Below are 72,089 nucleotides of genomic sequence, written 5' to 3' on the forward strand. Positions count from 1 at the left end.
AGCAGTTGCCTTTATTTATCGATGATCTAACCCCATGAATCGGTTAGAAAAAATATCACGACGGTTACAATTTTCATAATATCACAACAACAGTAAATTTAATGTTAAACTATAAGAATAAATTTGTCAATGCTTCTTCACAATACAAAGTCCTGCTGCCACAAGACATTGGTTTTAATTCACCAATGTATACTTTGAAGGGGTAATCCTGACAAAACCTGTCACATAACTCACATAACGTACCCAGTATGAGTTTTCTAAGCATACCCGATTGTTGCAAAAGAGGGACGAAAGATACCAAAGGGACAGTCAAACTCATAAATCGAAAATATACTGACAGCACCATGGCTAAAAATGAAAAAGAGAAACAGACAAACAATAGTACACTTGACACAACATAGAAAACTGAAGAATAAGCAACAAGAACACCACCAAAAACTAGGTGTGATCTCAGGTGCTCCGGAAGGGTCGGCAGATCCTGCTCCACATGTGGCACCCGTCGTGTTGATCAAGTTATAACAAATCCGGTAAATAGTCTTATTCGGTAGGTCAAATTCATGAAAGGGAAGGGGATTGTAGTTACGACGTAAGCAACATATTCGATATCATCTGGGAAACGGTAATTCCATAACGGTCAACCAACTCGTGATGTCGTCCGTAAAATTTACGAAGGGATGATTTCAACTTCACCAATTGGAACTCTTCGTTTAATAGCTTCCTTGTGAGCAGCAACCCACTATCAAGAAAATTATGATAGGAGGTACAAGCACTGGAGTATCGTATCAATTGGTAGATATATACCCAGTATGCAGGTGCTGTTGAATGGTTGCTACTTGATGTTGCTAAATTGAAAGTTCACAATTGGAAAGCTGAAATCATCTCTTTTGTCTTTGATTTCAACCGACCCTCATTGTCATTTTCGAGATGTAAGTCAAGATATGAGGCCGACTTAACTGTATATGTTGTACCCTTTATCTCGAGTTCGATGGGATAGATGCGTTCGACATAGTCACCAAATTTTTAATTATTTAGTAAGCGACCATGATATACATGTATATAGCGGAAAGTAAAGTTAAAAATATGTTGCTAACTTCTTATCTTTCTTCCTTAGAAGTTCATCAAATTAAAGAAACAAGTCGGCTAGAAGAGGGCACAATTGGTTCCCATTGGAATGCAAGCTATTCAAATTTGTTGAGGTCCGTAAATTAATAAATATTACAAATAAAGTAGTTAATAGGGTTACTGAGGTTCGTGGTTATGGTTATCGACGGTGTCTCTTCAAATGCTCAGTTTTAATTCGACGTATCAGAATCTAAAGCATTCTGGGTAATATTTTCAAAAGTGTACATCAAAACGTTGCGATTGGTTAAAAACGTTCTAAAAAAGTGATATTCAACCAATGACATGACGTTATTTTCCTTTTGGTGTTCAAAAATGAGAGTACCCATAGTCTTTCAGATTCGAAAAAAAACTAAAATCTGTTACATGTTAATAGTTACTTTATTATAAAAGAAATAAAATAAGATTATAAAATATAACTGTATATCTACATATCGTATATAAGTAACAAGACAAACATTGTTTGAAAAAAACATAAAGTGTTTATCTATTTCAGTGGAATTACGATGATAAGAACATGATAATAAGAACATTATAATGTTAGTGTAATTGTTCTTTTAACATTAATCATGTTACATTTATATGTGATTGCATGCGTAAACAGGGGACACAATATTGTCAAACATTAGTCTTTTCTAATTGTCCTAGGCTTTTGTTATGTTTACCTTCTTTTCACCGTGCTAGTCTCTTCAAAAAGTATCTATTAGGACATGTAGAAGTCTTTACAAAATATGTATAATTGAAATCTTATTTGAAAACCTTAAAAAAAACTCGATTGGTGACCTATTAATGTCACAAATATTTGTGTTCTTGGGTTGCTGCTTCGTGGATATATGACCAACGTCTAATGTTATTTCTACAATAGGATATAATGACAAAACCAAATAATGTTTATCCCAAGCCTGGTATAAAAAAAGGATTAATAACTTTAAAAAATCAAGATCTTATAAAATTGGAAGTCTTCGCATTTACTTGATAGGTACTGCTGTGTTTTATTTATTTTCCTAATTATTTCATTTTTTTTTTTCTGTCATCAATTAATGCATATAAAACCTATCAATTGTCATAACGAAGATACAATGCATGCTGTTCATTAAAAAAAACATAGTAACAAAAACTACTTTTCTTTTATACATCCCAGTTTAAAACTTAAAGTAAAACATTCTATATAATATATAAAACAGACATTTTTCCATTGGAATATATGTATATACGATATTATAATGTAACAAATGGATAACATTTTCTCTCATTAATAACATATAAAATAAAGACAGCGTTCACATAATTTGAGCATTACAATTTTAACCTTCTGAAAAAAAATCTACATCTTATTTCAAATAGTACCTTTCTTAGCTTTGGTTATCGTTATGTAATTGAAAAACATCTTTCGACTTTCATAACAATTCAAAAGCGAAATAAAATAGTTCCCTTGTCCCTTTTTATTTTAGTCCGATTGATTTTTTTTAACAGACACAAACAGATTTAATTTCAATGATTCCGTTTTGATATAATGTATGATATAAGTTTCATTTCATAAATCAGCGTTATAGTTTCTAAAAAATGTATATATTATATGACGTCACAAGTATTAGTTTCTATACAGTTTATTAGTGATGATGAAATGTTTATGAACATACATTTTAGTGCATTTGAATGTTTGTTTCATGACTAGCTTTGCTAGGATAAGATCCTATTTATCATACTAAATATGAGCACCAATAATACATCTATTATGAGCCAGTCCATGCGAAAAAGTACAAACAGTCCTTTTGATAAACTTTTCAGGACACGTTATGAAAGTTTGTTATAATATTTTTGAAAAACGATTTTATCCGAAAAAAAATTAAATTAATTTAAACATTCATAAGATTGTCAATTCTATCCCGAATTTGTCAATGAAAACAGCAAAAGACGTAGAAAAATCTGAATTTTTGGTTTTTAAGCAAGTGTAAATTCATTTGTTCCCCGGACCAATGCCATACCGACCAGAAACATCAAATTTTATGACACTAGAGAGACAAAAATCAATAATTTTCTTCAGTTTTATCGGTTTAAGAAAAGTAAGACAACATTAAAACAAGAGGGAAAATACAAAAACTATGACCTCTTGTGTTTTAGAAATTGAATTTTAAGTTAAGTTATTTAATATTAAGTAAAGTTATTTAATATCAGGTTAAGTTAAGTTATTTAATATTATAAGTTAAGTTAAGTTATTTAATATTATATAAATCAACCTTCGTTGCACGAGATTCGAACCGTTGCCCGGTCTGATTGCATTGATATCAGCATTGTAAGCGAGAGCCTTATCCCCACTGCTACCGTGGTTAACATTATCAATTGGCAAATCAAGCCATTTAAACTGTACTTTGAAAATGATTGAAATACTGTAAACCAACTTATTTTAGCGAGCGATTTATTTTCGCGACTTTCGCGAGTAGAAAAATAACGCAAATACAAATCGTCGCGAATATGTCAAACTTGGATCTTTGCTTATTAAATTTAATCAAGTAAATCAGAAAATCGCGAAATTAAATAGCCGCGAAGTGGTCAAGAAAGGGTAAAACGCGAAATAAAGTATCCGCGAAAATAAGTTGGTTTACAGTATATGAAATAATTCATTAAAAATCTTGATCTTGATAAAACTAATGAGGGGGGGGGGGGTCTCAACACTTCCAGGTGCGTGTAGCTCACGGCTTAAGGATATGAGGAAAAGTAAATGTATTTTTTATAAATCACAAGTCTAATACCAATAATTATGCACACTGTTTAGAATTTCGTAAAATTTTCGTTTTTGTACCTTTTCGCAGGGACTGGCTCATATTTAATAACAACTCTATATATCCCTTCTGAATTGATAACAGAATTTTTACGCTCATAAATAACTGTATAACTGTAGTTTTCTAATCAGCAAAAAGAACATAGAATTGTTGATTTTCCTAATATGGACCAGATGTAAAAAAGCACTTTAATGTAATAAATACACATTTGTTTGTTTACCTGTTTCCAACCCCAAAACTACTATTGTAGCATAAAATGATTGCTCTATTGAACCCAACACAGGAGTGTGTATTACTGTGCTATCTTCGAAGGCTTACTTGCAATTCTGTACAAGAAGGAATGAAGATTTTAAGAGGGAATTATGAAGAATATGTTACAATTCTAACAAACTAAGTTATTCATTCATTTCAAATCTTCACATATTTACAATCTATGATAATTTTTCCCACCTTCAATTACAGTTTGCTAAATGCTTATATCAATAAAGAGAAAAGAAAGACAGGCTAACGGACACATCTACATTTTGGCTTATGTGTTACAAGCTTTAAAAAAAAGTTTTCTTGAATTGAAGTAGTGTACTTCCTACAATTAGACAGTAATTTATCTAATAACTTTATATTTTTAGATGCCAATAAGAGAATGTTTATTATAAAGATAATATCTTATAACTGACTGTTGACAGTGTATATCTTATAATTGACTGTTCACTGTGTGTATCTTATAATTGACTGTTGACAGTGTGTATCTTATAACTGACTGTTGACAGTGTGTATCTTATAATTGACTGTTGACAGTGTGTATCTTTTGTTGACTTTGTCCAGTAAAGTAATCTTTTGGAATAACAATCATGTCACCATCTTGCACTGGAAAAAAGAACAATACTAATTATGACTATATCGTGTAAATAAACTCATCAAATATACCAGGATTAAATTGTGTATATACAGCAGACGTGTACTAAAAAGTTCATCAGTGACGCTCGAATCCAAATAAAATTAAAAAAAGGCAAAATAAAGTAAGAAGTTGAAGAGCATTGAGGACCAAAATTCCTAAAAGTACTGCCAAATACAGCTAAAGTAATCTATTCCTGAGGTAGAAAAGGCTTAGTATTTCATGTATTTCAAAAATTCAAAATTTTATGAACAGTTTATTTGTAAATATAACCAAATCAATTATAATGCATGTCTACTGGGCTGGTGATACCTTCGGGGAATAAAAACACCACCAGCAGTGGCATCGACCCAGTGGTTGTAAATAAACTCATCATAGATACCAGGATTAAATTTTGTATATACGCCAGACGTTCGTTTTGTCTACAAAAGACTCATCAATGACGCTCGAATTCAAAAACGAAAATGGATTGTACTTTTTAATCTAGTCTACATTATTGTTAGTTAGATGTAAGAATTAAAATTATTCGGGATACAGCTAACTTAAAGTTATCTATTCCTGTGGTAGACAATCCTTAGTATTTTGAAAACTTTGAACTTTATTTGGCCTTTAAATTTCATTTCGTTTATTTGGGATACAGCTGACTTAAGATTATATATCCCTGTGGTAGAAAATCCTTTGTTTTTCGAAGCATATTAAGTTTTGTCAACACCTATCTTAAAATTACCACCAACATTGAAATACTTTTACGATTCAGTGTCATCTTTGTTTGTGATTTTCGGACATTTTACTTCCAAATAAAGGCCCATACTACAATGTACGGCATTAAAATGTTTATGTAATTCTAGTTCAAGGTTAACATTCTAAATTCATTTGTATACGAAACCCAGGTCTATCCATACCAAATAAAAAGACAGGTCACTGTGATGAGGTTTTTGTATCAATCTTCACGCGTTGAACTGTGAAAAAATATATTATATATGAGATAGGCATTTCTAAGATCTAACTTAAAACCATACAAAGATGATAGATACTCACATAATTCGTTTACTGCTTCGTCTATCGGAATAGCGTTACGGAATGGAGAGAAAAGGAATTTATATAAAATTGCTGCAATAACTCCACCAAGTATAGGAGCAACCCAATAAACCTGTAACATAAGTTGGTATAGTAAAATCGAAGCTTAACACTATGGTTTTAAGTTTTACCATCTTCCTCTTTTTTGTTTTTATAAAGACACATTTTTTAAGTATTCGACAAAGCAAACATGATCATTATACTCTAACATGTCTAACCTTGTCTTATCATCCACGAAATTTCAATTTATTTTCGAAAACTATCAACTGGAATAGAAGTATTTTTTTCTTTTCTTTATAGTAAATTTTAACCAGATATGACAGATAACGTTTAAAAAAAAAATAGTTCACAACAATTTAGATTTTTTATTAATAAAAGTTGTCTTTCTTAGTTTAGCGAAAAACAAAATTCCAATGTTTCAATCTGCCGAAAAAGTACGCTGAGCTTACTTTCAGTGATTGAGAACAAAGTGGGACGAAAGATACCAAAGGGACAGTCAAACTCATAAATTATGTGGTGGGTATAATAAATATAATCACTAAATCAGGACATGTTACGAAAGAAACAAGATAATTTCAGATCAGCGAAAATGGCCGTAAAGGGGAATAGAAAAAGGCAATAGGCCTATACCACTGTTTAATACCCATAAATTGGTGAAAAAAGTAAATTCACAATATTACTGAACTCCGAGGAAATTCAAAACTTAAAGTCCCTAATTAAATGGCAAAATCAAAAGCTCAAACACATTAAAAGAATGAAAAACACAACTGTCATATACCCTATTAATCAAATACAAATCAGGGTCCCAAACCAAAATGAACGTCTTCTCAGAATAATCTAATGTTTAAAATGGAACCAGTAAAAGAAGGATGGAAAGCATCCATAGGCAAGACTATTTAAGTATATACAACGTGCGTGTGTATATTTTATATATAAATGATAAAAAGATCCTGTGTCGCTCACCTTGGTCTATGTGCATATTAAACAAAGGACAACGATGGATTCATGACAAAATTGTGTTTTGGTGATGGTGATGTGGTTTTTTTTAATGAACATTCTTGCAACTTACAATTTGCTTTATCTATAATAAACTTGGCCCTTTAGATACAGAGGAAAATATTTTGCAAACATTTACAAAAATTTACCAAATTAATGAAAATTGTTTAAAATTGACTATAAAGGGCATTTACTTCTAAAGGGGTCGACTGACCATTTTGATCAGGTTGACCTATTTTATTTTTTTTTGCTGTTTACAGTTTATCTTTATATATAATAGTACTCATGATAATAACAAAAAACATCAAAATTTCTTTAAAAATTACTAATTGGGCCGCAGCAACCTAAAAACCCGTTGTCCTATTCATCTGAATATTTCTGGGCAGATAGATAGTGACTTGATAAACAATTTAACCCCTTCTCAGATTTGCTCTAAATGCGTTGGTTTCAGATTTATAAGCTAAAATCTATATTTTACTCCTATGATCTATTTTTAGCTATGTCGGCCATCTTGGTTGGTTGGCCGGGTCACCGGACACATTTTTTTAAACTACATACCATAATGATGATTGTGGCCAAGTATGGTTAAATTTGGCTCAGTAGTTTCAGAGGAGAAGATTTTTGTAAAAGTTAACGACGACGGACGCATAGTGACGAGAAAAGCTGACTTGGCCCTTCGGGCCAGGTGAGCTAAACAAACAGTCCAAACAGTAAATTAGAAAACAGTTAATAGCAGTTTTGCGCCTGTCCCAAGTCAGGAGCCTCTGGTCTTTGTTAGTCTTGTATTATTTTCAATTTTAGTTTCTTGTGTACACAGCTACTTTTGCATAGGTACTATGTCTGTACCAAAAATCTGTAGTACTGGAAATCTACTTCTAATATTCAGTACTATTTTGTTACTCTAAAATTATTGTAATAATAACCTGTATTTTACAGTACTTGATTTGTACTTGAAAATTTAAGTACTACATATTTTTGGTTACAACGTTACATTTTCAGCATTTTGATAGTATGTCTATTTCAAATCTCTTAAAATTATGATTTTCAAACATGGAATATTGTGATCGCTTTTGGTATTTATTCTGTACCAAAATTTTAAGTACAAATTAAGTACTGTAAAATACAGGTACGTAAATAGTACAATAATTTTAAAGTAAAGAAATAGTACTTAATATCAAAAGTAAATTTTCAGTACTACAGATTTTATGTACAAAACTAGTACCTATGCAAAATTGGCTGTGTACAATTTGCAGTTTGGAATGGCGTTTATTATCACTGAAATAGTATATATTTTTTTAAGGGGCCAGCTGAAGGACGCCTCCGGGTGCGGGCATTTCTCGCTACATTGAAGACCTGTTGGTGACCTTCTGTTGTTGTCTTTTCTATGGTTGGGATGTTGTCTCTTTGACACATTCTCAATTTTACTTGCTTTGATTTCGAATACGCCGTCATTTAGAGAATTTTAATGAAACAAGAGCATGAAAAGTTAGCCTTGGCGAAGGATTTTAAAAGATTTTGCGTTTCACTAAGAATTAAGTCAGCAATTGTTATCAAATAATCAGGTTATATTTGTATGTTGGCGTTTGTGTGTGTGTTGATTTTTTTTTTTGTTGTAGTTCAGTTTTTCTGCTGTCCAGTTTTTTTTTCTCTTATAGTTGATGTGTTTCCTTCGCTCTTAGATGGTAACTCTGATTTGTTTTTCGCTCAATCGATTTATGACTTTTGAACAGCGATATACTTCTAATGCCTTTATGAATCGATTCAGAGAAGGGTTACATACAAACACCACAATGGTGAATTAAATTAAGATATAAAAATAAGAATATGTCACGTTTTCGTTGTTGCTTTTTTACATTATAAAGGCATGCAGTTACAAGACCATCGGTTAGGATTCACCAATTAAACGAAAATTAAACGACACTTTTAAAACAGAAGTGTTGTAATTCACTGTGAAAATAGTTTGTGTACACGAATACTTTTAAGGGTTAAACCTTCACAGAATTTGTCACATGACCTACCCAGTGATCGTTAAAACTGTTTGAGGCGACAGCACTACCAAGTGATCTGGCAGGATTCATACTTGAACCAGTGTATGTAATCTGAAATGACAATATATTTACTTTATATGTTTTAGAGAAAGGAAGAGTATTAAAGGGCAAATTAAAGAAAGATGAACATTGATAAGGCACCCAAACATGTTGTTTCGGGTTTGAACTCCGAATTGAAGTTTTCGATATTGATAAATATGACCACAAAACAATAAAAAAAAATATTAACAAAAAATCCAAACTCCGGATATAAAAAGACAATTGAAATCCATAAGACCTAGCAAAATCAAGCACTAGACTATATGAACCAAAAGAACCTGCCATATAATAATTATTGTTTTTGGTATCTGCACAATGCTTTCAAAATTCTTCATTTCAAATATTGTTAAAGATGAACTTAAAGTAATAAGAGTAAATTGTATTAAATATATATGCAAATATAAAAAAAAGAAGATGTGGTATGATTGCCAATGCGACAACTATCAACAAGAGACTAAAATGACACAGACATTAACAACTATAGATCACCGTACGGCCTTCAACAATGAGCAAAGCCCATACCACAGAGTCAGCTATAAAAGGCCCCGATATGACAATGTAAAACAATTCAAACGAGAAAACTAACGGCCTTATTTTTGTAAAAATAATGAACGATAAACAAATATGTAAAAAGACAGTTTATACTCAGAGTTCTGAGTACAGTTGTTTGACTACAGTCCAGAACTTATTAAATAAAATTCTTCCACAATATCACTAATTTCAATTGATATTATTTAATACCGTTCATGTCAGCATATTGTACGTAGCAAAGATTCAATCTAAGGATTAAGGACGCCTATATCATGTATATTGAGTTGACAATCCCAATCGAACTGTTAGAATCAAAGAAAATCAGGTAATCCAAGTGTCGTTATCAATGAGGATAAATAAGGAAAGTATTAACTGCAATTTTTGCGAAAACTGAAAACTTCACATTTTTTCTAATTATTTTTTTTCACCCCTAGTTTGTGGTGGGGTTCGTGTTGTTTATTCTTTAGTTTTCTATGTTGTGTCATGTGTACTATTGTTTGTCTGCTGGTCTTTTTCATGTTTAGCCATGGCGTTGTCGGTTTATTTTAGATTTATGAGATTGACTGTCCCTTTGGTATCTTTCGTCCCTCTTCTAATTGTTTATTCTAAAAATCTTAAACATAAAACACTTAATATATGTGTACGGTATGATCATACATGTTCTGCTTTTACATTGCTTATTTCTGGGCAATAGTGGTTCTACAGTAATATATGTAAGTAAAATGTAAAATTATACAAAAATGCCGAACTCCAAGAATAATTCAAAATGGAAAGTCCTTTATCATTCTTATCATAAAGGTATGATCCAAAAAAAAAGAATTGCAACAAAAAAAACCATTAAAAATACGAACTTCCTACAGCTCACCGATTAATCGTTAATGAACTACACTAGAAATCAACTAGAATCGCATTAATATCTTTTATCTAAATCGATATTTTCTCTATAGAACTTTACCTAATTATTTACTTAAAACATTGAGGTTAATACAATATAGAACTATTTTTTAAGCCTTTATTGCTAAGGCATAACATGAACATTGCGTTTGGGCTTTTTTGGTTTCAGTGCTCGTTTTGAAACTTCTAGGCTGCTATTTTCATGATAAAACAATGCTATCGTTTTAAAGAAAACGTTAAAAAGCATCTTAAATTAAACAGTTATGTTTAATTAAAAGTAATCTTTTTTACAATTGAAAGTAAAATGTGTTATTTGTCATGTGTCTTCCGGTCAAAATGATTACATAACATTGAATATCAAGTGCCTCTTATATGCACAAGCAAAGTCATATTCAAGAACTGTTTGAATGGATCATAGGAAATCCGTTGCAACAAAAAATATTTTAGATTCAATTTGAAGTGGCATTCACATGGAATTATTTTCTAATCTTGTATTGCAACGGTCATGAAGGCATAAAATGAACATTACGATTGAGCACATGTTTGGTTTAATATGAAGGAAAAATTTAAACTGATCCGCTGTGATTTTCATGCAAACAGCAATGATAACGTATTGAAGGGGAAAAATAGTATAAAATAATGCTCCTGTACTGTACAGTTATGTGCGAATGTAAAGTTGCATATTTACCGTGTCGAATTGATGTGTTTCGTGTCATGTGACTTCCGGTCGACATGTTTACATTACATCGGATATCTTGTGTTTTTACCTTGCTCACGAAAGGTTATTTACATGGACTGTTTGAATAGATCATAGAAATCCATAGCAATGCAAAACGTATATCCCTATCTATCATAGATTCCTTTTATAGTGGCAATATAAATTATTCCCACCTACAATCATGTAAATTATGTACTGAATATAATATACTTTTTGATTGTCTATCTTTATTTTACCCATTTACCACATTTTGAAAACAAAGATCAATGTATCATTTCCTTCAATATATCTAACGGATGTACAGGTTTTTTTTTTGCAAAAGTAAGTCCGGGTGCCGGAATTTCTCGCTACATTGAAGACCTGTTGGTGACCTTCTGCTGTTGTTTTTTTTCTATGATCGGGTTGCTGTCACTTTGGCACATTCTCATTTTTATTATCAATTACATTCGTGCAAAAGTTAATGAAAACACGTACGAAAAAAAGGTGGTTCAACATTTATGTATTTTTATAAAAACAGTTCTTCAAGTAACAAGGAATTGATAAAAAAAAAAAAACTATTTAAATATATGCAACAAGGTGGAACAGGTTTTTAGAAGCCAAGAAGAACTTTTAAATTACAATAAAAAAAACTTTAACCAACCTCACATCATCTTGGAGTTTTTTCTTCTTTTTTTTACATTTCTAATTCAATTGATTAGTTTATATTTCGAATCATTAAAGGAGATGAATGACAATAGAGATTCAAAACCTTTTAAATAGCACAGAATAATGCATTCATTATATAACAGGATTGTCGAGTCGATAAAATATTACCATATGACAACATAATAACTCATTAAAGATACCAGGATTAAACTTTTTGTACGCAAGAAGCGTCTCTCGTCAAAACAAAACAAATCAAAAATTGTTAAAGACTTTTACTCGTCTGTCAGTACAAGTGTTAATGTGTCGGTGTAAAATTCTTCTTGTTCCTACATTACCGTCATAGTGGACTTTTGGCAATCATATGATATTGAATAAAAATGAATGATACCAATTAAAACGTGTACAATATTGGCTTTTAGAACAACCATATGCAAGTACGCTTGAGACTAAATGGTTGCAAAGTTAAAACAATATATATCAAAGTCAATGATTCTGATTGCTCATTGCAGTTCAAAGCTGAGTTTCCGAACAATAACGTCATTGATAAACTTAAAATATATAGGTAGGACATTTATTATTTATATCATGGCAATATAGAAATATATCCGAACTCTATAATTAAGTTCCGAATATGCTCTTACCAAGATTCAGTTTGTATAAATTAGAGGGAAAAAATGAAACACTTTACAAATGCTGTCCGTTCGATGCGCTTTTCTAGATTTGTCTTCATAAAAAACGCTCAAATTCCAAAGATATACACAAACAAAACAGTATGAGTCATTTAACCAAAAGGTATCTTAAAGAATTGTAAACTTCACACAGAATAAAGGATATGAAAACCTCGCAATTTTGTTTGTCGACAATTTGGAGTATTTTCCAACAATCTGAATCATTTTCGAGCAATCTGAAGCATTGCCAAGCAATCAGAATCATTGTCGTGCAACTTGAAACTGCATCGTTTTGAATTAAAAACATCTATCGACTCAAACAGATCTTTCATTCTATTATAGGAAATGGATTTCTTTTATTTCTTTTTTTAATTATATGATTTTTAAATAGACAATGTTAAAACTGCTTGTATTCGATAGGATATAGTTTAGGATTACAAATATGCAAAAGGAATGTACCTGAAATGCTATCTTTACGCAGACTTCAGCGAACTGTATGGACAACCCTCGTATAACATAATTAAGAAGAATTTTTCATTTTCAAATCTATAACAAAATGTACAATATCAAGACCTTTCGTTAAAGGGGAAAACTTACTCCGGCAAGGTGACACACTGCAACTGTTAGTCCTATAGCTACCGATGCCATACCAGCGTCCGTTCTATTTGAATCTATAGTGGAAATAATTACAAAAACCAAAACAAATGTTAAAATCACTTCCACACCAAATCCCTGTCCAACATTTAAAAGTGGATTAATGGATGTGACACCAAGGTTATTGTGGTATGTTGATACGGTAACCCTGAAAAAATGAAATATGAAATATCGTCATTGAAAGATGTCTTTCACGTTAATAGATAAACATATATAGAACAATCATTGGTCATTCCATTGTTCGTATATCTCGAAATTGAATAATTGAATAAATTTTTGATTTTCCAAAATTTTGGCCTGGAGTGACACATTTTATCGAAATTATCATCTGATGCCGGAAAATTTGTGCCGTTAATGTGATTTTTGTATTTGTGATTATCTTTGATCGCTAATTCAAGTCTACTGTTTTGTTTTGTTTTGTTTTGTTTTTGTTGTGATAGTTTCTGCTTTTTCCTAGGCTTCTAATGTTTATAATAATTTCCCAGGTAATGATTTGCAAATTGTTGAGAGTCATATGTTTGTATACATCCCCGTCATTTGGAATCGAGATGAGAGTTGTCTCATTGAAAAATATACCACTATTCACGTTTTGAATTATTGATTAAAAGTAATTACACGGTAGAAACATAGTGTAGTGTTTTTTTTTATTCTATTGCTATATATCTGTATCTGTTTCGGTATGTTTTTGGCCTTTGTTAGTCTTGTATTATTTTTAATTTTAGTTTCTTGTGTATAATTTGGAGTTTAGTATGATGTCCATTATCACTGAACTAGTATATATACTTGTTAAGGGGCCAGCTGAAGGACGCCTCCTGGTGCGGGAATTTCTCGCTGCATTGAAGACCTATTGGTGACCTTCTGCTGTTGTCTATTCTATGGTCGGGTTGTTGTCTATTTGACACATTTCCCATTTCCATTCTCAATTTTATTTTCTGCCCTTCATAGCATGTAGAAAAATGTAATTTACAGCTGCAGTATTTGAAACACTAAAAAGTCTGAGTTCTTTCCATCTATACTGTCTAACCTTAACCTGACTGTCCCGGGTTAAAACATTTAGATATCTTTTAGGTATTTTTAAAAGATTGTCGTTACAGTGAAATGCTTTGAAACTTGTGTTTGTACTATATTTCACTCTTTTTTATGTAATTACCCTTTTAAGATGAGTCCTCCGAGTACTGCTCCGACGCTTTGAGCTACTGTGTATAATACTGCACGGACAGGTGTTATGATTCCGCTTGCTGCTAATCCAAACGACACTGCAGGATTAAAATTCCCGCCAGAAATATGTCCAAACATTTGAATTAAAGCCATTATGGAGATTCCAAAAGCGAATGCAATCTGTCAATACAATAATATATACAAGTTATAAATAAAGAAGAGTAAGTATACACACTGTCACATAGCCAGTGCTTGTTTGAAATCTTACATCTTACAGATATAACAAGATGTGGTATGAGTTCCAATGAGACAACTATCCATCCAAGTCACAACTTATAAAAGTAAACCATTATAGGTCAAAGTACGGTCTTCAAAACGGAAATTTGGCTCACAACGAACAGCAAGCTATACAGGGCCCAAATAATACTAGTGTTAAATCATTCAAACGGGAAAACCAATGATCCAATCTTTATCTTATAAATGGTTAAATTATACTTTGCAGAAATGTGTGCAAATTACACGATATATATATTAGTGTGTCGATGGAGACAGGTTCGTTTTAACTGTTATAATTTGCTCGCAGACTGGGGGCAATTTTCAAATGTTTACATGCTGGTTTAAAATTTAAAATCTTATAATTGTTATTATTGCATAGCAATATAATATTTCCCACAGAAAATAACCAAAAGTTAGCGTGCAATAAATCTTCAAAAATGCATGACGTCATCAACGACAAAATCTTAGTTTAAACCAATTTTTACTTTCAAATATTATATTGCTATACAATAAAAGGGTTATTGCATGAATATTGGGGAATATTGTCCTTCGTAGAACATATATTGAACTCGCAAGCTTGTGCAATGTAAAATTAATTCTACTCGGGACAATATTCCCCCAATATTAATGCATTTACTGTACTGATAAGTCGTTGAGAGTTCAACTGTTTATTGGTATAGACCTCCGGAGAGGGTAAAAAACTGAAAATTCAAAATAACAAACATAAGCATACTATTGAGTCAATAAATGTCAAAAAGTAGTACATTCACAAAGAAAATGTTTCATAGTTCAATACAAGTAACTCTTGTACACTACACTTCGAAAAACAACATCAATATATCAGAAAAAGGTTACACGTAAGTATCTATATATGCAATAAAAATGACAGGTTGCATTTGTCATTGACTGTAGTTTACATATCGTGCACGATAAAAAAAAATTGACACGTTAAAACTGTGCGGTACTGTAGTTCTAGAAAATTCGAGCGTGACCCTTGTCTACATCGATAAAACACAAAAATAAATCCTAATATGTGGGATTGACAAATACAGAATGGAATTTAAGGGTAAATGCATACATAAAAAATACAAACAGTACTGTAAATTCACAGCGGCAATATTTTTTCATGTCGTGCGTAAATGAGCACCAATAATCAAAAATGAGTTTGCATAAAATGTATAGTTCAACAATATGCACAACGATATAAAAAATGAGCACAAATATAAAAGGTAAACTTACTCTAGTGGTGGATTAAACTTCAAATAGAAAAAACAACGTGCTTCAGTTTTGACAAATATCGAGGGATAAAAGAGACTGGGGAGTGAAATGATACAAAAAGGACAACATGGTCAATTCGGCACTTTACCAAAACAGTACACTCCTCCTATGATTTCATAGGAAATCACTACATTTTCAAAAATAAAAGGATAATATCACATGGAAAATTAGCATGTTATAATAATTGTTTATGTATCAAATGTGGTTGATTAAACACGATGTCACTGTCATAGTCACTCGGCTTCAAGAAGCGAAATAGTCCTAAGTAATCGGTCTGAAGTGAAAGTTTATGTTAAAGGTACTGGCACTCTTACGATTAAAGTATGTATCTGTGATTGCATCTTTTAAAGCATCTAAGAACATGTAGTCCTCTTGTTTAACACTGTTTATACACGAAGGTCCAATGTACTTCTTCTGTTTAGGCAAATGTTCAAGTTGGCTCAATGAAGATAAACTTGATTCCCATGTTTGATTTAGTGATTCTGGGAATGGATTATTCCAATCATAGGTAGATAAAAACCTTAAGGTTGGATTTAAAAATAACTTGTCCTTGATAATCACGGGTGTTGCCAAGCTAATTGGGTCATACAAACTGTTGACTGTTGACAGAAATCCACGGCGTGGAAATGGCTTGTTGTCGGAAGACACTCTTAAGGTGAACTTGTCTAGTTCTGTGTCCCAGGAGAGACCTAAGTTCATCTGTAACAAGAGATTTGCCGATCCAAGGTCGAGGTCTTTGAGATTTGTGGCATGGTCATCTGATTGATATGCTTCGAGCACTGATCTGCAGTTTGAAGCGACTGTATCTAACTCATGAGTGGGCTTTTCAGAGTTGCAACCTAATTTCATATCAAATGATTTTGTTCCATGGTTTGATCTTTGCGTACTGTTCTCTAAAAGAGGTTTGTCTGGTATAAACTTCTCGAAAGTTGGGTCTAAACCAACTGGTGTCTCACTATCACACGGAAACAATAAAGCAGATTGTACATTGCCGACAATAACGGTTTTGTTCACGTTGACATGTTGCTGTTCCTGAAATCTTCCCAGACATACATTCCCCACAATGACCCATCCTAAGCGCAAACGTTGTGCATACGGTACCTCTTCGACTCCTACACGATGTTCAATAACATGGTGTGCTCTAATTAGGTCACGGCCTATTAACATCTGTATTTCAGACTGATTGTCAATGTCAGGAATACAACTTGCTATGTCCATCATGTGTGGATAACTTGAAGCTACGACAGATGAGGGTATTTCCTCCCGATTGTTAGGAATGTCGTTACACTCTATTATTTCAGGTACGTTAAGACAGGATGACCCGTCCAGTGACTCTTGTACATATCCGGAAGCCCTTCGTCCACTACTGACGAAACTCCCTGCACAAGAAGCAAGTGCGTATTTGAATTATTTGCCATTTTCTCTGAAGAAATTGAAGAAGTCTGAAGAAGCTAAAGTTCTGTTACTTTGGTCGTCTAACACGCAGTAAACTTTTTTGAAATGTTCTGGTCTATCAGAATGATATACTTTGGCGAGTACTATCTTTGAGCAAGATTTACTTGTATTGTATATTGAGTCACATATTTTAGTGCATATGCTGCTAATCTGTTCATTTGAATTCTCCTCCTCGTGCTTTTGCTGGGGTTCACTTTCAACATCTACGTGTAAAGCTGACGGATGATCACAAGAACCACAAACACTGCATTTGACATTCTCTTTACATTTGTCACGGAAATGTTTCTTGGGACCGCAACATTTGAAACACAAACCTTTCTGCTTAATTAAATCAAGTCTCTCTGATAATGGTTTAGCACGAAAACCACGGCACGTGTTGAGTGTATGGTTAGTTCCGTGAAGTGGACATAAGTCCTCATTCGACTTCTGAAACGATGGCCTGTTGTCGTTGCTACCAATGTCAGTTTTGGTGCTTGACACTTGCGTGGGACTTTGAAATCTGGTTTGATTTGGTGTGGTTGGTTTTGTGTCTTGATTGTCATAAATGAATCCAGGGTCATTACGCACTTTAGCAATGTTTTGCAGGAATGGCACGAAGAAGGAGAACGGCGGATATGCTCCGTTGTGTTTTGACTTATAACCATTGGCAGTAGTCGTCCATTTTTCTTGAATGTTGTAAGGTAACCTGGTTACAAAACGATTAACACCAAGGGAGGAATCAAAGTAAGCAAATATGGTAGAAAACTTTTCATCTCTACGAATAGACTCTATCTCTGCAGCCAAGTCGTAAAGTTCCTTTCGGTTATCGTTTGAAAGTTTTGGAAAGTTAACTATACGTGAATGAAGTGAGGATTCAATAATCTCTGGACTACCGAACCTAGCATCTAAGCGTTCCCATATAAGGCGCACTGCAGTTGCCGGATTATGAGCATTAGCACATCTTATATTCTGAGCATACTGTTTTGAGCTTGGTCCCAAATACTTTGTTAAAAGATCCAACTGTTCCAATGGATTTGTATCTAACTCTGTCATTATGTGTTGAAAACTAATTTTCCAAGATGAGTAATGTGACGGCTGGGCATCAAATGATATGAGCCTAGATGTGATTAAATCTTTCTTCACCATGAACTTGGCCAATTCTTGTGCTTCGTTCCTCTGGGTTGGAACAAAAGGTTGTGCTGTAGGATTCAATGGTTCTAAAGAATGAATAGGAATATTTACATTGTTCACTTTAAGGTCATGTTTGTTCAAATGTAAGGAGTGATGTGAGCGCTGTTGCTCCACAAATTCTGCTGTACGTTGTTCTGTAATGTTACGTGTACCTGGTATGTTAGCACTACGGTACTTTCTTTCAGACATTTTGTTTTCATTGGCATGTTGAACTACTGGATCAGCGATCCTTGGTGGTTCTTAACTTTCACCATAGTCTTTAAGATCGAAATCCAATGCCTTCTTAACAGCTTGTAATCCCGACTCAGCTTCGTCAACGTCTCGCTTCATAGCGAGGACATTTTTCTCTGCTTTGAGTGTAGCTTCGCGGTGCAACAACTCCGCCTCCTCTTTAGCATATTTAAGTCGTGTCTTAGCGGTTTCAAGTTTCACTGTTTGTATTAGAATCTCTGATTGAGCACTTAGTGATGAGTGTCTTGTTGACACAGTATGACGAGAACTTTATTGGGAGCTACGACTTTTATGAGTTCGTTCACTATTTTCCATTGATCTTCTAGGTAGCAATTCACTTAGATGTTGTTTGACAACTGATATCTTAGCCTTTAAAGCATAGAATGACACTTTAAATGATGCATGCTCACTTTCACTTTCTCTTGTCCTATATGATTTTAAGTAATCAAAATATCTGTTAGCTTCTTTCTCATACTTTTCTGACAGTTTCAGAAGTTCCTCTCTGTATGTTGACGCTGTGGACAGGTCCAACACTGGGTTATCTTCAACGTCTAATAAAATAGCATCTATGATGTCTTTCATTAGATTGTTCGAAAAGATGGTCTCCATCTGATGTTAGTGTCCTTGAAGATCTGAGCTGTCTGTCAGAAACGATTTCTGAGTGTGACATGTTGAATCTATCTTGGGTTCATCTCTTTGATCTAGATGTTTTACTGTACTGATAAGTCGTTGAGAGTTCAACTGTTTATTGGTATAGACCTCCGGAGAGGGTAAAAAACTGAAAATACAAAATAACAAACATAAGCATACTATTTAGTCAATAAATGTCAAAAAGTAGTACATTCACAAAGAAAATGGTTACATAGTTCAATACAAGTAACTCTAGTACACTACACTTCGAAAAACAACATCAATATATCAGAAAAAGGTTACACGTAAGTATCTATATATGCAATAAAAATGACAGGTTGCATATTTCATTGACTGTAGTTTACATATCGTGCACGATAAAAAAAAAAATGACACGTTAAAACTGTGCGGTACTGTAGTTCTAGAAAATTCGAGCGTGACCCTTGTCTACATCGATAAAACACAAAAATAAATCCTAATATGTGGGATTGACAAATACAGAATGTAATTTAAGGGGCAAATGCATACATAAAAAATACAAACAGTACTGTAAATTCACAGCGGCAATATTTTTTCATGTTGGCGTAAATGAGCACCAATAATCAAAAATGAGTTTGCATAAAATGTATAGTTCAACAATATATATATGCACAACGATATAAAAAATGAGCACAAATATAAAAGGTAAACTTACTCTAGTGGTGGATTAAACTTCAAATAGAAAAAACAACGTGCTTCAGTTTTGACAAATATCGAGGGATAAAAGAGACTGGGAAGTGAAATGATACAAAAAGGACAACATGGTCAATTCGGCACTTTACCAAAACAGTACATTTACCCTATAATAAGTGTGTGCGCATCCAGGTTATTATTATGTATCAATGAAATCAGATACACACGTTCATACGGCTGTTGTCATCTCTATGGTCGGGTTTGTTGTCTCTTTTTCACATTCCCCATTTCCATTCTCAATGTGATACGTATTTGATTGCTTGCCAATGAGTGTTACGCGTCAAACAATTGTTTGCAGCCTAGTGAAAGCCATTAGCTACAGTTATATGACTTAATACTAGTAAAGGAAATGTCTCAACCGCTATATTACTGCATCTTATTTTATATATATAATATATAGTGAACGAAAGTAACACTTTTACACTTATGCGTCGGATGCGCTTTCTGGATTTACACGTAGGTTCATAAAAAAAAACTCAAACCAGGATTTTTGTATTCCTAACTACATACATTTGTACCGGACTTATTAATAAGTACTTAAATAAAAAATAGCCACATGTACCGAAGGTCAACTCTGTCTGGTGGACTTAACCCTTATTTTGTTACAAATTTCTTAATTCATCATTTTTTTAAGAAACACAGTATAATAAAGTGGTTACAGATGCAATAGGGTATTAACATTCTACCGGCAGTTTTGTTGACTAGATGCTACGTACATCTGATCAGGAATCTAAGGAACAGGAGTTGTCTTTTGTTTATGTAATTTATACGCGTTTCTCGTTTCTCGTTTTTTTTTATAGATTAGACCGTTGATTTTCCCCTTTGAATGGTTTTACAAATAGTAATTTTGGGGCCGTTTTTAGCTTGTTTTTGATCTATAATGGTTTACTTTTTTAAATTGTGATTTGGATGGAGAGTTGTCTGGCACTCATACCACATATTCCTAAATATATTCCTTCCCTACCAGACATGCTAATTTTTTGACGATTCAAAAACAATTAGCCTTTTATTTTGCTATGTTGCTAATGTTAAAAAGACTTTTTATACTGTTTTCGAGTCTATAGGCAAAATATCCACCAAGATATTTTTATGAGGTTCTGATAAAAACCAATGTTTCTATATATAACATAATGTACAATGTTCTAACGGATAGGAAGTTTTTCTCATCTTTTCCTTGTTTCCACTTACTTTCCGGTATCTTACCAATAATTTGAACATTGAATCAATATTCTTTCAATAAATTAAGAATGTTAATGAAATTAGGATATATGGCAATAAGATAGCGACCCATCAAAATATCTTTTTGATATCGTGAGTTTAAAAATGATTAAACATAAGCATTGTGCTACAATGTAATCAACTACAAAAATGTATTTGATTTATAACGTGTGTATTGGAAACAAACTACCTATAATGTTTAACTTTTATAAAATGTTACTTGCAGGATTTCCCCTGGGTCAATAAATTTTTTTGTCACCTTTTTCGCCACTTTAATAATTTTTTTTATCGTAAGTTCAAAAATGATTAAACATAAGCATGGTGTTAATCAACAACACATACAATGCTTGATTTAGAACGTGTTTATTGGGGGGGGGGGGGGGGGGGAATTGACCTATAATGGTTAACTTTTTTTTCGCCACCTTTTGTTCGCCAAAACAACATATTTTTCGCCATGTAACATACCAATCTAGTTAAAATTGATCTTTCATCGCTCCCGTATTCTGATATGTCGCGTGGGAGATCTAACGAAACCCGCTTTGAGGTTTTCCTTTTTTTCACCCCCCCCCCTTCCTCCCTCCCTAAATAAGATGACTTGGATGGAGAGTTGTCTCATTAGCACTCATACCATATATTCCTATATCTATAATAATCCATACGTCATTGTCTCAAAACCAAATTATTAAATGCATGTAGACCTTCAGCATCACTCCTACTTGTGGAATATATATAGTCATGAGAAATTTGTTAAAAAAATAAAAGATTATAAAATACGTATATATTGATGATGACCGATAAATTCACTTAATATGTCTAATTCAGCACTTTCACCAAACAAAACAGGACTACATTACTTGCTTTATTTGTAACAGGCTTTAATATCTAACTGATGATTTTTCACAATTATGAGTGTCAGCACACAATGAAAACTGATGTTGTTACATTTAAAAAGATTGATTTTATATGCATTAAACATTTTGACGCTATTGTTAATCATTCTAACCTTAATAGTTGATTGTGGCTCTCCAGTGATAGGTACTGCAGATGCACATCCCAAAAATACAAATAATAATGTCCCTACAAATTCCGCTAGTACAGCTCGCCAAAATGTCCATGTTTTTAATTCTCCGAAGTGAAGAATCCGTACTTCACTTGGTTTTCCAAACCGTATTTCTTGTAGCTTGTTAGCAATGTACATCTCATACGCTTCCATACCGGAGGTGATTTTCGGAACGTTTGTTTTTATCCTGAAATTAACAACCATATTTCAATTTTTAGTTGTTTACCATGTAAGATGACAACATTATAACTCCGCTTCATTTCATCATGTGCTATATAATCATCTTCAGCTCAGAGAATAATGTCCGATGAAATGTAAGTAGGTAAATTAATGTATGTTAAGAACGTTCATTCTCAGAAGTTTAAACATAACTAGTGCATGATAAAATCGAAGAAATGGTGAAGATTATCGGGTTGTTTAATTAGCTCTAAAAGTCCTAATTGCAATTAAGCAGAAGTGATATAATATTCGATAAAGGAATAATATAACTGTTATGAAGCACAACAAATTCATTTGACCGAATACGACATCAATAGACTACAATAGGAGCAAATCATTATACAGACATGGGCTTGTATTTGCTCATTGATAAAGGTCGTACGGTAACCTATATTATTAATTTCTGTGTCATTTGGTCTCTTGTGAAGAGTTGTATCATTGACCATCGTATCGCAACTTCTTGTTCATATATATGTATAAATATATGGGTAAAGAAAAGAACATTGCTATATATGATATATGATAACAATACACAATCCGAGATATTGGATTGTTTGCGTAATTTGCACGAATCGAGGGGGAAATAATAAACAAGAATCTTAATTCATACTGATTAATTCTTTGTAAATCGTATTATTTTAAGCATGAATATACTATAACATAAAGCGGATCACTTTCATCTTTACTGTGGTATAAGATTAATTACATTACTAAAGCAGTTCGTGAAATAACCATTTCTGAATTTCAAAACCAATAAAAGATCAATTATTCCAGTTTAAAAGCCACTTGTGGTTTTATAATTTCCGGCTGAATGTTAAAATAAAAAAAAAAGTCAAAGGCTAATTTGCTTTTTGTATATGATCTGACTGTTACTCTTTATACACTCAAATTGTAATGATCTTAACATTAAATAAATCGACACTAGAATTTCATACTTAATACGCTGGTAGAATTCATATGAAAAAGAAGATGTGGTATGATTGCAAATAAGACAACCCTCCACAAGAGACAAAAATGACACACAAATTAACAACTATAGGTCACCGTACGACAATGTAAAACAATTCAAACGAGAAAACTAACGGCCTTATTTACGTTAGAACTGCTTCAGTAATGTATTCATTCCAAATACTTAATATTGTGTAACGACATTGTCAAATCCTTCTTAATCACAAATATATGACAGTTTACATTATTTTATGTACATTTCAGTTGCAGCACATTTTACCTTTCAAAAACAAGACATGACGTGTGATGCACATGTGTGATACAACTTCCGGTTTTGTCTTGGAGGGCGAGTGAATGGATTTGAAGGTTAAACGTTAGTGACTAATTGGTGTGAGACAGATACCAAACGATAAAAATATCAAAGCAAATACAAAAATTACTTGTAATTCTTTAGATTCTGAAAGGTTGAATACAACACATTAAGAAAATCAATGTAGGAGCTAAAAGGTAAAAAAAAAAACAACACCGAACTCCATAAGAAAATGTCTGTATCAAGTCAGGAATATGATATATTTGTTATGTTACTTTTTGTCAACTCCCTCAGTCAAAGTTTATCAATAACCCTGTCTTGTTTTGTGCTTGCATTGTACATTTTTGTACTAAGGAATCATGATTTTTTTTAATTAATTTTCTCTTGAAGAAATACGCCCATGCGTCTGAAGATCTCTAAATACTCTGAATACATTAAATTCTGAAACAGCAATGATAATCAAATTTATCTTAAGTGCACTTTGGTGATTATAGTTTAAATAAAAGTTTTTTTTCAACTCACATTACATCAATTTTAAAAACATACGTTTGACTCTATAAATAAACACAATCACGGACAATACAGCTATAATATATTTCAAAATAACCAATATTGTCGTAATTTTCAAGCAAATAAATGAATGCCTATCTCAATCGATATCCATCTTTGATTTCTTCAGGCATAAAATAATTACAAAAATATCTCAACAGGTCATTAAAGAACCGTGTAATTAAGGTAAAGATTTTAAGTTTGCAGTGTATTCTCTAATCAAGCAATTTCTATAATACTTATGGTATTAAGTACATTTAGTGACGGTCGATTCTTCCTAAAGTAAAAACAAACATTTTCAATTATATTTTAAAGTTGTGTCATTCATAGAAAAAAGACATTAGAATGTCATTACGATTTTGTATTACAACATAGCAGGCTAGGATTTTATAAAACAGTCTTTAAGAATAAAGTCAAGCTCTAGTAATTTGTTTTACCATATATCTCAAGTTTTACTTTTTTCTTGACATTCTTAGGAAATTGCTATAAAAAAAAACGATACAAATGTTAACAGCACGCTATGTAAAATTAAATATAGTAAATATTTTTTTATGATATTAAACGCCTACTACAACAGGGTTTGGATGGGAGAGACAGAAAAGAAAATAAAAGTAGGTAAAAATAGATACCAGAGAAAATAATGGGATGCAATTATATTTTAAAGAAGAGAGACTTAAAAGCCAAAAATATCACGAAAAAGAATAAAATAAATATTGAAAAGAGTAACATGTTATAAAAATAACAAAGTATAAAAACACACACCACCTCCCCCCACAACTCAGACCATAATAAAAGCTCTCCTTAGTGCGAGAAAAATTACCGTCGTTATTCCCCTGTTTCAACGGTAAAAACGAAGAAGAATTAAATGTTTAAAATTACAAATCAATTCATAATTTTAAATATAATAACTTCACTGTATATAAGTGTCGCTAGTTCACAGAAACGGCTAACTTTTGCGGTTATGTGATTTAAGTAAGTTGTGTTTTCTCTGTAACATTCTGCTTTTATATATACAGTCCGCCAAAAGTAAAGCACTAACGAAATATAGCTGGCAATATTTTTTAAACTATTGCGAAATTAATATTAATGTTTGGTGTTATGATTTACCTTTAACATACACTACGAAAATGCATTACGACCAAAAAGATTGAACCCCGATAAAGTAGTCAAGCAACCTCTTATCAAATGTCATTTGAGCGTTTACAAATACCCTGTTTCTCCAGGTGGTCGCGTTAGTGTTCCTACATTGGTTTCGTCGACTTCAAAGAGGCAACCGAAGAGTATGTCGTGGTGTATAAAGACGTATACTTACAGGCAGGCACTCTATCGTCAGGTTTCAATGGCATAATGACTATATATGCTTGAACATAAAAAGATGACCAAACACTCATTGATCAGATGCGAGTCAGTTTCTTTTACTGCCGGTAGACGCCATAATATGAATTTCGCGGGAAACAAAACGGCCTATGACCATAACAATGTTTGCACAAGGACTGCATTCATTGCTGGTGGTGTTCCAGTACGGGGTTGCTTCTTATACCGTGATAAGCTGGGTTTGCATATTCTGCTGGGTAACATAAACGGACAGACATACAGATATTTGGTGCCTTAAAACATTGCAGTCCCTCATTTTAGTAATCCCCCACTTGCGTCAACATTGCCAAGACCCCTGTACATGGACGACAACGCTAGACCACACAGGGCAAGGATTTTAACCGAGTCCAAAGAGCAACAAGCCATTTACACTATTTTTTGGCCTTCCATGGCTCCATACATAAACTCTGTCAAACATGGCTGAGATGCCATTAGCGAAAATTTCGATCGCAGAGATCCACCTTCACAATATTTTGTCGATTTAAAAGTGGCATTTGTTCTTTAATGCAACAGATTACCTCAACTAAAGTTTTGAAGGCTTGTACCGCTTATGATACGTCGTGATATGAAACTGTACCGGAAGAGAGGTTGTTACACATACTATTGACTCAAACATTGACATTAAATTTGCCGATTATACCAAAGATTATGTGTAGACAATTTTAATGATATTGGGTAATCAATTGTTGTACAAAAATAAAATCACAATGAAACTTTAATTCCGTTTCTAAATTTTGTAATTTGCACTATTTCTATGAACAAAAAATCTACATGCATAGAACCTTCATAAGTGACCAATATTCTATTTGTGGTTTGTTTATGGTATACATTAGCAAAATTGCTATATGATTGTTTTCTTTTTTTCGATGAATAATGGATTTTTTAAATTTGAAAAAAAATCGATGCAATAAAAGTGAGTGGTGCTTAACTTTTGGCGGACTGTATATAATGGTTTTAAGTCGTGACAATTTCACTTAATAAAACCAACAGATGAAAAGAACGCATCTTCATGGTAAGTCTTTCGACATTGATCAAACACTCTTCAATGTCAAAGATAACATAAAATGTATACTGTCGCAATGTTTGATATATTTTTCTTAACCCCAATTTACGTTCATAAAAATATATGTATAAATTTGAAAACACAATGTACAGGTATTTCATTGGATACATATATAAAGCAATTTGGCAAATACGTATTTGATCATTAAGTTAAGGTTCACTGTTTACCGCGAATCGCTACTATTTCAATGTAAGTAATGGATCAAATTCCATACATTGATCTACCTTACAAACCTACTACTGATTCAAAAGCAATGTAGGTGTATATCTAGACTTAGTAGAATCTAGTATCAACCGAAGCTCGTGGGATATAGCGTTTTCTGATGTGAAGAAAAATATAAATCTCAAAATCCACAAAAATCTCAAACAGAAAGTTCATTTGACCTTCGTACATATACATTCATCCAGACTTAGAATTTTTGTCATTGTACTGGATTGTCTGTACCCAGAATTCGTATTGTGGTTTATAAAGAGTCTTGTTTGTCAAATTGTTATGGAGAACCCTTATAGAGGTTTGATTAAACTGGTTAGTATTTTCAAACAAAATATATAAGAACGGACATCACAACTAAATCCAATGTTCTCAGAACATACACTATCTTATCTTTTGTTTGGGGGGGGGGGGGGGATTTACCATGTCGTTCAAAATAGATAGTTACAAGAATGTGATGTTTTGTTAAAAGACTTTTACAACTATTTTACTACTGCGTGTAGTTTTAACGTTAGGTATGCTTGTTTGCTTTGTTTGTAGGGCTTCAGCTTGTCTAATGCTATTGGATGCTTGAGCAAACATTTATACAAACAAAGCAAGCAAGCCAATCAAACATTTAAACTACATGCATTAGGAAAATAGCTGTAAACAAAAAATTGTTTATAACTTTGATATGTCAAGACGATTATATGCATCTCGTACATAAACGGTGATCGCTTGTCGTGCGTGGATCATGAATCGTTCCTTCATGGTGCATTCATCGTACGTGTATCGTCCGTGCGTTTATTGTGTGTGTAGTCAGTTTGACTTTTAAAAGGTCTGTACAAGTAACTACAGTTTCTCAACAGCATGACCTTGTTAACTTTCACTTATCAAAGTACTGCAGTACTATATTGGTAAAGTAATTCAGGTTGATTGTAATATATGATCAATTGTGTAGGATAACCATGTATAATATACTATAAAACACTAAGACAGTTACATGCGCATGGGTTAAGTCCGACAAATTTATAGCTTGTAAATAAGATAAACGTTATATATAACTCGATCAGATTAATGTTCAACTAATGAAAAATATATACATTCTAATGCAATTTGTTTAGAACGATAATGTTCACTCGACCTTGAATATTGTGAAGGGTAACATTCCATGTTATACATGTACCAGTCCGTAACTAACGAATACCACAACTTTAAATTCCGACTCTTTATTAACCAGTCCATACATTTGTAACTAACGAATACCACAACGTTAAATTCGAATCTAACAGAAAAAGATTATGATTGAGATTAAATATTATTAATATTTTAACAAGTATGCATTATAGTTTGCTTTATATTTTTAATGTTTTTAAATTGGCATTTTAAGGGGAGGTAACTCCAAAATACTGCATTTTTCAATAGGAATCTACATGGAATTAGGCAAAGTATGAACAATTATTTTTTATCTAGACTCCCATTCCAACTTTATAAAGTATAGACTTAAAAGTATAATTCAAATACGTCCAGTGTTTATGTTTGACATCAGGAGAATAAATATAGGCCACATAGTTTAGATGCCAAATACGTCCAGTGTTTATGTTTGACATCAGGAGAATAAATATAGGCCACAATGTTTAGATGCCAAATACGTCTAAACAGTGTTTATGTTTGACATCAGGAGAATAAATATAGGCCTTATTGTTTAGATGCCAAATACGTCCAGTGTTTATGCTTGACATCAGGGGAATAAATATAGGCCACATTGTTTAGATGTCAAATACGTCCAGTATTTATGTTTGACATCAATAGAATAAATATAGGCCACATTGTTTAGATGCCAAATACGTCCAGTGTTTATGTTTGACATCAGGGGAATAAATATTTAGGCCACATTGTTTAGATGCCAAATACGTCCAGTGTTTATGTTTGACATCAGGAGAATAAATATATAGGCCACATTGTTTAGATGCCAAATACGTCCAGTGTTTATGTTTGACATCAGGAGTATAAATATATAGGCCACATTGTTTAGATGCCAAATACGTCCAGTGTTTATGTTTGACATCAGGAGTATCAATATAGGCCACATTGTTTAGATGCCAAATACGTCCAGTGTTTATGTTTGACATCAGGAGAATAAATATAAGGCCACATTGTTTAGATGCCAAATACGTCCAGTGTTTATGTTTGGCATCAGGATTATAAATATAAGCCACATTGTTTAGATGCCAAATACGTCCAGTGTTTATGTTTGACATCAGGAGAATAACTATATAGGCCACATTGTTTACATGCCAAATACGTCCAGTGTTTATGTTTGACATCAGGAGTATAAATATATAGGCCACATTGTTTAGATGCCAAATACGTCCAGTGTTTATGTTTGACATCAGGAGTATAAATATAGGCCACATTGTTTAGATGCCAAATACGTCCAGTGTTTATGTTTGACATCAGGAGAATAAATATAAGGCCACATTGTTTAGATGCCAAATACGTCCAGTGTTTATGTTTGGCATCAGGATTATAAATATAGGCCACATTGTTTAGATGCCAAATACGTCCAGTGTTTATGTTTGACATTAGGAAAATAAATACAAGGCCACATTGTTTAGAAGCCAAATACGATCAGTAAAGGATCCTACAAATTAATGTAAGATACAGTCACAGAAAATAATTATATTTATAGTTACGTCTGAGTCAGTGACAACTCTACAACAGATTTATCCATCGAATCGCCATCAATGATGGTGATACATGGCTGTGTACATAATGTATAGATAATTTAGCTTATCTGTAAAAATAAGATGTCCATGCCTCATAAATCATGTACTGTAGTACGCCACTAGATTAAAACTGACGTGGTAATTCAAATGTAAAACAATATGTGCCTGTCCCAAGTCAGGAGCCTGTAATTCAGTGGTTGTCGTTTGTTTATGTGTTACATATTTGTTTTTCGTTCATTTTTTTACATAAATAAGGCCGTTAGTTTTCTCGTTTGAATTGTTTTACATTGTCATATTGGGGCCTTTTATAGCTGACTATGCGGTATGGGCTTTGCTCATTGTTGAAGGCCGTACGGTGACCTATAGTTGTTAATGATTTTAGTCTTTTGTGGATAGTTGTCTCATTGGCAATCATACCACATCTTCTTTTTTATAGTATCATGGTTAACTATTATCCTGAAAATGAATGCTAATTTCCCATCAAATATTTGTATTTTAAATACCAAGAATATAGCACAAGAATCAAATATATGATACAATTTCTTAATGTAAGTTCTCAAATTTATTCAAAAATCCATTGAAAACTTGGCGTGTATCTGCGATAGACTTCTAACAAGTTGGATTTTGCTTTGTTGACAAACAGTTGATATACATGTATACAAGGTAGATAAGTCGAAGGTAAGTGTGACTAGTCAATAGTTATCAAAGATAAGATAGTAGTTTTCTGTAAATAATACAAATTTGTACATGTTTATAGAATGTCGCCTTTCCCATTTTGGTGTGACTTCGAGAAGTTCACATGGCTGAGATTGATAACAGAGTGCATCAGTCTGCGCAAGTTCCGGTAAAAATTCTTGTAAACGTTGATATTTAAGGAGCGTCAACATGTCAACTACATTTACATAAATACTCATTTGCTGTCGAATAACGAATTAACAAGTTTCAATACCTCTATCTTTTTTAATTTTATTTTAATCAATTTATAAATTTTGTCACAACTCCTACAGATAAAATTGAAAATGGAAATGGGGAATGTGTCAAAGAGACAACTTTTACAACCCGACCACAGAAAAAACAACAGCAGAAGGTCACCAACAGGTCTTCAATGTAGCGAGAAATTTGTTTTAAGAATCGTTTTAAATCGTACATTTGTGTTTTAAATAGTGTGTTTTAAATAGTATGTTTTCAATATTATATAGAAACCTTTAGCAAAAATATATATATAGAATAGATATTTAGAAAATAAAAGAGGTTGTGGTAGATGTATTGTAAAATTTACATTTTGAAAGTTTTCGAGATTTAGCGATTGATTAATTTTTGCGCTTTGCACTTAAATATATTATATACTTTGTTTCTAAATTGTAAATAAATTACCATAGGGGATCTGTATTAAAAACAAATATAATAAAACATTAGAACATAACCTGTAGATCAAGGATGTTATTCATTTGATTTTAATGAATATTTCTTTAATATTTATTAAGGATTTTACATCGTATCGAGTGTGATATGATCTGTTTTTCTGCTAAATACATCTAAATTTTAAAATTAAAGTATGAGCCCATGTTTGTGAGGAAAAGACATAATATTAAAAATGCTTTGAAAATACTTAGTATATGAAGTTACTGTCGTTAAGTAATAAAGAAAAATATATAAAAAAAATTATTAGAGCCGCAGTATTAAAAATAAAATTATAAACTTTTGGTATTTAAGTACAAATCGGCTAAGGGGAAAGGCCGGTTTAATTATTTCGTTCGACAAAGCTGCTCAAAAAATTATTTTCACTTTTGTTCACAATTATTTCATACATTTAGATATGTAGAATGTTCATTTTCAGTGACTTGAGGAGCAAGATTATTACTTCCAGTTCATAAGGAGCTATCATTTGATTTTTTTTTGGGGGGGGGGGGGGGGGGGGGGGGCTAGGATGAAAAAAAATTTCCTGAATTTTTTTTAGCTGTAATCTCTGTCCTGCCTTTTTATTTTTCACTCTGTTCGGTCCTGCCTTTTTTTTTTTAGTTTATCCTGACTTTTTTTTTCAAAGTGTCTCATCCTGCCTTTTTTTTTACTCAAAACTCCTGTCCTCCCTATTTTTTTCAAATTTCATCCTCATGAGAGACACGTATATGCCATGTTTGAAAATACCATTGAAAATTATAAAGTAAAGTTGTACTAAATTTACTATAATAATAGAAACTATTAAAATATTTATATTTCATGCAAAAATAATAAGTAATAATTACAAATGTCACAATTTACCTTTATAACTTTCTATATCGTAAAGCTAGTTCTCTCGAGATCTAAGTAAACCAACATAAAACACACACAGTTACAAATGCTAAAATTAAGTGACCACTCCAGATTAATAAGAATACAACTGTTACAGTATCTACTGATAAGTTATGGTCATTTGAAATTTTACTTTCCTTTATTTACCCAAGATTTTGTATTGTATCCTATGTAAGCTGACTGTGTAACGCAGATAAATGTTAAATATACAAATACAGTAAAACCTGGCTAAACCGAATCCTGCGTAAACCGAAAACCTGTCTATACCAAACATGTTCTTAAGCACCGTCATATCAAATTGTATGCGTTGTGAACCTGATAAAACGGAACATCGACCAAAACCGATTAAAAATCTGAAGTCCTAAAAAGGTTCGGTTTAAATAGGTTTCACTGTAGTTGCATTTGTGGTGGGCGTCATATATCTTATCGTAATTATAAAGGGTGGTCTTTAAACAATTTCTTTGATTGAAGAGTTTTTAATTTACTATTTCTTTCTTTTACGTAAATATCATCAATGAAAAATACCTCTGTTTTAGTGTTTTATAGGACGGAACGGTGGCGTAGGTTTTACATCCTGAAACATCACAACGACACGAAATTTGCAATTTGTGTTGTATTGTTTGATTCAAGAAAATAGTTCATATCCGTTTTTTTATTATTATGAATATCATAGTCCTAGCTAAATATTCATAAAATATTGTGAATATTTAAGCAGACACTTACCTGCCAACTGTCACTATTTGCGGGGGATTTCCCCCATGGAGGCTTCGAAATTGAAATTTTGAAAGAGCAATTTTGTCCACAATTTTAAACAAAACAATTAATTTTACAATGATATTAAGCTTATAAAAGTATGAAGAAGCCGAAAAACAACACCAAAATGTATTTGAAGGCCCCCTTGAAGGTTTTTTAGGACTATGACAGCCAACTTGCACGCAAAACCCCCATGGGCATTTTGAAAAGTTGGCAGGTATGCCTGAGACAGCAATCAATCATTTAGCAATTATACTTGAATCCCTTGGGTATCTTTCGCCTTACTAACGCTATGGCATGTTTTTCTTTTGTGATAAGAAACTCCAGCAGAAAGTCCAGCGGAAATCGTATTGTTGATTGTCAGTTTCGATAAATTGAAAAATCACGTTAAGTACCTTGTACGCCTGCGGTCCTCAGAGTAACCGATCTGTTGATAATTAAACAAGGTTTAGCGTTAAATAAAAGATGGGAAATGCATGTGGTTAACATGTCTTCTTTTAAAAATGTGATCATTAATTGTGAAAAAAATCGCTCATGTCACATGATTTCAAAAGTTTTTCATATATCTCTAATGAAATAGTGCTATATACTCTAATTCACGAAATGACCTTTCGGAATCTCTCTTCTGGACCCATTTACCCCATGTACAAGTAGATTCAATCTTAGATGCAAACATTTTCTATTCTAGAGTCAGGAATTTATAATCGAACCATCAAATAAGGTAATGCCATTTTTCTTGAATGAAATTTATCAATTATCTAATGTTAAAATCATTACTTTTGTCGCTATTATCCTGATTAATGTAAAGCGATTTGCGACGTTGAATCCAAGGTCAATTTTAATATTGAAGTATTGCTTGAAAGACATCCTATGATAGCATAACAGATGTATTTGATATGTTACATTCTTATAAAATATAAGAGATGTGTAAGTTTTACAACTCATTTTGTTTGATCAGAAGCCGTTGACATTCCTGTACTCGTGGTAATGATTTATAAAACATCATGTAAATAACGAACAGCTAACAGGTTGATAGTCTAAGAGCAGAGTGTTGCCCCATGTCAACTGAGTTAGCTATGTGTTTATTTAATTTGTTAACTTAGTGTGCAAGTTCTTTTTACATGAGCAACACAATGGGCTATTTTCTGCTCTTAGGTCGGTTTTAGTCCCTATCCATTTACAATAGAATTTCAAATTACTGGTATCAGAGTAGCTGCATTTAGTTTTGGACCATTTAGTTGATTGATTGATTGATTGATTAGTGTGTATTTTATTTACTATGAGTTTGACTATCCCTCTGGTATCTTTCATCCCTCTACACAATATCAGCGCATATATTGCAGGGAGTGTGCCCTTGTGGAAAATATCTATGAGAGAATGTAAATACAATTGATTTGTATGTACCCCTTGTACTCTAACATCACATAAACACCCATCCAAAGAGTCACAATTATTTCAAAATGACAACCTAGTTATTCTGGTGTCTAAAGTATCTAATTTCACAACAACAAAAAACATGTTTCTCACAAGTGGAGATACTCACAGTGTCAATTCGCCTATTCAAAAACTAAAGGACTGTTCGTACCCCAAAATGAAAATAACCTCACGACATTGGTTGAATTTCCATTGTTTAGTCGTTTTCAACCAATCACGACGTTTTGGTGTACATTTTTGAAAATATTACCCAGAATGTATTAGATTCTGGAACGGCCAATTGAAAATGTAGTCATCCTTTCTTTTAACCTCTGGTTTGTAAGCTTTGTGTTCGGTATACACACATAAACAGCTACATGATCATGATGATATGTCTTTTCTATGAAAGCTTATTTTGGTCATTCTATGCGTTAAAAAAAAATATAAGTCGTGGCCACCATTTTTTTTCTAGTGCACAGAATGACCCAAATAAGCTTATCACACCACATCTTCCTATATCTATTTCACAGTTTTCAAATCCGTCTCTGAGGTGAAAGAAACATCAAAGTACTTACTGTAAGTACAATGTATATCAAGTTCACTCTTTTGATTACACATAAAGTATGTCATGAAACATGATATTTGAATTAATTCCATCAGACTTTCAATAAGCACTCCTGTGACGTTTAAAAGATTATATTAATAAGATTAAAGACTATTTAGGAATCCATGCAAATAAATGAAAAATACAATTAATATGAACTGGGTATGGCAGCATACTTTTCTAATATTTCCGCGCTCTAAATGTCTTTCTTAATAAATCAGGTAAATCCGTTTAGAAAACAGTATTATTCGACTTTGTAACCAGCATTTCTTTGTGAAATGTAAAAAAAAGTCATGTTTAATACGCAGTTAAGGTGGTACCCAACACCTCCACTATAATTAATTTGGCTCGTTTAATTTTCATAAAATTTTGACAAAGTATTTACTTTGACCCTTTGACAAAAATATAAAAATTTCAAAAAAATTGAACCAAGCATTTTATCAGAAAAATTACACTGGTTATATCACTGGCGTCAACATGATGATCGTTACTGCAATTACGATCATCTCAATATGGCGGACAAAAATATAGGGATATTTTAGAAGGCTGATTTCTCTACTTTAACAGCTTATTTTCAGATTTGTTTTATATCAAGAAAAATCTTTATAAGCATTGCCGTTGAACGTGTTTTTCATAAATTATAGAAAAACAACCAGAAGAACGAAAATCGAGATTCAAAAAATCACGATGATGATCGTAACTTCGTCTACAGATGATCGTAACTTTGACTTGTTTTTTATAAAAAGACGATCGTAACTCAAAACTGCGAATGTTTCTTTCCGCTAAATGAACACCCTATTTAGCAGTCACGATAAAAGAAATATTATTTCAAAATCAAACAAAGAATAAATGAAAATCGCTATTCTGAAAAGAAATGATATAAGGGGGATTAGCAGACTTGCAAATGCAAATGTCCTCAATATTATTTTCTTATGAGTTATTTAGTTAATATTCAAAATGGATTTACGTGGATATGAAGTTGATATAAATATCATTATCATGATACAGTTTAAGAATACAGGCCAAAACTTTCACTGATTAAAGTAAACGAGGGCACGAAGTTACATTATTTTGATGACTTTCTATCGGTTTTAAATTGTTGCCTGGTCTTGGTTCTTCTAATCAAACTATGACTATTTAAAATTGAAAGACTACAGAGGCGGACTTCGAGGGAGGGTCAAGGTGCTCGCATCACCTTTTTGTGTGGGAAATTTGTTTGATTGAATAGGGAATCTATGAAGCATGACTGTAGCGGGCCTACTCTTAGACAGCCAATCCCCAATCCCTTTTTTAAATCTCTGGCTAGGCCACTGAACTACTGTGGCCTATAAAAGTTGGAAAAGTTGAAATTGATGGTATACACGTTCATATTAGATTTGTCAAGCTACAAATTCTTACATTTATACGGTATACATGTATTACATGTACTATTGAAGTTGGTCGAAGAAATTGTGTTAAGCAAAACATATCAATAAGGGATCTACCATTTGATATTTATAAGGCGGGATGAAATTTGGAAAAGGGCAGGACAGGAGATTTGAGTGAAAAAAGGCCGGATGAACATCTTGGCCAAACAAAAAGGCAGGATGATAATTTATGCAAAAAAAAATCAGGATGAAAAAAAGCAGGACCGAATAGAGTTAAAAAAAACACGGATAGAGAGTTCAGCATAAAAAATGCAGGACAAAATTATTCATCCTAGCCATCCCCCAAATAAAAATCAAATAGTAGCTCTCTTTATTGACGGTTTCAACCTCTCCCTTAAAAATCGTAAATCTGTTGATAAAAGAAACTATAAAGTCTGAATTCCCCAAAAATACAAGATACTCGAAAGGTACTATTGTCCCTATAAAGTGTAGGGAAAAAATGAATATTTTTTTTCAATTTTAACAAACTGGTCATTAATATGAACTGTCCAATACCGTATGTATATAAAACATATGAAATCAATATAAAGTTGTTAAACCCCAATGCATTTAAATATTGAACTAGATAAATTAGAAATCTCGCGAAGTCGTTACCATTTGTGCACTTACAAATATGACTTTACTCTCCCCTCATTGATCGTTCCTTATTATCATCACATTATCAGCTGATAACGTACATTTGTTTGCATACAAGACAGCTTTATTTGTTCATATTTATCAGAAAATGCTTCGTGGGAGCAGACAGTTACGATCATCTTAAGTACAAGTTACGATCAGGTTAATAAAAATAAATAAAAGTTACGATCATCATCGTAATTTTTTGAATCGCGATTTTCATTCTTCTTGTTGCTTTTCAATTCTGTCCGAAAAAATATTTCGATGGCAATGCTTATAAAGATGTTTCTTGAAATAATACAAATCTGAAAATAAGCTGTTAAAGTAGAGGAATAAGCCTTCTAAAATATCCCTATATTTCTGTCCGCCATATTGGGATAATCGTAGCTGCAGTTACGATCATCTTACGATCATCACGTTGACGCCAGTGTTATATAAAAGTTTGACAAACACTTGTTATTTTGATCATTGAGAAGCCTAATATTCCCTTAACAACACAACGTCATTAAAACGTTCTGCTGATTTTACAGAGTTATCTCCCTATAGTGTTAGGTACCACCAGTCTATATTAAACTACAGGGAGATAACTCTGTAAAATCAGCTAAACGTTTAAATTAATTACGTTGTAACGTAAGTAGTATATAAAAATAGTGCATGCTCTATCTAAACAGATTGAACAGAATTCAATTAAAGATCTGCGAAAAAAATATATCACGACTTTTGCAATGTATAATCATGACTGATTGGACGCTGTGGGTATGTACTATACACAGAAATCATTATGAATTTATAGTTGAATAAAATCTGTCCTTGCGCTAGTATTGAAGTTAATCCCTTCATCTCAAAATCCTTATCATTTTTTCTTTGTTGATAAATTGAAGATTAAAGCAATGCAATGTGAATTTGAGGACAATGACATTAAGAGTCTTATATGTTGATTTTTTCAAAAAAATCTGTTTTATTTAAATATTACGTCACCTTATAAGTCTGATAAATTACGCAATACGTGTAACATCAAATGCTTTATAATGAAAGTACTTTTGTCAGTGGTTGTTGATACAAATTAATTGTATTTTCAAAGTAAAGTATGCAGCTTTCCATAAAAAAAAACAAGCGACACTTAGAGTAGCCACAATTTGAGACATCTGTACCGCATTATATTGAAAATTAGGAAATTCATTTAATGAAATGGTTGCTGGGAATTAATACTACAATGAGACAGCAACCTTTCGACATAAAGGTTATCCCCGCAAAGGTAGGATTCATCTCGAGATTAGCGAAAATCATAAAGAGATTAGGCACAACACTCTGATTACTCTCTCAAGCGCAACACGCAGTCTGGTCGATAAATTGCTAAAGATTCCATGGTCATATTTATTTTATGCGAATAAAAAAATATTGTTCATGAACAAAAATTAAAAGCCACGTCATTGGTTGAGAATCCTAGTAAATTAAGATTGGAGTCGCACGCATGCACCTAGCATGCACATGAAGCATTCGAACTCACTAACTCGGTGTTGACATGCTAGTGATATACATGTAGTAATTCGACTACTTAGATAATTCGGTTTCCGAGCTCAACCCCCCCCCCTTTTTTCCCCTAAACATAAAAAAGTAAAGCCAATGATGATTACCTTTTCTTTGAATCGCTTCCTCGGGTTGATGGCCTTTCATTTGATTCTCTCCCTGGGGCTTGTTTTCCTTTGTAACCTACGAGGTCTACACTCTTAACTCCACATCCTAAACCCATTTGACTATAGTATATCTCACTCAACTAAATTCACTAGCTTGAAATAGTTATAAAACAACTGTGCTTCCTATTTATTCAATTATAAAGATTGACCAAAGGATAATTTAAGCTAATCTGATACTTAATAAGGAGTTCAAACCAGTGTCTTCCAGATATTCCATTAAAAATCGGAATATATACCGACTGGATTATTCGAGTTAGTCGAACAATGCAGCATACATACTGCAACGGTCAGTGTCCACCAAATTTTCAATAGGGTGTTCGTAACGAATGGAATATACGACTGGATTATTCGGGTTAGTTGAAAATAAAATATTTGGCAATGCTAAATTTTTGATACTTTTCTAAACTTGTAATGTTCGAGGGTCTAGATGCTGATCCTTCATTCTGTATTCTTTAATTGTTTAGTCCATTTTCCTCTATTCTTTATACTTTTGATCCATATTTTATTCTAATACATTATATTTCAGCTCCTTGATTTACTTTATTCTGTTTTTTCAGTCCTTTATTCTCTATTCTGTTAACACCCATCAAGAGCCTAATGTATGATTTTGTTTTGTTTTAACACTAGTATAAACCAGATCGTCTAAATAAGGATTAATCCTATTTAAAAAGATTACTAAATATTAAATAAGATTGGCTAAATTTATAAACTGTTTTCATTTTAATACAATCTATTTCAAATGAGTTTCATATCCGTCAGATAGATTCCACTCCAGTGCGGCCATTATCTTTAATTTAAGATCTGTTTAACCTCTTGCAAACTAATAAGTCACGACCCCGTCAAACAAAATCATACTGCATGATACATGTAGTTTAAAAAATATACGTTTCCAATTATCACTGTCCAAACGGTAGTTATTAAAAACAAATGTGTTTTAATTTATTCACCAGAAAACATTATTTGTGAAACTGCTGGTTTTTAAAAATGTATTCCGTAAACAGTTTAGTTTTGTTGAAAGTTCTGAAAGAATTAACACATTTATTCACTTTTTCAAATCTCTGTTCAAGTTGTAATATTTGTAAAAGTGCATTCACAGCGGAAATGGATGAAAATATCAAAATGAACCTTAATAATTCCGGTTAGATTTGGGATGTTAAATCTTATGCCTCGTGCAGAGAGAGAGCGCCATGCCCTTTAAATGTAAAGAACCATTCCATCAACTCTTTAAGAGGTCCTTAGGTGTCCTGTTGTTAAGCCAACTTGCTGTCTCTATAATATATAATCTCATTTTCCAGTGGCAGCACAAATTTCAACGACATTAATACAGGACGACATCTATTAAGGGAACTTTCTATGTTTTATTGTTGATTTTTTCTCGTCCTGAACATGCATGAAATAATTGTATCTGGATGTCAATGGCTTATTAGTGCATTTAAGCTAATGTATGTCCTTCATCAAGAGATTAAATGTTGTCAAAAAAGGTTGCGTAAGAATACATGAAGTGAGACCGCATATGTAATAGCTCCTTTCATTTACTCCTTTAACTAAATTCAAGTTAATGCCAATTGGGAACAGTATATCCAACACATATGTTCCTAATGCCTTAGAATATGCAAATGAATAATTTCAAATATCGAAAAATGTTCAAATCATGGACAAACAAGACTGAACTTTCACTCAAGCGCAACGCGCATTCGTGTCGGTCAATTGTTAAAAAAAACTCAATGTTCGCCATTTCCAAAAAAAGGCTTATGGATTATTTCTTTTTCACCGGACAGAAAAAAGAAAAAGAAAATAAAGACATGACATTAGTTGAATGTGAGGCTCTTTTTAACCAATCAAAACGTTTTGCTGTACCGTTTTTGTAAATATAAACCACAATGCAATTTTGACAACAAGAAACAACATCTAATTTAAGAAAAATACGTAGGAAACAATGAAAAATGGCAAATTTCTTACTGACAGACGTTACCATGACAAAGAGTAAGAGGTTGAAAAGACAAACAACAGTTAAAGAAAACTACAACAGTTAAAAAACACAACAACAAATTGAATCCCGAATAACTTCTTTTTTCACAACATAAAATAAAGTAAACACTCACGGTGATTGCCTTGAATTTGATTCGTTCCCTTGAGTTGTTGCCCTTTCATTGGATTCACTCCCTTGAGTTTGCTTTCCTATGTAAGCGACAAGTTCTACGTTCTTTACTCCACATCCTAAACCCATCCTATTGAAATCTATTTCACAATTGGTTACATTCACCTAAATTCACTAGATTGACATAGTTATGAACATCTGTGCTTCGTATTTATTTAATGATAATGATTAATCAAAGGATAAGATACTTCGGACTTAAGATAGCCTAAGAGTTCAAAACAGAGTCGTCAATTTTTGTGATTGAAAAATTATCGATTGAATTTTAACTTGAACAATGCAGCGCCCTCCAACGGTCAGTGTCCTAGCTTCTGCAGAAAGTTAATGAAGTCATTGTAATGAGTTGAATATGACAACTGGATTTTTCCGGTAAATTGAAAATAAATTGACAATGGGTTACCTGTTATACTTTTTAAATCCTGTAATGGACGATTTTGTTTTGTTTAAATTGTATAAAACTGATAACCTATGCAATGAAATGTTAGATTACCAATTTCTGACATGTAGATAGAATAAAATTCAAAACGATGCTTAGCCTTCAGAACTACTTTTGTTTCAATAAATATGATAAATGAATACTAGACTATGGAACGCCATAGCTGTCTTATGTGTCTTTTTTATTGCTTTTCTATTATAAGATGGTGCTTTTCTATTATAAGATGGTGGTTTTCTATTATAAGATGATGGCTTTCTATTATAAGATGGTGCTTTTCTATTATAAGATGATGGTTTTCTATTATAAGAAGGTGCTTTTCTATTATAAGATGATGGTTTTCTATTATAAGATGATGGTTTTCTATTATAAGATGGTGCTTTTCTATCATAAGATGGTGCTTTTCTATTATAAGATGGTGCTTTTCTATTATAAGATGATGGTTTTCTATTATAAGATGGTGCTTTTCTATTATAAGATGGTGGTTTTCTATTATAAGGTGCTTTTCTATTATAAGGTGCTTTTCTATTATAAGGGTCTTTTTTATTATAAGGTGGTTTTCTATTATAAGGTGCTTTTCTATTATAAGGTGCTTTTCTATTATAAGGGTCTTTTTTTATTATAAGGTGGTTTTCTATTATAAGGTGCTTTTCTATTATAAGGTGCTTTTCTATTATAAGGGTCTTTTTTATTATAAGGTGGTTTTCTATTATAAGGTGCTTTTCTATTATAAGGTGCTTTTCTATTATAAGGTGCTTTTTTATTAACCCCAGGGGTATAAATGTGCATTTCATTAATAAATGAATAAATTAAATAAATTAATAAAAACTTTGAGCTCAAAATATTGACTTGAGTAAGTTCACCAGCACACTAGAAGACCTGATATATAAAATATTTATTACATGTATTTAATTGACACCTGTCGTAATCACTAATCAAGCAAATGATCATGTCATTTAAGTTTTCACACCTAAAACATCAAATACATTTATTTGAATTAACTTATATAATCAGATGGCAATCAGAATCCAAACAAAGATTACAGTGAATTGAACTTTTTATTAAAGAATGCCAAAACTGGCTCTCTCTTTTTTTTTAAAGATAAAACTAGATAGCTGACATGGATTAAATTAAAGTGAGACCACCAATCTGCCGGTATCAAATCATTTGAAAAAACAACAACAATGTATTCCAATATGACCTTTAACATCGAAGAAGTAAACTTGCATTCAGTCGTGTTCAGACACTTTACAATAGAAAATAAAGGACGGGCATCGAACACAAAGTTACTTTTGTATAGTAATGCACTGTCACTAACTAGTCTGTCACTATATTTAAATTTAAAATTGAGGCAAAATATATTCACCATTCGGTGAGGGGTCTGGCGGTCGCTCAAGACCCCCAGAAGCCTTGAAAAAAAATACGCAAAATCGTGCATCCCGAGAGCGTTTCGGACTCTTAGGAGGCACATTAATTGAGTGTCCTTTCCCTTGGAACCTCAGTCTCCAAAAACAACAAAACACCAGCCAGGTTAAAGACATCAGCCAAGTTGAAAACACCAGCCAAGTTAAAAAATACCTCAGTCAAAACAGAAAGGTTGTATAAACACCGAAATCTACTAAGATTGAGGTATGCTGATAATGGCAGTCAAGATCATCAGATACTTCTTACTGACAGTCAACCTTCTGTGAAGAAAGAAAGTCCTGTTAATATATTTAAAACCAAAGACCTAAAATACAATTATAGATGTGCGAATCTCTTCATGTATCATATATGTCTCTGTTAAACACATCGGCGAATGTGAATTCAGTCCGGTCAACTTTTTTAGCAGAAACATATTAGTTTTTACTATAAATTTATATTTTCGTATAATTTGTTTTTAAATCTCACAGATTCCTGAATTACTTGGACAATTATTGTCAAAGATATTAACACTTGTTGTCGACAAGTTGAATATATGTACAGCGTATAACGACGAGTGTGAATACCGTCCGGTCAACTTTATTTGCTCAAAAATATTTTTTTTCACTTATTTTGTTTGATTTTCATAAAATATATTTTAATATCTTTAAGGTCTACAAATATTAAACCAATCTACCGAATAACAAAAAAGTTATGACTATTTATATCTCGTCCGGTAAACCGTCTTGTCACTATCCGGACAATCGTCTTGTCATTAGTGGTTCCCCACACTCCCGGTTAATCACGGGAACCACCATCACATAATAAAAAAGCACCTTATAATAGAAAAGCACCTTATAATAGAAAAGCACCTTATAATAAAAAAGCACCTTATAATAGAAAAGCACCTTATAATAGAAAAGCACCTTATAATAGAAAACCACCTTATAATAGAAAAGCACCTTATAATAGAAAAGCACCTTATAATAAAAAAGACCCTTATAATAGAAAAGCACCTTATAATAGGAAAGCACCTTATAATAGAAAACCACCATCTTATAATAGAAAAGCACCATCTTATAATAGAAAACCATCATCTTATAATAGAAAAGCACCATCTTATAATAGAAAAGCACCATCTTATAATAGAAAACCACCATCTTATAATAGAAAAGCACCATCTTATAATAGAAAACCATCATCTTATAATAGAAAAGCACCATCTTATAATAGAAAACCATCATCTTATAATAGAAAAGCACCATCTTATAATAGAAAAGCACCATCTTATAATAGAAAAGCAATAAAAAAGACACATAAGACAGCTATGGCGTTCCATACTAGACAATGTATATAGCTGATTGTATGGTAGTTCTTGTCAGTTTTAATCTTAGCATCGATCGATGCAATTTGAATTTACTTGTTCGGAAAATGATTATTTGCTAACGTCAAACAAAGAACAGTGGCAAACATTGAAGACACTTGTTCTATCTTCCTTCTGATGCACTCACATTCTAGTCAAGGAACAGTAAATGAGTAAAGTCACAAATTTTGATAACAACTTGCATACAATTATAGCTCGTTGAAATATAAATGCAGATCGAAATAATGGATATTTCTTGTTACTTTCTGAAATATGACTGATTGAGTTCTTTCAACCATTAAACGGTGCCTATGTTATTGAGCCAGATACGCGATTTCACAGTAAAGTCTTTTCAATATTGCTCGAGGCTAAAATATACCTAACAGAACGTTGAAGAGCTAATAGAACCGTCACTGAGGACCAAAAATATTGCTAACCCGAACAAGAAATCAGAGCATCTTTATAACAAACGAAAAAAATAGTATTTCACAAACGGATTTGTTCGTCTGCCCTAAGCTAGTAAACTCTAAAGCATTTGTATTTTTTTAACCAACTACATGATTATTATTTTAATGAACAGACGACATAGCAGTGATAATTATATTTATTATACTTCACGTTAAAATGCCATATTTTGATTGGCTAATACGAGGGTGTTAATTTACTCTATCACATGGCTGAGCGGGTGACAATTTTTTTTAATGTTGCCCTCTCGTCAAGACCAATCAAAAATCCAGAATTTAAAGACAACGGATTGAATTTACATCAAGTAATTAAAGACAATGATCAAGTTCTACGTTTTGCTCAGATTCTATTATTTGACTGAAAAAAAAAACAACATCTGGCTTCACTTCTGTTGATTTTTCTACTACCCGTCACGTTGTTATGTACGTGACGCCAAAGAAGATACTTTTAAATAAAATTCATCTGTAAAAGACAATAATGATAGGACGTTCAGTATAATAAATTAAATAACACATAACTGAGAGGGTGATAGAGCAGATTGGTACCCCTCGAAAAAGCATTGTCAACCTTGGCTTCGCCGCGGTTGACAATATTTTCTTGGGGTACCAATCTGCTCTATTACCCTCTCAGCTATGTGTTATTAATATAGTATCATACCGATTCATTGTGAGCGTCACGTTTGTTTTAAAGATGTTTGTTGTTGTTGTTTTTTTTTAATCATCACCCTTGTATAATCCTGATACAAATGAATCTGCGGACGTTGACGTGACGAAAACAACGTGTACCACATTAAAAAATCGACGAAGGATAAAAAAAAACTTAATTCAAATAGTTTGGGGTAGTGGGGGTCAAAATTGCTGCAAGTTTTGTTTAGTTGACATCCATTTTATATATAACCTTATTGGTCAATCAATTTTTCCCAAATTAAGTAAGTTAAGAGGGGGGGGGGGGTCAGTGAAAAAACTATATGATTTTTTTTTTTTTTTCCTACATTGAACTTTTGGTGTCGTCCCTAAGATCAATGTACATGTTAAATAATTTAATTGACAACCGTTTAGTTGAAATACACTTAGAGATATTTGCGGTTTAGAGTTTATATGAAGTGTCATCAAAATATTAGATGTGGTTTGGTTGCCAATAAGACAATACTCCACCAGAGACCAAATGACGAAAAGTTATCAATTATACGGGTCACCGTATGGCCTACAACAATGAGTAATACCCCCCTACAGCATAGCAAGCCATACATAGCCCCAAAATGACAAATAAAAAAGCGAGGATACTAATGGCCTGATTTGTGTACAAACAATAAACATTGAATTACATTTTCAATATTGGGACTGGCATACACAGCGTGCGCCATCATCCTCATCCCTCAAGCTGGGACACTCGGGTAGTAACACAACATGTGAACAAACAATAATTTTTCTTCATGTAACTGTGCATTGGTTAGAAAATGCAAACGATGCAAGTCGTTTGACTGAAATTACAGCGTAATCAAACGTTCTATACTATATCTGAAACTTGCAACAACTTTATAATTGATCGTCTAAAATACCATGTACATGTGCACATATAAATATACTCACATTAGTTCTAGAGAGGGGTCCGAAATTGTGGTCATCCCAAACGTTGTCCAGATTATTGCTTCGCACGCATCAACGTCCGGATTCGTTTATGTCGGGGTTACATGGGGTGATCATTAATTATAAAAAAAAAAGTAGAATGATAGAAAATGAGATAAATCTCCCAACAGAGACCAAAATGATGTAGAAGTAAACAACTATAGGTTACTGTGCGGTCCCCAACAATAAGTAAAACCCATACCGCAGACTGAGAGTAAGCTATATAATATATATCTTTTTATATTTAAGTTTAATAAACCGGGGCGATCAAAGGTTCGGTTTAAATTTTATAATTATAAAGTAATGTTTTTCTTACCATATTGTATATAATATTGTATAAATGGTAAAAAAAAAAATAGTTATGCTTTTAGGGATAGTATAAGGAGAATGTAGTATATTCGAAACAGGGATTACAAATTATAATTTACATGATAAATCCTCTATGAACGAACACAAAACATAATCATGATAGTATATCAAATTGCCGAGCAAACCAACACCTCTTCGAAAAAATGCAAAATAACAGAACTAATTCTATAGTACTGATTTCAAGCGTCCGTAGCTTTCCATCAAAACGTAATATTCCAATATTAACTTTTAATAGATTTCTAAACATATACGTATAGAAGTCAATAATATCACATACAATGATGTCTATTTTAATTGTTTGACGTTCTTCCAAGACGAGTAAATATTTTTAAGAAAATACTTAAAATTTCTTCAGTTCATTTTAATGTTGGATCAACCGGATACGTAATCATGTGGTAATAGTGCGTTGCATTTATTTTCACTTTTCGCGGAATAAGAAAATGTATACAAGGTGCCTTATTCTTTTCTTTCATTTCAAATAACATACTATATATACATTTACACGCATGCACGGTCGAAAAAGTAACGAATAATATAATGATCAGTTAAACATTTCTATTCAAAATTTTTAAAAAATATTTAAAAACTCACAACTCTTTTTGAACTTCTCGTCTTCTTCAAACTTTAAAAGCACATTGTTTGATAATTTTTGTCACACAAAAAATATAAAGATGGCAAAATATCACAATTGTACATATTACGTCAGACAAAATGTACTTTCCTCTTTAGTGAGGCCCCTAATGGGGGTGTCTAAGAAATCATATAATCACAAATGTTTTGCCATTATAATCACATAATCATTAACTATCTGTTTCAACAAGATAATCAATTTATAAAAAATGCAGTCCTAGATTATCGAATAATAAAAAAAATCATGAACTATTTGGTCTGGTAATTTATAATCACTATAAAAACGGGCAAATAATTACATGTATAATAAACCCCATGATGAAGCTCTTTAAAATACTTTTTACATCTTAAATTTTTATTGCAAATGATTTGCCTTTTCCTGATGCAAGGATAAATTATAGATATGGTGCAAAACAGTTTCACATTTAAAACCGCTACTTTATAAATTGACATTGCATTCAGTTAATCCATTTCTGTATTAATGCATATTATACACGCATTTTGTACTATCGGTAATCTTGAACAATATACTCCTTTAACAGGTGGTACATTGACAATAAAATAAGGTAATTTCTCAAGGATGTCACAAGTTGATCATATCGATATTTTATGCGGTTCAGGATGATGTTTCGTCATTTCTCTATTCTTTAATTTTTTATGTTATTTTTTTTCGATTCTTTACTATTTGTGCCCATTATGACTTGATCGTTATATTTTAGCAACCCATTATTACCTATTTTTTAGTTAATACCCTAATTTTATTTTATTTTATTTTATTTGTTGTTGCTTTTATGTACATTATGTCCTTTTTTCTCTATTCCGTAAACCCTATACTGACCATCTTTTGTAGTCTTTTGTGAAATAAATAAGATACTAGCTAAATTAAACTGCAAATGTGCACTTGAAAAGGAGAGAACATAAATTGTTCGCTATAGCTATAATTGTATATTCATTGAGAAAATTACTAATTTTGGGATTGGTTTCAATATTAAATTTGTTGCGCAGAAGTACATGCACTTCTGAAAGGGACAAGGGAAAACAAGTTTCAGCCTAGGAATAAGTTTTTGTCCTCCTCGATTTTTTTTAAATTAATGTCGTTTGTCCAAAAATTGGAGGATGGGAAAATCACCCTTCCCACGGCTCTAACGCATGCGTAAATTATGTTTGACTTACCGAATATAGTATTTGGAAGAACATTTTCAAAACTTGTATATTTTTGTTCCATAGTATTGAAGTACTTATCTCGTCCACTCAAGTTTATTAGGGAAATCCTTTCCTATATTTATACATTTATTATTGTTGTTATCATTTTTGTGATAAAAGTAAAAATTAATTTCTTTCTATAGTAAGACGATGAATAAATTACAAAATAGAGTGATACTATATAAATCCATATTCGTTTGTTCGACATTTAAATTTGATTTAGACCTCGTCCATTTTATGGCCACGGTGTGTGCTCGCCTCTAGTGCCATTCCATCTAAATCTCCGCACCGAAGGTAGCAATAAGTGAACACAACAATGGTCCAGTTTAGAGTAGGAGGTTGTTGGTTTGATATGTAACATGTTCTCTTTTCCTTTCAATTTGCTTTAAGTACTTAACACAATTGAGTCGTCCTTGAACATGCATGAAATATTTGCCACTGGACATTAAGCAACCAACAATCAATCAATTAACAAAATTTAGCTATATTGCGATAACTTATGGTAATTAGTTTATGAACATCACATACATGTACTTTTCCTTTTTCACTTCTCAACTATCATTATACAGGCACCAGGTACAACGTAGTCAAGCGTTTTAGAAAAAAAAAACGTTTTATGTTATAATATTGAACATGCATTCTAGCTACATCAATTAAAAGCTCTTGTTCCTTTTAAAATCAATCAGTACTATCAACAAGAGCCATATTGTATTATTTGTTTCTGTGTCAACAAACAATGTAATGTGTATCAACTCCATTGTTTGTTTATCCCTATACATATCTGTGTGTCAATAATAAACTGATTGAGAACATGCTAATTATCTTCAATGATAAAAAAAACTTTGATACAATTGTATAAAGTATCTACACCAAGATTTCATTAAATATATTTCAAGTCTACATCCAGCCTTCATCATGGATTTTTTTTAACTAAGATCAATTTGATACCATACCCCTCCCCCTGTTTATTCCCCCATATACGTCAACCCCTTTCCTGCAATACGGAATTCTAACATTTTACAGAAAGCACAATATTTCTATTTAGGTGAGATAAAAAAATATCATATACGTTGAGTCCTTTTGATACAGGTCCATGAAATATAAAGTGTGCATGTTTGAATTATGTGTACATGTACACTGTACTTGACCATTTTATTAAGCTGTCAAATTCTCTATTTTTGAAGGGATTTGTATCGAAATTAATAGCCAAATGTTTCAGTTATAACCACCAAGTTGTTTGGAAGTTCTCAGACTGTTCAAAGTACACTAAAGAACTTCCTTAGTCTTTTATCACCTCATCTAAGGTAATTTCCGAAACGCAGAACTGCATTTTGTATAATTTACACAAGCAAAGGGAAGATACAAAAAAGTTACTATCATTACAAAGACGAGTATTACTATGAACAAGGTAAAAATAGATATGGTATTTTTCACCAAAAAAAAAAGTATTCTGATCACTAATTTGAAAATATTCTGGTCATCAAGATGACAAAGAAAATATTTTGAATCCAAATTTCCCCAATGCATTCCCTAATTATTAAAGTGTCATGTTTTTATAAGTATTATCGAAAAACTAAATAAAAATGTTCGCGTGCGCGAAAACAAAAATCGCTTTTTATTTTTCTAGTTTGAATGTGTCGGTATCAGCAATATGCTTTTAGTAATGAAAATAATAAATTATACTGCTTATAATTATCATGGTCTAAATTTTTAATATCATGAAAAGTAAACGGTCTAATTCAATTTAGATGAAAAATCAATTAACAAATAATGAAATACGTTAACTTACTTGAAACCCATTTTTTTCACTCCGATTTGTATTTAAAAAAATGGAAACACAAAGTTCAAAAAGTCAATTATTTAGGAGCCACGTGTACTACATGTAACTGCTAGTTAGTAAGGTGCGTTCAAAGAGCACTTATTGAACATTCATAATTAGGTATATCATACATTCCATGTGTGTATAGCCCATCGACAGTGTTTCATAAAGTTCATCTGTTAACACGTAGTCTTTGGATACATCTTCTTTTTTCCAGATGAATCTAAATATAGCTTTACGACATCAATTAAAAAATCCACCAAAAAAATGAGAAAAACTATATTACCTTATCACCATTTTCCAAATGCTTTTTAGTTACTTCTTTAAATAATAAGCCTTGAAAAAAATCTTCAAAGTACCCGGATTGATCTCTACGATCCATAGATTCAGTACATAATGATGATAATCCAATGTGAGATTTCTACAGTCACGTCTCAGTCCTTACAGCTGAACGGACGTGCTGGGTCAGCTCTCCTTTACCCGCTATCTTCGATGAGGGTTTATTGCTAGATGGTCAACGACATACTACTAAGATGACAGAAACCAATCCATGCCGTACAGAGAGACGTAGTAGTTGGCGTACCCGCGTTAACATGCCTCCAAAACCATTGTCTATTATGGGGAGTGTCATGCCGATTAACGTCCGAGGGCTGTATCCTAGGCTGTTGGGTGATACGACCTTCATTTTACTGCCTCACGGCTTTGGTCCTGATAACGCTTCCTGTCATCTTTAGAACTACGTCCACGATTCATCTACCAGTACTCCATCATCGAGGCTAGCGGGCTGCCAAGCTGACCAAACTGGCCCTGAAAGCAGCCGTTAGTGAAGAAAAAGACCAAAATAGTAAAAAACCAAAATCTACTCACCAAAACCAAGATGGCGGCCTCCATATTGCGACCTCCACTACTTGTTCCTGACCCATGGCATCAAATCATTAAAAGCTCACCAAACGCCTTCGGGCACCGAGCCGACCGTGCGAGGGCTGAAAGGCCAGTCAAGGTCGTTAAACACTTCCATATATGAGATTTCTATCATCGATAGATATTCAATACTATATACAATTTCTGACTGGCGCTGTCATCGTGTCATATGCCTTCATGCTCCGATGACGTAAAAACATTTTCGATTTACAGGCAAAAAAAGGGTTCGTTTACAGATTCCGTAAAGCATAATATTATTGTGAAAAAAGAGCTCAAATCGTGAAAAAAATAGTTTACCCATGTTTATACATGTTTATATAAATCAAGAAATCTTACAATATATTGAATTTCTGATTAGGTTAATAATTGATTTATAAATCATTGGCTCATTAACTTAATAGTGTATTATTAATAAAAGACGATGTGGGTTGTGTCATTCTCAATACGACAGAAATCCTACAATAACCAAAAATGACGATTAGATGGTAACAGCCAAAATTATTATAAAAAAGAAGATGTGGAAAGATTGCCAATGAGATAACTTTCTACAAGTGGAAAACTGACACAGAAATTAACAGCTATGGGCCAACAGACGGCCTTCAACAATGAACAAAACCCATACCATAAGTCTTCAACAAAAATCAGGTTTCCATATATACAATTATAATTAATCATGCTCTATTATGCCCAAAATCAAAATGAAATATGAAAAGGGTATCGTTATTTTATGTTCCCTTGTGACAGCGCTAATTTATGTAAAAATAGAGAAATTGACTTTGTAGATATTGGTTCAGTGAAGCTAGTTTGGTTATTATCATATAAAAAAGAAGATGTGGTATGATTGCCAATGAGACAACTCTCCACAAGAGAACAAAATGACACAGACATTAACAACTAAAGGTCACCGTACGGCCTTCAACACTGAGCAAAGCCCATACCGCATAGTCAGCTATAAAAGGCCCCGAAATGACAATGTAAAACAATTCAAACGAGAAAACTAATGGCATTATTTATATAAAAAAAATGATCTCTAGAAGATAAAGTATAATTACAACATCTACACCATCGTCTTTAAGTTCTATCTTGATAGTGTCAAACATATCACTTTGTCATCTACTTTGGGGCTCGTGTTGCTAAACTTTATTTGTCTATGTTGTGTTTTGTGCACTATTGTTAATAAAAAAGAAGATGTTGTATGATTGCCAATGAGACAACTTTCCACAAGAGACCAAAATGACACAGAAATCAACAACTATAGGTCACCGTAGTACGGTCTAGAAAAAAACAAATATTTAACACATAAACAAACGACAACCACTTAATTGCAAGTTCCTGACTAATTAATTATAAGGACAGGCACATACATACATAATGTGGCGGGGTTAAACATGTTAGCGGGATCCGCACCCTCCCCCTAACCTGGGACATAGGTATAACAGTACAACATAAGAACGAACTATGAAAATCAGTTGAAAAAGGCTTAACTCATCAGATGGAAAAAAATACAAGTGGACGTGGCTGGGTACTTGTACATTCCAACAACAAAAAAACACTAGGAACAGATCTGAGAGTACTCGCAGTTGACTGACAGCTAGTGCAAAGCTACTGACGACTGATAAAAAAAATCATGGATCTAAGACTAAATTATCAATCCGTACACATAGTATAAAGATCATGTTTGTCTAATTGCAGGCTAAAATTTCATTTCAGTTACCAACGGCATCATTGCAATGTATATACGTAATATAATTAGTAAAACTCCTACAAAATGTCTAAATCCGCTGTGTATACGTTTTTAGACCGTGACCTGTTTTTGTGAACGTATCTTTCATTTAAATGATTTAGTTCCTTATAAACAATATAATTACTATGGCGGGAAATTCAATGTATGAAGAGAAAAGAAAAAAACAACATCCAGATGAATGAAAGCTAATAATTAGTGAATTTGGTAAACACTGTTTTAAGAAATTAAAATTTGAATTTAGTAATTAATTGGTAGGCTGGAAAAAGTAATCATGAAATTATCTTTTTACAGTAACAAATATTTCACCTTCAACTTCAAAATGTACGTTTGAATGTACTGACGAATTTAGTATGGTTGTACTCAGTATAAATATATTCTAATTCAAAATAATCCATCTCGAACCTACACCGTTTTGAAAATGATATCCAAAAAAAAAAATGCAGAATATGTGTAATGATTTTAACGAATACAAATATATCGTTTCTACGTTAATTAACAGTTTTCCAAGAAAATAGCATAAAACGCAGAAAATAGGCAAAACAAAAATATCCTTATTTATATTGTGATCTGTTTATTTTGGATTAACTTTTATTGTTTGTTAAATTGTGGGGCCTTTAACGAAATGCAATGTCTTATTTCTTATATCTTGTGTCTTAAAAAATAAAAAAAAGTCTTGATATATTCTGATAACTTGCTCCGTTCATATTTTTATAACAGTATCTACGTATTGTGGTTTTCAAGATTTGAGACATTTATTCGCATTTTACCCCTATGTGTTCTCTATTCTGCCATGGCGACTATGATGGTTGCTTGACAACTAGGAACCAAAAAAAATAAAACATAAATGATTCCTGGGAATTATTCAGCCTATTTTGGTTAAAATTATTCCAGGTGGGACATAGAAGATTTAAGAATACTTAGTTTTACTGCGACGACGACGGACGACAATGGACTCCAAGGTCCCGATGAGCTAAAGGGAATTGAAGAATAAAGATTAAATTAATATCTGCGTATATTCACTTAATTGCGTTGTTACAATGCAATATACATATGTTTTGTGTATACACATGCATTCACGTTATTGCGTTGTTACAATGTAACATTCATGTATCTTCATGCTCAACATCCCCCCCGCCCCGGTCATTGACCTCAACCACGTGACCTCAATCCCCAACACGTATACGTGTATGACCTTTCAAGATCTGTCATCACTACCAGAATAGTTAATTGTATTTACACCAGAATGTACAGAAATACTTTTACTTGACGTGCTGAAATTAACAGTATGTTAGATACCATCACTGTGGTATCTTATGACCAACACGTTAACCTAACAACCACTGAATATCATCAAGTACAGCTAGGAATTATGTTAAATATCACATTCCCATTGTCCAGGATACAGTGATATGGAAACATTATCACTGCAATTTTTACGGATGTTTTGGGTTTAAGATGTGGTTTTGAGACAAGATAATGAGGGGTTAAATCTACAAACAAAAAAATGAACCTAAAAAGACAATTGAGAAAGATAGGCCAACAAAATAAAGACTAAGAAATTTAAGGTGCTATAATATAAAGAAATGGAAAAATGTAAAGTAAATAAAGATCAAAGAATAGAGAAAATTTACATAAAAGAATCAAAAGATAAAGGCAGAAAGATCTACCATCAATACTCTTATATTTAAAACACATTGTACTTACAAAAGAGGGATGAAAGATACCAGAGGGACATTCAAACTCATAAATCGAGAAAAAAAACTGACAATATAAAAAAGAAGATGTGGTACTACTGCCAAAGAGACAACTCTCCACAAGTGACCTAAATGACACAGAAATTAACAACTACAAAGGTCATTTCTGAAAAATAAAAAGACAGACAGACAAACAAACAATAGTACATAAATAAGGCCGTTAGTTTTCTCGTTTGAATTGTTTTACATTGTCATTTCGGGGCCTTTTATAGCTGACTATGCGGTATGGGCGTTTCTCATTGTTGAAGGCCGTACTACGGTGACCTATAGTTGTTGATTTCTGTGTCATTTTGGTCTCTTGTGGAAAGTTGTCTCATTGGCAATCATACAACATCTTCTTTTTTATTAACAATAGTGCACAAAACACAACATAGACAAATAAAGTTTAGCAACACGAGCCCCAAAGTAGATGACAAAGTGATATGTTTGACACTATCAAGATAGAACTTAAAGACGATGGTGTAGATGTTGTAATTATACTTTATCTTCTAGAGATTAGCCGTAGCATTGCTTTATCCCAATTAATTATCAAAGATAAATATCAGAAGCTTATACTTATTACAGGCTCTTATCAATTATGACTTATTAAATGGATAAGCGGTTCTCAAGTTACAGTGCGACATGCGGACGCCTTGCGGACGGACGGACGCCGGACATTTATATACCATAAAATGTCCCGTCAAAATGTTGACGGGCGTATAAAAAAGCGTAGTGCGCCCGTATGTCCGAAGGAAATCTGATTTGTATGTTTTTGTAGAGTCTTAGACTTTAGTCGAAAAAGCGAGACTACGCGATCCTACATGTATATTCAGTCGGCGTCGGAGGCGTCTACAAAAATTCACTCTGTAGTTAAAGTTTTTGAAATTTAAATAACCGTTTCTTAAACTATCCTGGATTTCTATCAAACTTGGACAGAAGATTTTTTATAATCATAAGATAGTATCAAGAAGTTTTTAAACATGTATTAGATTCATAAACTGTCCTCGGTTTTTACCAAACTTGGACAGAAGCTTTTTTCAATCAAAAGATAGTATCAACAGGAATATTTTATTGATTTATTTCCTCATTTTTGTTGAGCATGCGATTAACAGAAGGAATAGGCGAGACACTGGGTTCCGCAGAACCTTTACGATTGTTTTTAACAAATTGTCTGTTTAACATATTGTATGAGATAATCTATGAAATAATGACTGTGGTATGTTCATTACTCACTTTTGAAGGCCGTGGGATGACTTACTGGTATGGTGAAAACTTCTGTGTCATTTTATTTCTTGCGATGAGTTGTCTCATCCCCAATCATACCACATCTTTTTCTTGTTATCAAAACTTCAACACGTATTTTCAAAAACTTACAGAACGGTTGTACGAATATGTATTGGAACCTCGTAACCAGCTTCAACATGTTCATGTGTGGGCAAGTATCATTTGCGAATCTATAAATAACGTATTCAAAATGGCGATTAACTGAAAACAACAAAGTATACCAGAATTTGTGAAAACGCTTCCCGTACAAGTCAAGCTGACGACGGACAACGACGAAGTGATACCAATATACAAACGCAAAATTTGTATGCGGTCTTTCAAAAACCGACATTATATATATTGCTCTATTGAAAAATTTATTATTTACTTGAAATATTTACAAAATACACTTGAGAAAATACTTCTTTGTTCTGATTTTTTTTCAACAACTATTCATTTATCAGTATCTATCTTTACCAATCTTGTCGATTAAACGTTAACACAACAGATAGGAGGATTCCCGTGTAATCAGTTATGCAATTTGACACGTGTAAGACGGTTAATTGATTTTCGGCATATCAAAGAAAAACAGGCTCGTGTCTTAATAATGTTGAATATCTTGTTTATTTATTATTATTTTTCTATAAAATTTGAAATGTATGCATTAAATATCGATATATACCATACTATGAAAAGAAATTACATGTAACATCATCCCATCTAGTCCTTAGTGGCTTGTTATAAGTTCTTAGTCCTTTCGACGCACCCGTGTTGTTTTGTTTACAATGGGGTATTTTTGTTCTGTAACTGAGGACATTTTTTGTCCTTTATGAATCCATATGAAAAAGACTCCAAGAAAGATAAATTTTGTTGCATAGAAAAATCGGTAGTTTTTATCTATTTTTTTGTTCATTTTTATCGGATATAATAGATTGCAAAATACAAACAATTAATTGAAGTTTCGTATGCATCTATCAAGACCAAGCAATTTTTGACTAGTATAAAGGGTTGCCTTGGCTTTATAGCTCAAAACGGTATTATTTGTTTTGATTTACATTGGGTCGAATAATGAAATAATAGCTCAGCACACTTCGGCACATACCAGCAGACTTGGGCGCAATGGTGTGCGATGGTTTATATAACGCGGGATACCTCAATTAAAGTCTACATATGTGCAATTAATATGTGCAGTATATTTGTTTCAATGTCAGTATATAAAGCATTTACTATAGTGTTATTGCCTATGGATGTTGTAGTTCAAGTTGCTGCGTTCTTATTGAGCGATCGTCCTATTTGATGTTTTGCATGTGGAAATTATTCTTGCTTCTACATGTATCTTTACTTGATTTGTTCCTCTAATGAGATCCTCATTTACCATTATATATTCATAAGAATAGTTTGTGGACCCGTATGTATTTAGGGAATGATACTCAATCGTACGTATAAAAACAAATCGTTCGTGTATTTCCCGTTTCACAGTCCTACATGTATATTGAATTTTACTCACAACTCAGTAAGTTGATACCAGCGCAGGGTACATGTATGCTTAAACCTCTTATTATACTAGTAGATGTCAGGAAACTTTCTTGTGTTTATGTTCATATGTAGGATTGCTGTCTGATTGACGAATACCCGTCATTTTATATAAATAGATTTTTTTAAATTTGTTTTTTAGGGATGCACCCAGTTGCACCTTTTCATTTAAGATATATTTCCGTGACGTAACCTCGAAAGATTAGTCACATCACTAAAAACAATAAGGGAAATGAAACTTCTTCTCGCATGTTGCACTTTGGGTAATAGTCCTCTTCGACAAAATACTGCCTTGAACTCAATTTTGGTATAAATATAAGGAAACCACAATTTGGTTCTGAAATGGATATTTTTGCAAACACCAAAAGCTAGGTAGAGCATAACCCTTAATTGATATAGGCTCTTATATTCGGCAATGTTGAGAGACCGTGCTAGGGCTGTTAGCAAGTCAAGGTCGCTAAACTCTCATTAACCGTTGAGATTTTAAGAAAAAATATAATGGCTTTTGCCTTATTCGAAACTAAAACATTAGCAAATATAACTGGTGGCCTCATCTTGCGATTTTCTTTTGATAAATATTTTTTTTCTCCATTATTTGATGTGAACATTCGTTATAATATAAAAAAAAGACACCATATGCGATACATTTCACCATGTATGCGATGTGCGTACCTTACCTATTGCTACATTTAGTACTGTGTCTGCAAACGTCAAAAATCGCCAATCGTTATGAATTTTGATCCAGATAGGGGAAACAACTCCTGAACTATTTTTGTGTTCGGTTTTGCGGGAAAACCACCTGAATGTTGTGGCGAAGTCGAACAATTTAATCCACCTACAACTCAGAAGTTTTCAGGTATTGCTTTACTTTTTACTTTTAATGTATTGATTTGTACATAAAAGATAGGCAGCAGATTCCTATGGACATTCAATCTTATTAATCGAAAATAAACTGACAACATGACTCACAACAACATATACAACATCAGACAATCAGCTGTACACGTAACAGAATAATTTAGAACTACCAACGCGAACCCAACAAAAACCGGATATGTGCTATGGATTGGTTAGCAGATGCTGATAATGACAATTTTAATAAATCGATTGTTAACTAATCAATAATGTGTTGAATTTTAGAAGTATAAAACACCCATCAATTTTTAGCATATTTTAAATTTGTCACGTCTTTGCGCATTTTGATTTATCACATGATTGTATACACATTTTGATCAACTTTATCTTTTATTATTAGTTTTGGAAATGCAATGCATGGAGATTCATTTGTCACTTGATCAGAATTATTTAAGATTTCCTTCCTGTAGTTGTTGACGAAGAAAGACTACTAATAATCTCAAGGAAGCATGACCATTAGACATGCTAGAGGTACGCATGCATACATTCCAATAGTTTGTCCATATATAACATACAGAGAAATAATTTTCGAAGATTTCCCCTAGTCATGAAATGTTGAACCCGAAATAAAAAGATGTATCAAACCTCAACATGCTACTAGACCAACGCTTTACATGATTTCAAATTCATTATCGAAATAACGGCATGGATCATTTTTTGGTAAAGTCGATTTATGCTCTATGTAAAATGTCAGTGCAGAAAAATTAAAGCATGTTATATAATTTGATAGTTACACTTAAAACAGTATAAGCTTTTATTTTCTGCTGAATTTCTTATCGTCGGTTCAAGTATGTTGCATTTATAATAATGTATTAAATCATCAAATATTAATCCTGTATATGAATAGATACATGTATAAAATATGAGACAACGATACTTAAAAAGTAAACAAAAAATCAATTTTGCAAAAACAATTCTAGATTATCTGTAGAAAGTCTTAACACATTTGGGAGTTGTTTTTTTTACGTGTGAATCTTAGATTTTACATGACTTTGTGTAGTTAGCAATTGCCTTTAAATGAATAAACAAAACAACTCATTAATGTTTTAATTTAAACCTTTATATTCATATATGTTAATTAGAATTATGTGAATAGAAGTTTATCTATAACACTGTATTCAATATTATATGTTAAGACGTAAACAAAAAAGTTCAACAGCAATATCAAGTTCCATATATATTAAACACGTTGACGAAATCAAACAGCCAAAGTGGAAAACAATTATTATATTTAACATACAACTAAAAGTTGCATTTACTCAAAGACAAGTTTGTTCTCTGTGTAATTAGTATTTCCTGATTTGTAAAACATCGTGATTACATTTTGGAGATAGATGACACTTTTGCCTTGACTCCTTTAAACTTCTTTGATATAGGACATCTCTCTGTAATACATAAATATAATCGTTTTATAAACTAACATTATGTTGGAAATGTTTCAGTGTTTCATTCTTTTATCTTAATTCACACAACACAACTATGCAATATATGTGGGTTTTTTTGTTGTTTTTTTTTGCATATTAATTGTAGCACTTTCTGTTTATTAACTTTTAGCAAATACTTCAGGAAATAATGGCGAAATATGAAACGTAGTTGAAATATATTATTTAACAACAAAATATGAAAATTGTATCCTGAATTCGTGTAACATGGTTATCATGACTTAGGAACATATTTTTTCCAGGTATATATATCACACAGAAAACATTTAAATGCCTATTTACCAAAAAAGTAGTAAATTCCCATCATTTCGTTTTAGTTTAGATTACTTTATACTTGATATCGTTGTATTGAGGATTCAATGTATCTCGGTAGAACAAATTGCTTACTATGTGTGTTTTCACAAAGAACGATTATATTTTCCTAATATGATTATATATCCTTTTTTTTATCGCTATTTTGTGAATTTTTCCTTTGATCGTTTTTTGTAATAATTTTCATATCATGCTTCACGCTTGAGATGGAAAATTATCGAAAGAAACTAAGCATGCACTTGGCGTCGCTAACGAAATTGACATGAAATTGACAACGTCGTCATAAGTGAAATAGCGATAAAAAGATTATCATCGTTCATCTCACATCGATTGCCGGCTCAAGCGAGAAACTCAATCTCGTTGAGATGATCACCGATAATCTATAGAACGATCATATCTTAGTAAATTAAATATGATTATATAATCCTTTTGTATTTGATGAAAAATATTTCCTGTGAATATTTAAAGCACTTACCTCTTGCACTGGTCGCACCAATGGTCGCTAGAATTCAAAGAAATTGGAAACATTTAAAATAAGCTTCTTCTTGCAAAATGAATGTATACTAACATATTTAGATTCTGACCAGTTCAGTTTTATGATGTGTGCAAAAATTTAAATCAAATATGCTTATAAAACAAAAAGAAAACAATATGACATACATGTATTTATAGACCACAAAGTAACTTAAATTGCCCATATATCTAGTAACATTTTGGTAATTTTAAAATAAATCACAAATATAATGTCTACCAATGTTTAAACTACAATAAAGTATAGCTTGCATTTTCTATGTTGTGTCATGTGTACAATTGTTTGTCTGTTTGTCTTTTTCATTTTTGGCCATGGTGTTGTCAGTTTATTTTTTTTTTGTTCATGAGTTTGACTGTCCCTCTTGTGTCTTTTGCATCAATTATTTATTAAATAGGTATTGCTTTTATCTTTGCTTGACAAGGCAGGTTTTCATGCTGCTTCAACTATGGTGACAATTTTCTGAATAGGAAAATTGGTAAATTAGTTGTACAGTTTCTAGTTGCCTATGGATGTTGTAGTTCAAGTTGCTGCGTTCTTATTGAGCGATCGTCCTATTTGATGTTTTGCATGTGGAAATTATTCTTGCTTCTACATGTATCTTTACTTGATTTGTTCCTCTAATGAGATCCTCATTTACCATTATATATTCATAAGAATAGTTTGTGGACCCGTATGTATTTAGGGAATGATACTCAATCGTACGTATAAAAACAAATCGTTCGTGTATTTCCCGTTTCACAGTCCTACATGTATATTGAATTTTACTCACAACTCAGTAAGTTGATACCAGCGCAGGGTACATGTATGCTTAAACCTCTTATTATACTAGTAGATGTCAGGAAACTTTCTTGTGTTTATGTTCATATGTAGGATTGCTGTCTGATTGACGAATACCCGTCATTTTATATATATAGATTTTTTTAAATTTGTTTTTTAGGGATGCACCCAGTTGCACCTTTTCATTTAAGATATATTTCCGTGACGTAACCTCGAAAGATTAGTCACATCACTAAAAACAATAAGGGAAATGAAACTTCTTCTCGCATGTTGCACTTTGGGTAATAGTCCTCTTCGACAAAATACTGCCTTGAACTCAATTTTGGTATAAATATAAGGAAACCACAATTTGGTTCTGAAATGGATATTTTTGTAAACACCAAAAGCTAGGTAGAGCATATCCCTTAATTGATATAGGCTCTTATATTCGGCAATGTTGAGAGACCGTGCTAGGGCTGTTAGCAAGTCAAGGTCGCTAAACTCTCATTAACCGTTGAGATTTTAAGAAAAAATATAATGGCTTTTGCCTTATTCGAAACTAAAACATTAGCAAATATAACTGGTGGCCTCATCTTGCGATTTTCTTTTGATAAATATTTTTTTTTCCATTATTTGATGTGAACATTCGTTATAATATAAAAAAAAGACACCATATGCGATACATTTCACCATGTATGCGATGTGCGTACCTTACCTATTGCTACATTTAGTACTGTGTCTGCAAACGTCAAAAATCGCCAATCGTTATGAATTTTGATCCAGATAGGGGAAACAACTCCTGAACTATTTTTGTGTTCGGTTTTGCGGGAAAACCACCTGAATGTCGTGGCGAAGTCGAACAATTTAATCCACCTACAACTCAGAAGTTTTCAGGTATTGCTTTACTTTTTACTTTTAATGTATTGATTTGTACATAAAAGATAGGCAGCAGATTCCTATGGACATTCAATCTTATTAATCGAAAATAAACTGACAACATGACTCACAACAACATATACAACATCAGACAATCAGCTGTACACGTAACAGAATAATTTAGACCTACCAACGCGAACCCAACAAAAACCGGATATGTGCTATGGATTGGTTAGCAGATGCTGATAATGACAATTTTAATAAATCGATTGTTAACTAATCAATAATGTGTTGAATTTTAGAAGTATAAAACACCCATCAATTTTTAGCATATTTTAAATTTGTCACGTCTTTGCGCATTTTGATTTATCACATGATTGTATACACATTTTGATCAACTTTATCTTTTATTATTAGTTTTGGAAATGCAATGCATGGAGATTCATTTGTCACTTGATCAGAATTATTTAAGATTTCCTTCCTGTAGTTGTTGACGAAGAAAGACTACTAATAATCTCAAGGAAGCATGACCATTAGACATGCTAGAGGTACGCATGCATACATTCCAATAGTTTGTCCATATATAACATACAGAGAAATAATTTTCGAAGATTTCCCCTAGTCATGAAATGTTGAACCCGAAATAAAAAGATGTATCAAACCTCAACATGCTACTAGACCAACGCTTTACATGATTTCAAATTCATTATCGAAATAACGGCATGGATCATTTTTTGGTAAAGTCGATTTATGCTCTATGTAAAATGTCAGTGCAGAAAAATTAAAGCATGTTATATAATTTGATAGTTACACTTAAAACAGTATAAGCTTTTATTTTCTGCTGAATTTCTTATCGTCGGTTCAAGTATGTTGCATTTATAATAATGTATTAAATCATCAAATATTAATCCTGTATATGAATAGATACATGTATAAAATATGAGACAACGATACTTAAAAAGTAAACAAAAAATCAATTTTGCAAAAACAATTCTAGATTATCTGTAGAAAGTCTTAACACATTTGGGAGTTGTTTTTTTTACGTGTGAATCTTAGATTTTACATGACTTTGTGTAGTTAGCAATTGCCTTTAAATGAATAAACAAAACAACTCATTAATGTTTTAATTTAAACCTTTATATTCATATATGTTAATTAGAATTATGTGAATAGAAGTTTATCTATAAAACTGTATTCAATATTATATGTTAAGACGTAAACAAAAAAGTTCAACAGCAATATCAAGTTCCATATATATTAAACACGTTGACGAAATCAAACAGCCAAAGTGGAAAACAATTATTATATTTAACATACAACTAAAAGTTGCATTTACTCAAAGACAAGTTTGTTCTCTGTGTAATTAGTATTTCCTGATTTGTAAAACATCGTGATTACATTTTGGAGATAGATGACACTTTTGCCTTGACTCCTTTAAACTTCTTTGATATAGGACATCTCTCTGTAATACATAAATATAATCGTTTTATAAACTAACATTATGTTGGAAATGTTTCAGTGTTTCATTCTTTTATCTTAATTCACACAACACAACTATGCAATATATGTGGGTTTTTTTGTTGTTTTTTTTTTGCATATTAATTGTAGCACTTTCTGTTTATTAACTTTTAGCAAATACTTCAGGAAATAATGGCGAAATATGAAACGTAGTTGAAATATATTATTTAACAACAAAATATGAAAATTGTATCCTGAATTCGTGTAACATGGTTATCATGACTTAGGAACATATTTTTTCCAGGTATATATATCACACAGGAAACATTTAAATGCCTATTTACCAAAAAAGTAGTAAATTCCCATCATTTCGTTTTAGTTTAGATTACTTTATACTTGATATCGTTGTATTGAGGATTCAATGTATCTCGGTAGAACAAATTGCTTACTATGTGTGTTTTCACAAAGAACGATTATATTTTCCTAATATGATTATATATCCTTTTTTTTATCGCTATTTTGTGAATTTTTCCTTTGATCGTTTTTTGTAATAATTTTCATATCATGCTTCACGCTTGAGATGGAAAATTATCGAAAGAAACTAAGCATGCACTTGGCGTCGCTAACGAAATTGACATGAAATTGACAACGTCGTCATAAGTGAAATAGCGATAAAAAGATTATCATCGTTCATCTCACCTCGATTGCCGGCTCAAGCGAGAAACTCAATCTCGTTGAGATGATCACCGATAATCTATAGAACGATCATATCTTAGTAAATTAAATATGATTATATAATCCTTTTGTATTTGATGAAAAATATTTCCTGTGAATATTTAAAGCACTTACCTCTTGCACTGGTCGCACCAATGGTCGCTAGAATTCAAAGAAATTGGAAACATTTAAAATAAGCTTCTTCTTGCAAAATGAATGTATACTAACATATTTAGATTCTGACCAGTTCAGTTTTATGATGTGTGCAAAAATTTAAATCAAATATGCTTATAAAACAAAAAGAAAACAATATGACATACATGTATTTATAGACCACAAAGTAACTTAAATTGCCCATATATCTAGTAACATTTTGGTAATTTTAAAATAAATCACAAATATAATGTCTACCAATGTTTAAACTACAATAAAGTATAGCTTGCATTTTCTATGTTGTGTCATGTGTACAATTGTTTGTCTGTTTGTCTTTTTCATTTTTGGCCATGGTGTTGTCAGTTTATTTTTTTTTTATTCATGAGTTTGACTGTCCCTCTTGTGTCTTTTGCATCAATTATTTATTAAATAGGTATTGCTTTTATCTTTGCTTGACAAGGCAGGTTTTCATGCTGCTTCAACTATGGTGACAATTTTCTGAAGAGGAAAATTGGTAAATTAGTTGTACAGTTTCTAGTTGAGTTCTATTGTTGTGTGTATTGCCATGAAATGAATAGAAAACGGGTAAATAATTATTGACATTAAAGCTATACAGACTTTATATTAAATACGTTATGCTTGTTTGTAATGAAAATTCAAAAACGCCTTTATTGAAATTCAATCATGAATATATGCAATACAAGAAATACGATGTTTTGATGAAGCAATCAATTGTTTTGGCTTGGATATTGGACTTGAACAGCAACATACAGTCGTGTCAAGCAAACTCATAATCAATAAATGACGATTTCCGGACTCATAAGTGCTTGACAAAGACATGTTGCATGCTTCAAATATGGTTACAGTTTTCACTTCGTTTTCCACTTTGTCAATGGTTAATGAGTAAATAATAATGGTTGTAATCTTTAGACAGGATTTTTTTCTATTTTTAAAAGAGTAATTCAGTGTATTGCACTGTAGTCTTGATTATAAATACGTCTCTAATCAAACTTGCTACTTAAACACTGAAAAAAGTTCTTACATTAGTGTTTTCACCATCATTAAAATATTTTATAATTTTATAAATGTCAATGACATAAATTGGAAATTAAATCTGTATAGAATAGTTAATCAGATTCTTCCGTCTTTAATGAACTTCAAACAATTTATATAATTCAATTTAAGAAATTATGATGCATTAATGAATCATGAATTATTTGTGTTGGCTTGAATTGACGGCTGGAAGAGAAACATGTGTGTCATGGAATTAAATATCATCATCAGCCAAAGACGTTAAACAGCATGATTATTTATCTTTTTTATGCTTGAAAATGACATGTGTTATGCTTCAAATAGGGTGTCCATTTTCTGTTCGTTTTGGTGGTTGGCAACGGCCAACGAATCAATAACAAATTTTGTTACATCATCATTGAAGAATTTTAAAGTTTGTGTATTGCAACATATGCCATGTCATCAATTTCAAAATAGATATTTAACATATAAAATTAAAGCAATATAGAACAGTTTATCAAATTTGATTTTTCAATTGTATAAGTTATACGTGTTAGTTATACAGATCCCAACATTTATATAATGAACAGCAAACATTTTATATTTGCAATGACATGACTATGATGACTTGATTTAAGTTGGCTTGAATTGACGACTGAAACAGCAACACGTGTTGTGTGAAGAAACATCATAATCAACCAAAAATGGTCTGATGTATGATGGAAAAAGACATGTGTTATGCTTCAAATATGTCGTCAATATCCAATTCGTTTTGCTCATGGTCAACGTTCAATGAGTAAATAAGAAAGCTTTTGATCTTTAATGGGGAATTTATTTCTGTTTTAACCTATACAATATTACAGGTATTGCCTTCCAAATACAAATTAACATTATGGTCATATTATACAGTTCATCGAAATTATTTTTTTCTTTTGAAATCGTAAGGTTGATGTGTAATAAGGATTTTATAAGGGTCTGTAATAATTGGCCAACTATTTCTATTTGCATTAAAATAATATGGTGTTTGATGAATCAGTAATTTGAGTTGTTTTTAGGGCTTGAGCAGCAACGTACATATATGTGTCATGCAGAGATAAACAATATTTCATAAATGTATAAAATTAGTTTTTTCACCACCATTGATATATTTTATGATTTTGTGTTTTGTAATGCCTTGAATTGCAAAATGAGTATTTATTTATTTTTCCATTAACGCTATATAGAATAATTGAAAAGAATTGGATATTCCATTGAATAAGTTACGTTTGGTTGTATTAAAAATTCCGATATGTGTCTAATGAACTTGAAACAATTTATATATTATGCAATTATCGGAATTGAGTTGCTTTGAAGACTTAAACAGCAACATACATGTATGTGTAGAGTAGAGAAAATCTGTATTAAGCTATACACTGCAGACATCAAGTTGGTGGTCTTATGTAAACTTGACAAGACTGGTTTTATGCTTCATATATGGTGTCAGGTATTTGTTTTTTTGTGTCCTCGTGGTCATCGGCCAATGAGTAAATAATAATCATTGTATGATTTGAAAGGGCAAACAATTTCTTGGTCTAACAGCTATTATGTGTATTGCATTGCAGTTTGAATTATAAATACTTCTCTAATCAAACGTCAACTTCCTTCTAACAGACTGATAAAAAAGGAATGTTACATTGGTCTTTTTCAGCATCATTGAATATTGTATAATGTTTATGTATTGCCATGTAAGGAATTTCAAAATGGGTACAATGTATTAACAATTTTTGACATTGAGTTATATAGTTATCAAAGGTACCATGATTATAATGTAGTACGCCAGACGCGCGTTTCGTCTACATAAGACTCATCAGTGACGCTCATATCAAAATATTGATAAAGCCAAACAAGTACAAAGTTGAAGAGCATTGAGGATCCAAAATTCCAAAAAGTTGTGCCAAATACGGCTAAGGTGATCTAAGGTAATCTGTATATAGCACAGTTTATCAGAATGGTATAGTCTATCAAATAAGTTATTCATCTTTGTTATAAAGATTTCGATATGTCTTTAATGAACTTCAAACAAATGATATATGCAATGAAATAATTTGATGTTCTGATGTAAGCTTGACAAGACTGGTTTTATGCTTCAAATATGGAGTCAGTTATTTGTTCATTTTGCTCGTGGTCAACCGCCAATGAGTAGATATTAGTTATTGTAATATTTGAAAGGGAAACAACTTCTTGTTCTAACAGCTATTACGTGTATTGCATTGCAGTTTGAATTATAAATACTTCTCTAATCAAACTTGAACTTGCTACTTACCCACTGAAAAAAACCGCGAATGTTACATTAGTCTTTTTCGGCATCATTGATAACTTTATAATTTGTATGTATTGCCATGTAATGAATTTCAAAATGGGTATTCATTTTTTTTTCCATTAAAGCTATATAGAATAATAGATCAGAATTGAATTGTCCATTGAATAACTTATGCTTATTTACAGTAAGGATTTCTTTTGAAATAGTAATGTTGATGCGTTATTAGGGTTACAAAATGTCTTAAATAGATGTCCAACTATTTACATTTGCATTAAAAAGTATTTTGTTTTGATGAAGCAGTAATTTGTGTTGCCTTGACGCCTTGAACAGCAACACACATGTACGAGTCACGTAGAGAGAAACCATAGCAGGCTATATATTTAAGACACCAAAGTTGTTGGTCTCATCTCTTGACAATACAGGTTTTGTGTTCAAATAAAGTGACAATGATAAGTTTCGTCAACGGCCAATTAGTAAATGATAATTATTGTAGTATCAAAAGCGAATACAATTTCTTTATTTTACAGCTCTATCGTGTATTGTATTGCAATTTCAATTATAAATACTTTTCTTAATCAAACTTAAACAAGCTACTTACGGACTGAAAAAAAAGAATTGTTATATTAGTTTTTTTCACCTTCATTGATGAATTTTATAATGTTGTGTATTGCCGAATCATGAATTTCAAAATCTTTACTAATGTTTGACAAAACAGCTTCAAAGTACAGTTTCTGCTTGTTTGTTATAAAGATTCCGCAATGTCTTTAATGAACTTCAAATAATGTATATATGCAATAAAAACATCATGATGTTTTCTCTGAAGCAATCATTTGTGTTGGCTTGAAATGACGTTTGACAGTGAGTTATGTGTATTGTAAAGAAACACCATCATCAAACAATGACGTTTAACATCACGACTTTTAGTTTTATGTATGCTTCACAGGGACATTTGTAATGCTTCAAATGTATTCTCAAATTGCAGTTTGTTTTGCTTGTGGTCAACAGCCAATGAGTCAATAAGTTGGCTTGTGAACTGTATAGGTTAATTCATTTCTGTATCTAACCATATACAATTTTGAAGGTATTGCCTTGCAGTTTAAGTTTTAACATAATCGCCCTATTGTATAGTTAATCATCTATATTTTCTTTTGAAAAAGTAATGTTGATGTGTATTAAGGATTACGAAATGTGTTAAATAAATGTAAAACTTTTGGTATTTGAATTAAAAAACACATGTAGTTTTGATGAATAAGTCATTTGTATTGGCTTGACGGTTTGAACAGCACCATACATGTATGTATCATGTAGTGAAAAAACATATTTAGCCATTAACTTTAGACATCATAGTTGTTGCAATATGTATGTTTGACAAAAAGGTTTAATGTTTCAAGTATGGTGTCAATTTTCTATAATCCTTTTGCTCATGATCATAGGCCAATGATTAAATAATAAGGATTGCAATGTTAAAAAGAATATTGGTATCTATTTAACAGCTATTCCGTGTATCACATTGCAAATTACATTATGAATACTTCTATGAATAAAACTAGAACTTGTTACTTACTCACTGAAAAAAATAGAATTATAACATAATTTGTGCACCAGCATTTATTTGGCCTAATTAACTTTTTTGGATTCGAGCGTCACTGATGAGTCTTTTGTAGACGAAACGCGCGTCTGCCGTATATACATAATTTAGTACTGGTATCTATGATGAGTTTGTTTATCCATTTCATAATTTTAATGCAATGCTTTGTCATAAATTGCATTTGACATTTGCGCTTGTCCCTAGTCAGGAGCCTCTGGCCTTTGTTGGTCTTGTATGTTTTTAATTTTAGTTCATCTATATCTGTATATGTTACGGAGTTAAGTCTGACGTCCAATTCACTGAACTTGTACACATTTTTTTTTATTTAGGGCTCAGCTGAGCACCACCTCCGGGTGTGGAATTTCTCGCTTCATTGAAGATCTATTGGCGGCGTTCGGCCGTTATCTGCTCTTTGATCGGGTTGTTGGCTCTTTGAGATATTATCTATTTCTATTCTCAATTTTATTCAATCTTTATAGACATGGTAGAAGTGTTTCAGAAATGAATGTTATTGCATCAGTAATGCTGGCCTTTAAAAAAGATTTTGTTGATGTTTCATTGACCTTTAAACTATTTCAATCTTTATGCAATAAAAAATATTTGATGTTTTAATGAATAAATCAGCTTTGTTAACTCTACAACTGGAACAGAGACATGGGTGTCGTGTAGTGAAAAAACATGTTAAACCACGTAAATATTCATTTCAAATAGTAAGATGCAAATGTATAAGTGAGGCTTGTATGAATAGAACATAGATGTTTCGCATTTTTTTTAAAGAAGATTGAAGTAGAATATACATGGTATATGCAATAAGAAATGTGAATACTTACTAGCACTTGAATGGTACAATTTTCTCATGCCTTAAACGATAATTTATACGATAAATTAATTTTGACTGATACCTGAACGATATAACATATTCAGGGAAACAATTTCGAGAATCTGTATACTACTCGTTGTCTTATCATCGCGTTTTTTGCATATGTTTTACTTCTGTCTTAATACTTATTGAATCATGTCATGTCTCATTTTTTTTTTTTTTGTGAAAAAAAAATAAAACATATTACAATTAATAATAACTGTGAGATTGCTAAATAAAACATAATAAACATTTCATAAATTGTTCATGTCCGACGCACGTTATAATCAATATTCTAGAAAACTGACACCCAAATCTGAAGGCTTAGGTTGGATTCACTTTTCAATACTTGAAGAGAAATATGTTCGAAATTAAGGCAAACAGATTTGACCAATGCGTCTAATGTCTATTTTGCAGATAGTGTATACATATACATGTAGTTCCATATTAAAAAAAAAAATTGTGCGGAAATTCCGACATGTATCTTAGACCGTATGTCAATAACCATAAACCAACGGCTGCAGCTGGTGATACCCTAGAAGATTAAAAATTAACCAAAAGAGGTATATAACAAATGCTAGAAATCAAAAAGATAATTTATGTTTTCCCTGAGTCCGAGACGTTTCCTCGATTTTCTGTCTTAGAAATTCAGAATGATCACGTTGTCATAGGAACTTTATTTTAAATCGAGACTTATAATTATCACAACGTCGATACTGAATTCCGTGAAGCAATTAAAGAAGACAACGTGAATTTAAACTATCTTTCAAAATGAATACTTTCAAAACAGTTCAGCATTTTAAATCTTCTTAGATATGTTCCGTCTATACCTTCCCAATTGTACAAGAATGAATTGGATTCTTATATTTAATGTTCCATTCATGTCTTCTACAATCGTACATTTTAAGTAGCAAAAATTATCCGTTTATTGATATACACGATTTAGTAAGTATTCATGTCCAACAGTAAAGCAATGCAATGTACAATATCTTGTCATTTATGAAATAAAGATGGATGAACGAATGAAAGGATATATTATAATCTGTGCATTTTAAGGAAGAATTGACATAGCAACATTTTTTCAAATCTTACTCTTTTCGATTTAACAATAACTTTAATAAGGCGACCATTGTCGGCTTCTCCCGATTCGGTATTAACCCCAACCCTTTTTTCACTTTTTAAATAAAATAAGAAAAAAAGAATGACATGCACAAATTGCATAAAGTTTTCTATTTTTTTCTGCATGGTGCCTTATACTAGATATATTTTGAAATACTGCTAACTATCATATTTTGACTAGCAAACAAATCTCTAGGGTAAAAAAAAAACGTAAATATCAATCTTTCAGAAAATGTTACACGTAAATCCTCTCTTGTACAAATACACTGTTTTTAAATTGAAAAATTGTTGCAATTAAACAGCACTAAAACCGGCCCAAAGTTCAAAATACAAACCAAAAATTGTCTTAAAAACGTCGACTTTAAAATTAATCGCTTGATTGGTGTATTAACGGAACAATACTACGTCAAACTAAGTTAAATAATGACTACTGTTATATATTACATTATACTTTATTGTCTATTGTGAATGTTGTGTTTATTTTCACATTCATGCCAATCATTTGTAACTTGAACAAATAGCTGTTTCTTGTTATTTTGTATGTATTTATTTTGTGCGAATAACAATCAAAAGTACTTACCCACAATCAGAACATCTGTAAAAGTCTCCATGGCGTTGCTCCTTTTTTTCTAAGACTGGTGCACTATTGCTATAAAACAGTATTTCTTTATTTTTTGTTTAAATATTGCATGAACAATTATACTAATTGCCTTTGAAAATATGTTACTCCCGATATTCTTTGTTTCCATGTAAAATTACTTTGTACATTCTAATTTGTTTTTACATGTCAAATATTTAGTAGTAAAGATATGTGCTACTCTAGTTAAGATCCACACAATTATGTACACAACTTTTAAAGTCATTTGTCAATGCCAAAAATTATTATGATTACAACAAAATATAATGAAATACGAAAATATTACAGTTTCATTATATGGTTCATCATTTTACAC

The 72,089-nt window shown here is 32.1% G+C and overlaps 2 protein-coding genes across 3 annotated transcripts; both read right to left on the reverse strand.

The window, feature by feature from the left end:
- Window positions 1-1,562: 1,562 nt before the first annotated feature.
- Window positions 1,563-46,908, reverse strand: LOC134690979 (aquaporin-1-like). Of its 2 annotated transcripts, none has more exons than XM_063551166.1 (7): window positions 46,848-46,908; window positions 22,213-22,456; window positions 14,212-14,399; window positions 13,005-13,209; window positions 8,883-8,963; window positions 5,830-5,941; window positions 1,563-4,763 (listed from the first exon to the last, which is right to left on the reverse strand). In XM_063551166.1, the coding sequence occupies exons 2-7, from the start codon at window positions 22,420-22,422 to the stop codon at window positions 4,675-4,677; spliced, it is 885 nt and encodes a 294-aa protein (XP_063407236.1). In that variant the 5' UTR covers window positions 22,423-22,456; window positions 46,848-46,908; the 3' UTR covers window positions 1,563-4,674. The 2 variants fall into 2 exon arrangements, with proteins under 2 accessions (XP_063407236.1, XP_063407235.1); XM_063551165.1 differs by lacking the exon at window positions 46,848-46,908 and adding an exon at window positions 31,910-31,954.
- On the reverse strand, window positions 15,120-17,670 carry LOC134690978 (uncharacterized). The gene is made up of 2 exons (XM_063551164.1): window positions 15,735-17,670; window positions 15,120-15,196 (listed from the first exon to the last, which is right to left on the reverse strand). The coding sequence occupies exon 1, from the start codon at window positions 16,992-16,994 to the stop codon at window positions 16,035-16,037; it is 960 nt and encodes a 319-aa protein (XP_063407234.1). The 5' UTR covers window positions 16,995-17,670; the 3' UTR covers window positions 15,120-15,196; window positions 15,735-16,034.
- Window positions 46,909-72,089: the final 25,181 nt, after the last annotated feature.

This window comes from Mytilus trossulus, chromosome 11 (genome assembly GCF_036588685.1).
Source record: "Mytilus trossulus isolate FHL-02 chromosome 11, PNRI_Mtr1.1.1.hap1, whole genome shotgun sequence".
NCBI classification, from domain to species: Eukaryota; Metazoa; Mollusca; class Bivalvia; order Mytilida; family Mytilidae; genus Mytilus; species Mytilus trossulus.

Bases quoted from the DNA above. Each gene is read 5' to 3' on its own strand.
- LOC134690978 (XM_063551164.1), bottom strand. From the start codon at position 16,994: ATGATGGACATAGCAAGTTGTATTCCTGACATTGACAATCAGTCTGAA.
- LOC134690979 (XM_063551166.1), bottom strand. From the start codon at position 22,422: ATGGAAGCGTATGAGATGTACATTGCTAACAAGCTACAAGAAATACGG. The intron at 13,210-14,211 runs GTAATTACATAA...TCATTTTTTCAG, and splicing joins GGAGGACTCATCTTAAAAGG to GGTTACCGTATCAACATACC. The intron at 5,942-8,882 runs GTAGGTCATGTG...CTTATGTTACAG, and splicing joins ACAGTTTTAACGATCACTGG to GTTTATTGGGTTGCTCCTAT.